Here is a 72089-nt window from a genome sequence, read left to right as displayed (position 1 = left end):
ATATGCAGAGCATTTTCTAATTCAATGTGGAAAACTTGGATTCCCAATAGTTAATCATATATACACCTTGGGGCTGTAATTGCCCTCAGAGAGGCCATCCCAGTCCTTTCAGTATAAAGGGGTCCTCTGCCCCCTTTTGTTTCTTGAGAGCACCTGGACACACCGATTCTTATTTGTTCACTGCTTGTTCACGGTCTCACTCTGCCACTAGAATCTGTTCTAAGTTCTGTGTCTTTCCCACTCACCCCTATGTCCTAGAACCCTGCACCATGCCTGATCATGGCAGAAGCCCAGGACTGAAGACCCAAGGAGAACACGAAACAGTGAAGGTGGTTGTGTGCTCAGGATGAGTCGTTTGAGATGCAGAAGTTCCTTCAACATTGGCTTAGTATTTCAGCATGAAAATATCTTTAAAGTGAACTGCAATTATGGACGCACGTTCCAAAGGAAAGGCCTGCCATTCTGCTTCCTGCTGACGTTGGTCAGCTTGCAAACTCCAGTTCTCACCCGGGTAGCATCCCTCAGAGAAGTGTGAGAAATCCAGTACCTTCCCGCATAGAATTCTGTGCCCTCACAGCCGAACGAGACTCAGCCTCACCCCTTCTGGGAGCAGATGGAGCTTCTCATGTTTCTCAGTTGACGCCCAATCTCTCGCCTTCCTGCCCCCCTTTACCTACTTGTCTGCCACCATCACTTCAGCCCTGATGCATGACAGTAAAGCAAGGCTATTTTCAGAGTCCTATTTTAGCCTCAAAAATTAGTCCGAGGGGGCTTCCCTGGTGGCACAGTGGTTGAGAATCTGCCTGCTAATGCAGGGGACACGGGTTCGAGCCCTGGTCTGGGAGGATCCCACATGCTGCGGAGCAACTAGGCCCGTGAGCCACAACTACTGAGCCTGCGCATCTGGAGCCTGTGCTCTGCAACGGGAGAGGCCACAACAGTGAGAGGCCTGCGCACCGCGATGAAGAGTGGCCCCCACTTGCCACAACTAGAGAAAGCCCTCGCACAGAAATGAAGACCCAACACAGCAAAAAAAAAAAAAAAAAAAAAAAAAAAAATTAATAAACTCCTACCCTCAACATCTTCTTAAAAAAAAAAAATTAGTCCGAGGGCTTCCCTGGTGGCGCAGTGGTTGAGAGTCCACCTGACGATGCAGGGGACGCAGGTTCGTGCCCCGGTCCGGGAAGATCCCACATGCCGCAGAGCAGCTGGGCCCGTGAGCCATGGCCGCTAAGCCTGTACGTCCGGAGCCTGTGCTCCGCAATGGGAGAGGCCACAACAATGAGAGGCCCGCGTACCGCAAAAAAAAAAAAAAAAAATTAGTCTGAGTTCCTACACAGCCCTAGCAGTACTGCAATTTAATAAACGACATCGATTACCACCTATGTTATGTCTCAGTACAACCATGGATTTCATACAGCAATGTTGTGAGTTCATCTCCATGTCTATGATGAAATCTTGAGCCACTATCCCCCATAGTAGAGTGCAGGTGGCATATGGAAGGTTCCACAACTGCTGGGCTAGAGGGCTCAGGTAGCCTTGTGAGTGGGCTGCCCCTGGTAGAAGGACCTCAGCATGTGCTCTCATCCTGGCGTTCACCTTTCTAAACCCCAAAAGCCGGAAAGCCAGAACCAGAATTTTCCAGACTCCCTTGCAGCTAGGGTTCTGGATGTGAACACACTGCAGCGTGAGACCCATCGTGGAAGGTGAAGAGGAGCAGAGGTCCTCTCTGTGCTGCTGAGACAGCTGCCGCGCTGGGTCAGGGAGGCGCGGGGGTTTACGGCTGGACTCAGCATCCCAGTGTGTAGCCCTCAGTCCAGTGAGGATGGGAGGCGTCTGTGCTGGGAGTGGAGGTGACAGCAGGATCAGCCTCTGGTCTCTGAATCTCACCTATGGAGGTAAGTCTGGTAGCAGCTCTCCAGCTACTCCTGCACTCGGCTGTGATTTTGGAGGTGCCCAGTATCCTGTATGAAATCCCATTCTGCTTGAAAACCTGGACTGCGGCTGTTAAAACCTCGCTAAGGACTCAGTCAGGCTACTGAGCTGGACTCTACGTGGCTGCTTTGGGCTCTCCTTGGGGAAATAGGAGGTTTTCCTTGACACATAATAAACGTTTATTAAACGCACTGCTTGTCCAACATGAAAGGGCTTCATTGAAAGATTAACTAATATGTCCTACATTAAGCAACTTACAGTATTTTAAAATCTCTAAATACTCCAGTTTCTCAAAATATAAGACACACATGGAGGATACCAGATGATGAAAACCTACTTCTTTTTTAAAAAATAAATTTATTTATTTTTTATTTATTTTAATTTTATTTTTGGCTGTGTTGGGTCCTTGTTGCTGCATGTGGGCTTTAGTTGTGGTGAGCAGGGGCTACACTTCGTCGTGGTGCACAGGCTTCTCATTGCAGTGGCTTCTCTTTTTTTTTAATTTAATTTTAATCTTTTATACAGCAGGTTCTGATTAGTTATCCCTTTTATAGATATTAGTGTGTATTTGTCAATCCCAATCTCCCAGTTCATCATACCTGTGGTGGCTTCTCTTGTTGTGGAACACGGGCTGTAAGAGCGTGGGCTTCAGTAGTTGTGGCATGTGGGCTCAGTAGTTGTGGCACATGGACTTAGTCACTCTGCAGTATGTGGGATCTTCCCGGACCAGGGATCGAACCCATGCCCCCTGCATTGGCAGGTGGATTCTTAACCACTGCACCACCAGAGAAGCCCGAAAACCTAGTTCTTAATGAGACTGGTGGTCTCCAGAGGCAGGGGTAGGTGAAATGGGTGGAGGGGGTCAAAAGGTACAAACTTCCAGTTATAAAGTAACTAACTCCTGGGATGTAATACACAGCATGGTGTCTACAGTTAATAAACTGTGCTGCATATTTGAAAGTTGCTGAGAGAGTACACCTTAAAGGTTCTCATCACAAGAAACAAATTCTGTAACTGTGAGATGATGGATGTTAGCTACACTTAACTGCGGCCACCATTTCACGCTGTATATGAATAGCGAATCATTAGGCTGTACACCTGAAACTAACACAATGTTCTACCTGAATTATACACCTGAAACTAACACAATGTTCTACCTGAATTATACCACCATTTCACGCTGTATATGAATAGCGAATCATTAGGCTGTACACCTGAAACTAACACAATGTTCTACCTGAATTATACCCGAATGTTCTACCTGTCAATTATACCTGAATTTTAAAAAATGTGGGGACTTCCCTGGTGGTCCAGTGGTTAAGAACCTGAGCTGCCAGTGCAGAGGGCATGGGTTTGATCCCTGGTCAGGTAACTAAGATCCCACATGCTGCATGGCTAAGAAAGAAAGAAAAAAAAAAGCTTATTCAATAATAAAGCTGTTTTAAAAAAAATTGGTTTAAAAGAAAATAAATAAGAAATGTGAAAAAAGCTTAGTTCTTACCCCAAGTGAGAGGGATACAAGGCATATGGCTCCTCACGTCATCTTAAAGGTACCAGCCCAGCACCAAGAGACAACATCTGCAGTTACTTACATCTGTCCCTGGAAGAGGACCAGATATCCCCACCGCCGCAGACTTTGGACTTGGCCACGTAATGTGCTTTGGTCAACGGCATGTGCAAGAACCAGTTGTGTATCACCTCCAAGCAGAAGGTGCAGAGTCACTGTGAGATTTCACCAGTCTGCCCAGGTCCCAGAATGGGAGAACGCACAGTCTGCAATGTGACAAGAGTAAGACGCCTTTACTGTAAGCCAGAGATTTGGGGGTTGTTTGCTACCGCACAGAAAGAGATTAACACCCTGGAAGAGAAGAATTTCGTTTTACTGGCGGATATTGAGTAAGTATTCTCGGAGCGGGTGCGATGTCAGGTTTCCTTGGAGGTGTAAGTAGGATTTCAGGGGACAGAGAAGGAAGCAGGCAGGGTGTATGTTTATATCCAAAGAGACAGATATGGGAACATGCAGGTGGATTGGGGAAGAGGGCGGAGAACAACGAGTAACCGGATAGATCTAGAATCTCTCGTGCGAATGGAGCGGAGTGGAAGATCCTTTCAACCACATTGAAAGGGACCTGAATGTGGTCATGAGGGACTTGAACATCACGGTCAGCGGTCAACACTTCTCAAAGTGGACAGGGAAGGCCACCACTGGAGGAGGGAGCAGTCAGGAGATAGCCCGAGATTTAGGAACATTTACGGGCTGAAGGAAATGGGCCAAATCAGAGGTAATACTGGAAGGTATGAGAGAGGAAAATTGGGATCAAAGATGGAGTCTTGGAAAGTTTTTCTGAAATCAGTAAAGAAAAACAACAAACTGATAATGAGAACTTTGGAGGTGGAGTGAGTTCACACCAGACAGCCCTGATCCCAGTGAAGGGGGTAGATTGTGGAAAGTGAGGGGTGGGAGTGGGTGGAATAGCCTTGCGGGGGGAGGGGACGGGATGGCCACAGAGGAGGGATCAGCTTCAGAGGCATCACGTGACTTGTCACCAGCATGGTGTAAAGTACATGGACCAGCAAGTACAGTACCTGGAAATCTTCCTGGCACACAGTTCACCAGTGCTCAGGAAATGCCTGACCCCTCTTTGGTTTTCCTTTATGTAATTTACCAGGTCCTTGAATACGGACGCTTTTCAGGCCGGAGCCCACAGGCCATTATGTCCTCTCTCCGAGGCCACCACTTTCCATCTGTGCTGTCGCAGGTGCCGCCCACGCCAGAAAACCCCACCGTGCACTCTTCATGGCTCACAGGCTGGCCTGCCCCCATCAGCCCCCTTCTCAGAGTCAGTGCTGTCAGTCTGGGGTAAATTTCACGCACAGTCTAATCTCAGCACTTTACAGGCTTGTTGACTCACCTGGCTTCTTGCAATTCTAGTCACAGGATTAGACACTGGAGAAGTGGCAAACTTGGTTTGCAAGTAGATGCTGCATCAAAGATGTACCTCAAATCCAACAAAATTAATGAAGCCGGCACGAGTCTCCTGCTTGGCACTGAGCGGGGCTGGCAGGGATTCCTCCCGGGCACAGCACGGAGGAGCAAGTGAACAGCGGCTCCCGACGCAGCACCGGGAGTTCTAAGCTGCAGAGTCGAACCAGCTCAGCTGCTAACCCGACAAAAACTTGGTGTGAATATACATGGATGTGCTACGTTTCTATGAGAGCACAGAACACGCGTCTATAAATAGTCAGCTGAAGGTGGCAGTGACAACAGAAGCTCTGTACTTTCTTGGCTTACTAAACTGCACAGAAAGACGGAACGCTGTGTGAGCCCTGCTACGGGAGGGGTGTGTACTCAGCCCACCGTGGAGGAGTCTGCTGAGAACGTGACGTCAGACGCCACGGCCAGCTCTCGGCCGTGTTCTGGGCTAGTTCAGTGTGACGGCTTCAAGGAGGGCTTTGAGCTCAGGCAGGAAGGAGGAAGCGTTTCTCTAAGCTGGTCTAGGTTAGAGAAAAGCCCAGTAAATACCCAGGTGCTGGCAAGGCAGGGGTGGGGGGAGTCCAGGGGAACCAACACTCATGATGTGTGTGACGTTCACATGTGTCACACGGATGCGCAGACACAGCTCTGCATGCGGTGCGTGTGCTTTTGAGAACTCAGAGTTTCAGGCACTAGGTAAAACCTTCCGGTGATTATAAATATAAGTTATATATAATAATTTGATTACAAATTAATGTAACTTTTTTTGACGTCTGTACCCTCTAAGGAACAGTTTATTCAACATGCATCTTGAGTATCTCCCAAGTTCCAGGCACCGTGCTTGGTGCCAGGAACAGAAAGATGAGTAAAGCAGGGTTCCAGTCTTTGGGGAGCCTGCAATCCAGTGACGAGGGTTCTGCAGGGCTGTTGAGTGCTGTAACATTGGAATATACAAAGCCTTTGGGACTCACAGAAAGTTGCTCCAGTCCCTTTTGCTGGATGATAATAAATTAGCCCAGGACTTAGCGGCATAAGGCAACCATCGTATTATTCTCACGGATTCGGTGGGTTAGGGATTTGGAGAGGCACGGAGCATGGAGGAGGGGCCCCACCTGGAAACAGGACGACCAGGTCTGCCCACCGGGTGTGTACACATGGCCTCTGCAAAGAGCTAGGCTTCCTCACAGCTCCAAGGGGATGAGTTCCAGCCAACAGGGTGGAAGCCACATTGTCTTTCAGGGCCCAGCCTCATAAGACACCAGTGTCTCTCCTGCCACAGACTCTGTTGGATGAAGCCTGCCCAGAAGCAAGAGGACGGACGTGGACCCAAACTCTCAGTGCGGGGAATGTCGAAGAATTCTGTGGCCATTTATGAAAACTGCTGTGGGGCTTCCCTGGTGGCGCAGTGGTTGAGAGTCCGCCTGCCGATGCAGGGGACACGGGTTCGTGCCCCGGTCCGGGAAGATCCCACGTGCCGTGGAGCGGCTGGGCCCGTGAGCCATGGCCGCTGAGCCTGCGCGTCCGGAGCCTGTGCCCCGCAACGGGAGAGGCCGCGGCGGTGAGAGGCCCGCGTACCGCAAAAACAAAACAAACAAAAAAAAACTGCTGTGAAGAGAGCACCTTCCTAGCTGGGGAGTCAGGGAAGGCTTCATGGAAGAGGTGACGTTTGGGCTGCATCCTGAGGAGTGGAAGTTTGCCAGGAGAAGTGGTGAGGGTGTCAAGAACAGCATCCCAGGCTCACACACCCATGGGGACACAGAGGTAGGAGAAGGAGGAATCCAAGCGGGGGACCACAAACAGATCAAGCATCAGAGGAAAATCAGTCTCACTGCTCTCCCATTCTCTGGATACATCAAGCGTCGGAACTGCTAACTCAACTCAACCATTGCTCACTGATCCTTAAACCAGGTGCATCGCCTCGGGAAAGTGCCGTGGAGCACGTGGGTTTAAAGTCAGGCTTGAAAGTGAAGGGACAGCTGTTCTTTAGCAAACACCTAGCACGTACTCCCTGTGGGCACCAAGGACAGGGCCGTTTCCACTCACTCGATCCTAACCACCACCCTACAAGGCGACTCCTGTTACTACCTCGCTGACAGATGGGGAAGCTGAGGTCCAGAGAGGTGGGGTTACCTGCTCAGCTGGCCAGGGGCACACCTAGGATTCAAAGCAGGTAGCCTGACCACAGAGTCTGGACACCTGACCCCTGCACGGGGCCACCCCTCAGACAGCGGGGGCAGAACAGAGGCTGAAACTGAAGGCCACCCCGGGAGACTGATCTGTGTGGAGACCAGAAGCCCTTTAGGGCCACCTGAAACGGCAAGGAATGTGATCTAAACTGTGCGCACACAGCTCACACGGCTGGTTCTGGGCTGGTCCAGAGAGACAAGTCTCTTGCTTCCCTATTCAGCGTTCTTCCCTGTTCCCTAAAGCTCGCGTGCCCGAAGAGAGTACTTTCTGGTCCAGCAACTCTTCTGATCTCTCCAATGACGACGTAAGAGTCTAGACTCTGGAAGAAACCAGCAATGGGGCTACCCCACGGGGTCAGGGGCAGGGTCTCCCAGGCGAGGTCTTAACCTACCTGGGATGTTTTAAGGCTAATCTAGAACAAGGCCAAGCATAGTCTGTGGTTTGACTCGCAAAGATAAAATGCCATATATTACGGCAGTTTAATTTCCCCATCAACTCAGCACTGTTTTTACCGCCCTGAGCTGTGGTTGACCTAATGCTTTGCTGTGCCGCGTGGTACCACTTAGATGCACCTGCTGACATCAGGACAGACAGCATCACATGGGCAGAAGGTCTGAATGAAAACTCCACGATGTTATCATCCCTCAGGTACTTAGTATAGAACCTAAGATGCACAATGCTTAAGAAAGTGGTGGAGGTACACTGTGACCTCAGGAAAACGGTGGGAGCAGCTGGCAGATCAATTCCGGGTTCTGGGGAAGCGCTTTTAAATGGATATTGTGCTAATCTCATCATCTTCTATAAATAATTTAGACCGTTTACTTTGTGATGACTTTACACGTTCACTGAGATATATTAGGAAGTGGTAGGAATAATAAAAACAACAAAAACCATAATATCAAGCCCTTGGCTCAAAAACGTCCTCCAAGCAGACTCATGCAAAAAGACCAGGGCAGGTGAAGTGGATCATTTTGAAATTGAAGGTAGTTTAAAGGATCAAATCAACAGTTCTAGAATTTGTGTACAGAGTCTAAAGGCATGACCTGGGAGGGAAGTCAGGCTTGTTTTGACAGGAGGTGTGTGATCACGAGGCTGGGACCAGAGCTGTGTGCCCTCAGTCTCATGAGTCACCTCTGGTGAGCTTCAGTGGACACACAGCATATGTAGTTTTGCTGCACAGCAAAGGAAACCATAAACAAAATGAAAAGACACCTATACACTGGGAGAAAATATTTGCAAATGATGAGACCGACAAGGGATTAATTTGTAAAATACACAAATGGCTTATACACCTCAATATCAAAACAAACAAACAAACAACACAATGAGAAAATGGTCAGAAGGTCTAAATAGCCATTTCTCCAAAGAAGACATACAGATGGCCAAGAGGCACATGAAAAGATGCTCCACATCACTCATCATTAGAGAAATGCAAATCAAAACTATGATGAGGTACCACCTCACACCAGTCAGAATGGCCATCATCAAAAAGTCTACAAGCAATAAATGCTGGAGAGGGTGTGGAGAAAAGGGAACCCTCTTGCACTGTTGGTGGGAATGTAAATTGGTGCAGCCACTATGGAGAACAGTATGGAGGTTCCTTAAAAAACTAAAAATAGAGCTACCATATGATCCAAGAATCCTACTGCTGGACATATATCCAGAGAAAACCCTAATTCAAAAAGACACATGCACCCCAAGGTTCACAGCAGCACTATTTACAATAGCCAAGACATGGAAACGACCTAAATGTCCATTGACAGATGAATGGATAAAGAAGATGTGGTACATACATACACAATGGAATACTACTCAGCCATAAAAAGAATGAAATGATGCCATTTGCAGCAACATGGATGAACCTAGAGATTATCATACTAAGTGAAGTAAGTCAGACAGAGAAAGACAAATATATGGTATTGCTTACATGTGGAATCTATAAAATAATACGAATGAATTATTTATAAAACAGAAACAGACTCACAGACTTGGAAAACAAACTTATGGTTACCAAAGGGGAAGGGGGGGATAAATTGGGAATTTGGGTTTAACAGATACACACTACTATATATAAAATAGATAAACAACAAGGACCTACTGCATAGCACAAGGAACTATGTTCAATATCTTGTAATAACCTATAATGGAAAAGGATCTGTAAAAGAATAAATATATATAACTGAATCACTTTGCTGTACATTTGAAACATTGTAAATCAATTATACTTCAATAAAAAAAAGTCTACACAATTATTCAGCCTTAGAAAGGAAGAAAATTCTGATACATGCTGCAACATGGATGAAACTTGAAGACATAGGCTAAGTGAAATAAACCAATCACAAAAGGAAAAAACAAAACAAAATAAAAAAACCCCAAACACATATTTTTGGTGAGTTTTCTAAAAAGTGGTTAATTAAATAAATGACTCTAAAAACTATGCTTCCTGCATGGATGGAGGGATGGATGGATGGAAGGATGGATGGATGGATTTCACTAAATGCCTTTCTCTCTAGTGAAATGACCTGCGTGGTCCCCTACCTGACTTCCTGTACCAAACTCCAGTGGCAGCAGAAACAGAGACATCAAAGCATCTAGTACTAGTTTGTCAACCAGACCAACAGCCAGAAAAGCAGCCTCCTTTTTCTCTTTCTTGAGCCCATTATACATGTTTTCTGGTGCAGAGTAAAAGTGAGCCAAGAATACCCATTTGTATGCCACAAGCCTTCTGCACAGACTAGACATTCACACACACTGTAGCCGTCTCTTGGGGAAGCTATGAGAAGATTCGTGGATTTCTAAGCTGTCATTTCAAAGACACAGTTGTGGGAAAATGGCTCTACAAGTATTAAAGCATTCTTGCTTTTGTGGCATTAAGATGACATGAAAAGATGTCATATTCTCTTCTAGACTTGAATCTACTAAGTACTTATTTGGGTCTATTATAGACATTGAAAATTTTCTTTAGAAAGTCTTTCTTGCTGACAAAGCGAGGGTGTCATTAGCAACAGAATATCAAAACTTCCACTTAGATGGGCCTAAAGTCCACATAAGAGAGAGTACTGAGTGTCCCTTTTTATTTGTAAGTTATCTTGATAACAAGGGTTGAAGAGGGTGTATCTCATGCCCAGGGCATTTAAATCATTGCTGTTCCCCAGTATTTACTCTCCAAGGTTTTCATGCATATTAAAACTTGGCTACTAACATGGTTATTCCATGCTGAAACCATACATGGGATGTTTAGAAAGAGAAGATTATTCAATAGGCTGAGTTTTGGGAACGAGTTTGTTTTACCTTCCAGACTGAATTGCTTACAAGAAAGTGAGACTATTTTTGGATTCCTTTTTATTCTATGAATGTTAGGTCTATTGAAGCTCTTTGATTCTTCTACCTTGTTGCTTAGAAACATTTTATTAAATACTGTCAGTGCTTCAATCTGATTTAAAATGTTACTCTTCTCTGTCACTGAAGAATGAACTTGTGCTTTGCCATTTTTCCCAGTCACAGCCTTTTAAGTTATTTATAGTTGTTAATATTTTATTGACACAAGAATGCTAGGTCAGAGTGAGCCAATAGTTCTGGCCTTTCTATTTTAAGGGCATTGGTTGGGGGTTGATCTGGAAAAGTTTGTGGCAGGCAGACACAGGAGTGATGGGGTGTCCTCAACATCCTTCATCTCTGACACTTAGAACCTAAGAGGTGGCAGGTGGATTCATAAACCTCATTTCAGATTCTTTCCCAGCACACCGCCTGGGTCCAACTGCCTATCATCTGCCTGAAATCCCACCACTGGTGATATGTCTTTGATGTTGTTTAAACAGTTATCAGATTCAAACTTACTTGGAGATTCACTGAATAGCTGGATGAACATAAGGCCTGGAAGAAGTGTGGGCCGAGACAGGACTCTTGAAAGCAGGGGCATCAGGAAGGGGGGTGGGTAGGGGGGACTCCGGGAAGAAGGGAAACTGACAAAACAAAGATCCCAGTTTAATTGGGTTTAATTTGGCCCAATTTCCTCAAAGAGCTACTTCACAAAAGAGTTAATTAGGCCAGTAACTCATGTTAAACCTGAACTGCTAGTCTGGAAAAACACAAATTCTGCCTTTAAAAGTAAGACCCGATTCATACCTTCTGAATAATGAAACAACTATATTTCAAATTAACGTATCTGTATTCTGTCCACTAATAGAGAGGATTTTATGTGGCTTAGAATTGTTACCTCAAGACTGGAAGCTTATTTAAAACCAAGTGAAAGAAAACTTCCCAAATGATCACTCCAATTAAATATGCACACACACTCCACCTTTATACGGTGGTCCCTGTACGTCATGCTCTAAAGATAAAGGGCACTGCCAACGTACACAAATGACGTGACCATCCTGACTGAGATACCTTGTGTAACAGGTAATTCTCACTGTTTCAGAATCTCTCATCCTCCGGGGTGACTAGCTTCAGTGTTACAACCCTAGACCTAAAATAATAGTAGCTATATCCAATACCAATGTTTTTTAAGTAAAAAGCTTGTTACCATAACATATACAGTAGGTCAGACTTCCTGAAAGTTTCAAGTTTTATGGGTGAACTGACTAAGCTTAAGAAAGGATGCTTCGTTCATTTATGAGAGGCTTTCTAACTGAGAGCTGCTAAGAGGGGCACAAGCTGGGAAGAAAATATTCAAATGGATTGTAATTTGATTATGCCAATATCACTTCTGAAGACAAAGAGAACTTAGCCATGATTCAGACAGAAGAAGCTAATAATAACTTGATGTGGAGTTATTATTTTTTGCCCATAAGCATCTGGGTGGTTGAAGCAATCTGATTGTATGATTAGGCACAAGTCCAATCTGGAGAAATATTTTGGTCTAAAATAGTTATGTGGGAAACCATTGGAAATACGTCTCATCTTCTGAGAGATTTCAACCTGGTGAATCAGTACATTTTTACCCTGATATTTCATTTTTATACGCCATTGGGAAACAAACACACAAAGAAACAAACAAACAAAAAAGCATGTTCCCCAGAATTTAATGTTAATGGCCAAAATCATGGCTGATAATATTATGTACCTCAATACTCTGGGGAGCTTGTATGTTTGACAGTTATATTTGCTCACTGATCCTTAAGACAGCTGAGAAGTACAAGGTAATGGCAAGATGCTATTTCCAGACAAAACTTGGGCCATCTCAGTGGAAAGCTATTCATAAATAATACATCTATAGATAGATGGGATTCAAAAACCAGAGCCTCCCTACAAAATGTTGCCCTTTGTATATGATAACTTCAACTTTCAAATTTTAAGAATAGTCGAACTCTACAGTATGTATTCTTAATTTCCTTTCCCCACCCCCCCCCCCTTTTTTCTGTTGTTTCAACTGATGACCAGTTTCAGTGTCCTAAGACCTACCAGTCTGAAAAAGAATTGTCTGTTGACAGCTCTAGGGAGGTGGCTTGCTCAACTCAGTGTGCTGACACACTGAAGATGGATGGAGCTTTCAAATCTGGCTGGGACATCTGGGAATGTTTTTCTCTTGAGCAGCAAGATGGCAGATCAGAGGAAAGAAAAAAAAAGAATATAATTTGTACAGACCCAAGCTTCTATGTTTACAAAGTCTATGAGCCGATTTTAGGGATGACAACAGTTACAGGAAAGTTTTAGATTTAGAGAATTCAAGTCTTTTCCATGTCTATATGGTCAATTAATTTACAACAAAAGAGCCAAGAATATAAAACGGTGGGAAAACTGGACAGCTACATGCAAAAGAATGAAACTGGACCCCTGTCTTAGGCCACACACAAAAATCAACTCAAAATGGAGCAAACACTTGAATGTAAGACCTGAAACCATAAAACTCCTAGAAAACACAGGCAGTAAGCTCCTAGACGCTGGTCTTGGCAATGATTTTTTGAATCTGACACCAAAAGCAAAGACAACAAAAGGAAAACATAAACAAGTGGAACTGTTTCAAACTAAAAATCTTCTGCACAGCAAAGAAAACCATCAACAAAATGAAAAGGCAACTATGGAATGGGAGAAAATATATGCAAATCATATATCGGATAAGGGGTTAATAATATCAAAAAATATTTTAAGAATTCATAAGACTCAATAGAAAAAAATCTGACTTAAAAATAGGCAAAGGACCTGAATAGACATTCTTCCGAAAAAAGACATACAAATGGCCAACAGGCACATAAAAAGATGCTCCACGTTACTAATCAACAGGGAAATGCAAATCAAAACCACAATGAGATATTGCTTCATACCTGTCAGAATGGCCATTATCAAAATGACTAAAAATAACAAGTGCTGGTGAGGATGTGAAGAAAAGGGATCCCTTGTGCATCGCTGGTGGGAACATAAATTGGTGCAACAACGATGGAAAATGGTACGGAGGTTCCTCAAAACTTTTAAAATAAAACTACCATAGGATCCAGCAATCCTACTTCTGGGTATTTAGTCAAAGGAAATGAAATCACTATCATGAAGAAATATCTGTACCCTCATACTCACTGCAGCGGTATTCACAGTAGCCAAGACATAGAAACAACCTAAGTGTCCACTGACGAATGGATAAAGCAATCTATACATCTCTATCTACCAATATATATGTAATACATATATACATACTGTACCTATATCACTATACATATATACACACACACATATATGTGTGTATGTGTAATAGAATATTGTTCAGCCGTAAGAAAGATGGAAATCTTGCCATTTGTGACAATGTGGATGGAACTTGAGGGGATTATGCTAAATGAAGTAAGTCAGACAGAGAAAGACGAACATGGTATGATCTCATTTATATGTGGAATCTAAAACAAACAAACTCATGGAAACAGAACAGATGGGTGGTTGCCAGAGGCGGGGGTGGAGGGTGAGAGAAATGGGTGAAGGGGGTCAAAGTGTACAAACTCCCAGTTGTAAAATAAATAAGTCCTGGGGATGTCACGCACAGCACAGTGACTATAGTTAACAACACTGTACTGCAAACATGAAAGTTGCTAGGAGAACAAATCTTAAAAGTTCCCTCACACGCTCAAAAAAACTTTGTAACTAGGCGAGGTGATGGATATTCACTTACTGCGGTGGTCATTTTGCAATGTATACATACACAAAATACTTATGTTGCATACCTTAAACTAATACACTGTTATATGTCAAGTATATCTCAATAAAACTGAAGGGGAAATAAAGTACAGTAGAAAGTCAGTGAAATGGTATAAACACTCCATGTACTCCAGCAGAGTGTCAGTGTATAAGGAAGGTACCATCACTTACTAAATACTCCCTCTGCCATTATTTATTAAATTCCCTCTCTCTACACTAAAAAAATTAGACCTGAACGTAAGACTGGAAACCATAAAACTCTTTGACATACCTCGTAGCAATATTTTTTTGGATCTGTCTCCTAAAGCAAAGGAAATGAAAGCAAAAATAAACAAAGGGGACCTCATGAAACTTAAAAGTTTTTACACAGCAAAGGAAATTATCGACAAAATGAAAAGACCTACCGTGTGGGAGAAAATATTTGCAAATGATATGACTGATAAGGGGTTAGTATCCAACATATATAAACAGCTCACACAACTCAACATCAAAAAAAAAAAAACCCAATCCAAAAATGGGCAGAAGACCTGAACAGACATTTTTCCAAAGAAGACATACAGATGGCCAACAGGCACCTGAAAAGATGCTCAACATCGCTAATCATGAGGGAAATGCACATCAAGGTATCATCACATACCTGTCAGAATGGCCATCAACAAAAGGAACACAAATAAACAAATGTTGGTAAGGATGTGGAGAACAGGGAACCCCCCTACACTCTTGGAGGGAATGTAAATTGGTGCAGCCACTGTGGAAAACAGTATGGAGGTTTCTCGAAATATTAAAAATAGAACTACCATATGACCCAGGAATTCCACTCCTCGGTATATATCTGAAAAAAAAAAAAAAAAACTAAGGGTGGGGACCCTGCCTGTTCACTGCCAGTTTGCAACACCCAGAATATGGCAGACATACGAGTAGGCAAGTAACAACATCTGTTAAATGAACAACAGTGGTCATCATGACCATCGTTGTTATGTGCTGCAGTATCGTATTCTGATATCGGTATATTGATATATATTCTTCACGTTGATTTATGAGAACGTGGCTAGAGAGGAATGGAGAACAGTCCAGCCAGCAAGTGGGCCAGGGTGTCCTGGATAACCTGGTAGTGGTAGTTTCTCTATGACCCAGCGAGTGTAGACAGGGTGGTCTATTACCCTGCTCCTAAGAATAGGTGTCCAGGCAGTTGGATTTGGACAGTGGGGCATGCATTTTTCAGGCTTTCATATTGCCCGGTGATGGCCAATGCACACATCTTCAGATTGACATGAAGACGCCAAGAGTTCAGTTCTGCACGCAATCTTCATGCTACCCACACCTCACACATGTATCAGCCACCCCCTCATCAGGTAAGAAAAGTCCCGGAGGCACGACAAACAGAAAGGGAAGCTGGATTCACGTGCAAATACTCTCATGAATTTGAGGACGATGGGTTTAAACAAACCCGAGACAGTCTGATGTGTCGCGATGCTTGTATCAAGGGAGTGTAAACGGAACATCAGAGGCTGCGGCACTTCTATTCTGAACCACAGCATAATGACCATTTAGGCATTCGTGACAGAATCAACGACTCCACTTTTCTGACAAAGCCTGCCTGTCCGCTGTTCCCACGGGCTGCCTTCTCTCTGCTCCCAAGAGAGCATTTAGAACCTGAAGCCCTTTCCCTGCGCTGGGTGACTGTGCTTGTTGCAGAGCTGCCCGTCCCAGCCAGCCTGGCAGCCCGAGTCCCACATCCTCCTAAGAAGAGCGCCAGCTCCCTGAGGGTGTAGAATTCCCTGACAAACCATGGCTGTGGCTGGAGAACTTGATTCCAAGTGGTCCTCGTTTCTATGGCTACGAGACTTCCCTGAGTGGCAGAAAATAAGGGCAGGTTGCTCTCAATTTCTCAATACATTGATGTAAAATGTTAAAAGAAAATCCACCCTCTAGCTGTTCATCCTCTCCCTCTCCACCTCCTACCACTGGCATTACAGGGAATGCCACTGAGGCCTCCCAGCCTCCATCTGCCTCTATTGCCCTCCTTTCTAATATAACCCTGGTTTTGCTCAGGCCTCCTCACCCCTCTTCATAGCTGACGTGGTTAGATTTCAGGCGAGACTGGCCCCGTCCACGGGGGGTTCATCATGGTTGATATAAGCCAGGGACTGATTTAGGGACAGGCATTTCACTCAGTCCAGGGAAAAAAAGAGATGTCTGACCAGCTCAGCTGGCTGTACTTCTGAGAAAGACTTCCCTTCCTTAAAACAAACAAAACGAACAAACAAGAATAAGAAGAAATGGCCCTTTTGTATTTTCTGTTTCCGAATGCCGAGTGTGAAGGGTGATGCTTGTACTTGCTTTTCCACCTGGAGACCATGAGGGAAGCCAGTGAAGGTCCAGGGGAAATGGAACTGTTGGAGGCTGGATAAAACCTCAGTACTTAATTATGCTGATGATTTAATCACCCTGAGAAACCCTCCACCGCCACAGCTCTTATCCTGTGAGAGTACAAAAAAAAAAAAAAAAAAAAAAAAAAATCCTAACGTTGCTTCAGTCACTTTGAATTGTGTTTTCTCCCTTCCTGGCAGCCCAAGGCACCCTAACTAAGCCATGTGACTCTGCTGTTTGCTCAACATGTCTTTATAAACCCCTGGCTTGGGGACTTTGGAACAACAGTAGGATTTTCTAGTAACGAATATGTCAATATGTCAAATAGATGAGTCTCCACCTCCAACAGAAGACAAATCACTGATTCTATTGTTCAGTGTTGTTTGTATCGTATTTTCAGTTTACAAAGCGCCACTGCACACTCTCAAGTCCTGCCCTGTGTGCAGGTCCAAGAACAAGCAGGCACTTCCTAACTGCAAAGGTACCGAGAGAAAGCAGTGGTCCATCTACGTGTTTATAGACACGTATCTGTCAATCTCAAGCAGCCGGAAAGGACTTGCAAACATCACAGCAGTAATGGGTGTAACTGTTCCAAGTGTTCGATTTTTCTTACGTTCTCCTCCCCGCTTCTCTGATGGCAATGTGATTCTCTTAGCCATCCAGGCTTAAAACCTCCAATTTATTTCTGCTTCTCCTACCCTCTTACTCCAGAAACTACTGTGGCCCAAGCCCCCGACGAGGCCCTCAGAAACATCTCTCAGGTCCAGGCCGATCACCCTGCCGTTCCTGCCACTCACCGGGTTCAGACCCTCATCAAGAGCCTCTGAAACCCCCACGAGGGGCTTCACTCTCTCCCGAGCATCTTTCCAAAGCAGAGGTCTGTCCTGTCCACTCTGCACACTGGCCTTTAGGAGACCTCAACCCACTTCTCCCCTGCGCCCCGCGTTCCCCACTCCAGCCCAACAGACGGCCCTCTGGGCCCTTTATTGCCGTCACCCTTCACCTCACATCCAGTCCGTCTCCATCTGCCGAAATCCCAACTACCCGTCACAGATGATCTGAAATTACTATTTTTTTTCTATTTAATTTTTATTTATTTAGTTTGGTTGCATTGGGCCTTTGTTGCTGCGTGCGGGCTTTTTCTCTAGTTGCAGCAAGCGGGGGCTACTCTTCGTTGCGGTGCGCGGGCTTCTCATTGCGGTGGCTTCTCTTGTTGCGGAGCACAGGCTCTAGGCGTGCAGCCTTCAGTAGTTGTGGCACGTGGGCTCAGTAGTTGTGGCTCACGGGCTCTAGAGAGCAGGCTCAGCAGTTGTGGCGTGCGGGCTCAGTAGTTGTGGCATGTGGGCTCAGTAGTTGTGACCCATGGGCTCTAGAGCGCAGGCTCAGTAGTTGCGGAGCACGGGCTTAGTTGCTCCGCGGCATGTGGGGTCTTCCCGGACTTGGGCTTGAACCCGTGTCCCCTGCATTGGCAGGTGGATTCTTAACCACTGCGCCACCAGGGAAATCCCCTGAAATTACTTTTTTATTCAGAGTTCTCCTGATTTCTCCCAGTCAAAAGTATGGCATTCCTCCCTTGACTTTTACTAGGATTTCAGTTCTCTATCCATGAGGGCATTTATTACTTTTTTTTTTTTTTTTTTTTTTTGCGATACGCGGGCCTCTCACTGTCGTGGCCTCTCCCGTTGCGGAGCACAGGCTCCGGACGCACAGGCTCAGCGGTCATGGCTCACGGGCCCAGCCACTCCACGGCATGTGGGATCTTCCCAGACCAGGGCACGAACCCGTGTCCCCTGCATCGGCAGGCGGACTCACAACCACTGTGCCACCAGGGAAGCCCCAAGATTCACTTTTAATGGATTTGATAGAGAGGTGCAAATTGGAGCATTTTATACAAGAGCTGATGCTTCTATAGAGCTATGTCTGTTTGAACAAGAACAGACTTTCAAAATACAACATAAACCTGAACCAACTAGATTTTTTTCCTGCAAGTTATAATATTCTGATCAAATAAAATATAATAAAATTCTTGCTTCCCCACAGGTGTAGTGTGTCCTTATAGGCACAAGGAATGGTATCTCAGATGCCTGACCACAGTTCTAGGCATTTCTTGAGAGCTGGATTAAGTGGATTTATGCTTCACAGTACATAATCAGTTTTATCCACAGAGCAAAAACCCTGTCTTCATTCTGGCCTCTCTTTAACATTAAGTAAGTGTTTTTACCAAGAACGGGGTGCTGGTAGTTCTTCCTCTTGTAATGAGATCCGTGCTGCTCTGGAGTTTCACACTCCATGATCACCAGTAGCAGAAGACAAACATCTGAGGCATGTGTTTCACAATGATGTTGCAATCTAATCTTGAGCTACTCTTTTCAATCCCTAAAATCTCTGAGGGTGTGCCACCTTTTCTCCAACATTTATTACTTTTGGAAAAATCATCTACTGTAGATATTTACTACATACCTTAAGTACTTTCTAAAAAGTTTTAAGGACAGGAACCAGGTCTTGTTCATTTTTATGCTCTTGGAGTCTAGTGTTTCCTTGGCCCTTACAAACATCCAATAAAGATACGTGTCTGTAAACACACAGTTTGACAGAACTGCTTTCTCTCGGTACCTCTGCAGTTAGGAAGTGCCTGCTTGACCTTGGAATTGCTCACAGGGCAGGACTTGAGAGTGTGCAGTGGTGCTCTGTAAACTAAAAGAAAGTTGAATTACTAAAGAGGGACTGGCTTTCTGTTGAATCCTGTTTTGTGTGTCCAAACCTTATCATCATCTGATTAATTAAAATGAAATAAAATTTTGCAAAAAAAATAAAGGGACATTATTTGGTTCAGCTGGTCACTAATCGACTGTATGAGGGAGAATTCGTTAAGGGTTGATGAATGCAGAATCATATTAACTGCAAAACAGGATAGATACCTTCGTTTTCTATTTCAGAGAGATTCATATTAATCTGAAAGAGTTTGAATAACATACATGCTTCAGGATTATTCCCCCAAATTTATAAGCACTTTTTGGCCTTTCATCTGAAGATTATCACTTGAACTTTACAAAAAAGGACTGTTTTGCTTTACTGAAAAACACCACTTTTCAACGAGTCAAAAGATTATGTGTACCAATATCAATATGAAGGATGCTTTTCAACAAGCCAATGCCTATGTCTTCGCTGGGCAGACTTCTCTACTGATCAAGGCGATGTCCTACTGTTCATGTGTAGGCACCACGAGACGACGAGGTGCGTGTTACCTAGTGGGCAGTTAACACCAGGACTTCCTGCTGGACCCCAGGAACCTGTACTCAGCTAATCTGCAGAAAAGAAACGCACCACAGACTCATGCTGGGGGAATTCTGAGACACATCTAGGCTTACCCTCCACGTTTTCTTATGCTTATTTTTTTCCCTTACTATTTAGATTAAATTTAATACACAGTGTAAAACAGAAGTAGACCCAGAGGTTATCAGATCAGGAAAACTGTCGAGTAAATAAACCCTATTCATGTCCGTGAACTTACTGCTTGTTGGGTAAGAAGATGATGTAACTAGATACCATAGTAGGATTTGTTCTGACTCACTTTAAGGACAGGTGACGGAGTAAACACTTGATCACTGGTAAAACTGAATTCCCGCGTATTTAACAGGAGCAATTAAGACTTTATTTGCATAATATTCGTACAAAAGTAAAAACCAACTGGACCCACCTTTAACCCATATCAGGATGGAACAGGTCCTTTATCGGGTGGAGATAAAGAAATCAAGGGCAGCTGAGACACAAAGCAAAGTAGAGAGAAGTGAGTCACAAAGGGTTCAGAAGGATTTCTACCCTATAATTAATATCTAGAGTCTAGCCTCTTGTGACTGCAGATGCCAGGAAAGAGGATTTACAGCGAGGTTGGGCACGGCTGATGTTACATAAGCAAGTAGGCGCCCAGTCACCCTGCCGGATGCCGGGGCAGTGGATGGAGCTCTGGGTCTGGGCCCTTCTCCGGTCTGGGCTGCAGCGATTACGGAACCAGGCTCCACAGGGGGGTGGGACAGAGTGGCCGCCGTGGACCCCAGTGGAAATGTTCCCCCGTTACTGCCTCTGGATGGTTACTCAACGTTCGGATGGGAGGGTGGCGTTAGGACCAAGACAGAGACCTGGATGACCTGGTGGCAGGTGCGTTTCTGTCCGGGTGGATGCCATGGAGGGGGTGACAGGGGTTCTTATAGCTCAGATCTCAGTCGCCCCATGGCAAGACCGTGTGTGTACCACATGTTGATGTGGTTCTGCTATTGGAAGAGCATCCCCTTGATTTTCCATAGTTACTGTTTCTGAGAGGGACCAGGAGGGATCACAGCCCTGGAAGAAGCTCTTCTTCCTCCTTGCCTGCCTCCGGTTGCAGGGGGTGCTGGGGCGCGCGCGCGCATGTGTGTGTGTGTGTGCGTGTGTGTGTGTGTGTGTGCACGTGTGCGGCGTGATGGGAAAGTCGGGCTCATGGCACCTCAGCAGTTTGTTATACAGGGAAGCAGTTCATGGCCCAACAGCTCGAGGCCTCTCAGAAGGGTCTGCACAGTTCCCGAGGTCAAGGGTGAACAGTGACGATGATGCTCTGATGGTGGTGCCGGGGCCGGGGCCAGGGCCGGGGCTGGTCAGTGGAGGGAGGCTGGGGAAGAGGGGAGGCTGGGTTTGTGTGGCCCGGCCTAGGACCGTAAGGAGGAATCAGCCCTAGTGGAGGGCAGCTTGGCCTGCTCCCCTGTGACGTTTGGAAGGAAAGGTGGAATTGAGCAAGTAGGCAGGCTGATCTTTCAAAGAGCCTGGTGAGCACCGGGGCGGGGGGAGGTAACTCACAGCACTGAAAGCAGTCGCTGTTTGGACGTGTCTATGTGCCTTAGTAGTGGCATATGGTGACCAAGAGTGGCTGAAGGGGACCAGAGGTTCCCAAGATGGAAACACGAGCGCCGGTGGAAGCCTCCACCTCCTGGGCTGCATGCTGGGGCCTTCTGTGGGAGCCTGAGCCCAGCCCCTCCCCAGGAAGCACCTGACTTCAAGACGGGAGGAAAACACAGGTGGTCCCTGCCTGCCGGGGGCTGAGGCCCCACGACAAGACCAAGATGGAGGGGAAGCTGGGGAGGAAACGATGGTGACCCCTTGAGCTGAGGCTGCAGCTGCAGAGGGCCTTCATCTCCCCAGGAGGGTGGTGAGCGGTGGCCCTTCACAAACCCCGGGCACCGGCTGCACCAAGAAGCCCTCGTGGGCAACGCCACAGCACGCAGCTCAGCGGCAGCACACGTGTGAGTCGGGGTGGCATGCCTATGATGTCACATCCTGTCTCTCCTCAATCCTGAAATAATTCCCTCACTTAACGAGCCCGGTTTTCCCGCTCCTACAATGAGGCCCGTGGGCAGCGCTGCCCTGCTGTGCCCTGAAAGCAATTCAGGGGGGTACACACCCCTGGTTGTTCAGGAACAGTTAAACCCATCAGCTGTGTGTGGGTTCATTTTCCACTGGGGCTGGTCTGCCCTGGTGAAGATTTAAGGAGAGGGGCAGCTTGGGCTCGAGGAAGGGGATTCTCCACTAGAACTTTGTTGTTTCTTTTGAGGTAAAAGAAACTTAGAAGGGGGCCAGGGCAGCCTGGGTGGTTAAGCACCGACCTGTCCCCGGGATGCATGGACCGTCCCCACCAGCATCTGAGCTGCAGAAAGGATGCGGTTCTTATTCTGCTCGACCCTCCAGGGTCTGAAAAGTGCCCTCAGAGAATACGACATGAAATGACATAGAGGTGATTCCAGTGTCACTATTCCTTTCTGTTGAATTCACTGCAGGTTTCTAATTGTGGAAAGCTGTCTCACCAACACACCACCAGAGTGGACGGAAGACTTTTAAACGGCTCTTTAAAAAAATATATTAGGTTAAAGTTCGACAAAAAGAGAAGAGTTATAATCTACTCCTTGAAAAAGAAACCTACCCCATCCTGTGACGGGGGGAGTCTGTTCAAGTATGGTTTTATGTTCCAAGAGATTCTTCAAAGTGTACTTTTTACCCTTCACTGGGCCCTATGAATGAAGACATTTAATCCAATATCAATAAATCCTAATTAGCTAGAAGACAGATTTGTTTTCATTTAATTAACGTTTACTAAAGGCTAGTAATCTTTACGCTTCTGTAGGAAGCATTGTGGGGATACAGACATGATTGCTGTCTGCACAGAGCTCACGGTCTGGTAGCTGTAGATTCTCTTATGCTCTTGGAAAAATGACTTTTTTGTTTAGAACATGGGATCATCTGTTAGGTTACCCTGCCGGTAAGACAAGGAAGAAGAAGGGTGCGTCTTGTTATGAAGGGGAAACCAAAGAAAAGACTTAAGGGTTTATGCAATCATATATCTGATAGGGGACTTGTATCTAGAATATAATAAAGAACTACTACAATTCAACAACAATGACAAAAAGACTTAAGGGTTTACCCAGCTTTACCTAAATACTCTTTGATATGAAAAATGACAGGAAATGTTACATCCCACTGCTGATGAATGAGCACATACAATTTTGTAAGGCTGTGAAATACTGCCTATGCAGAGGAAACAGAGCAAAACTTAGGTGGTACAGAATAAACCTGAATCTCATAGTCAGAGCATGGTGTGCACATCTCGTGCTTAGTCCTGAGTTTCGAGTGGGAAATGCAGAACAGCAACTTTACTGACGTGGCAATTATGACAAAAACATTCTTGAACTTGATGGAGACACATTTTTGAACTTGATGGAGACAAAGTATCCTAATGTAGCACACTCAAAATAAATATTTGAAAGAGGCTTCAATGTTGCTGCTTAACGGAAAGTCTGCCCTCCACTATCACTGGGAATCATTTTTTAGTAATGGTTTAATAACCTGAGTTTTGTAACAGGACCCTACTGATTAGCTTAGCACAAAATGCTTCAGTCGTTGAGGTTCGTGTCACTGAGGAGACAACCAGGACCAAAACTGGAGGGGTTTCTTGGCTGGACATTAGGTAATGAGTATAATTTTCTGTAATTTTTTTTTTTTTTTTTTTTTGCTGTACGCGGGCCTCTCACTGTCGTGGCCTCTCCCGTTGCGGAGCACAGGCTCCGGACGCGCAGGCTCCGCGGCCATGGCTCACGGGCCCAGCCGCTCCGCGGCATGTGGGATCCTCCCGGACCGGGGCACGAACCCGTGTCCCCTGCATCGGCAGGCGGACTCTCAACCACCGCGCCACCAGGGAAGCCCAATTTTCTGTAATTTTTATGACTGATTCACACAAGCTAATGTATTTACCATTTTCCATATTTTAAAAATTCACTTTTATCTGGGCACAGCTGCCCCTGGCTAACAGCATGAAGGAGAGTTGTTTTTCAGTTTTCTCCTGCTTCCAAGAGGTCAGTGTCCAGCTTCAGGCTGCTCAGGACCTCCGGCCAGGGCTGGCCTCCTGGAAGTCCCGTACCCTCCTCAATACTCCTGGGTCCTGGGCACTCAGATTTCAGCTGGTTGTTAGAGTCACAGGAGCAAACCAACCCACGCTCTGTACCCATAATGCCTGATGGAAGCCAAATGTGATTACGAGTCCAGGGCATCTGCACAGTAAGAGAACAATATTACTTGGAAGGATTCTTTCACGGTGCCTTTCCAGCGGCTCCGAATGAGGACTCTTCGAGACTCCTCAGATGCCCCTGTTCTGGAATCTGCCTCCTGTGCCTTCCTGCGTCGGGCAGAGGATCTTTTCCTCACCACTGTGGCCAGCTGTCTTAAGTTCAACACTTGAGATGCTTTCTTAATGTAACGTCAGAAGTGACAGGTACCTCATGGCGGCCTAGGGGCTGGCACTAACCTGCCCGTCCCGTCTTACCCAAGGGAGCGGAAAACAAGACTATCGAGATCCCCAGCCTCACAGAGCTTGTCTGAGCCTTTACCCCTCTGCGCCTTAGTTTTGGAACTTCTGGACTGTCCCTAGATGTTGTACATTTGGGAGGGAGTACTTTCTCTTTGAGACTTTTCAAGGCATGGAGCAACCACGCCCTTGTTCCGTGCTCTGCATCTTCCGGCTGCTCCAGAGTGCAAGGCGTGAACTGGGCATCCCAGAGTTCCTCCTCCAAGACGCCTGCCTCACGTTCCTCCTTCTGAAGGGTTTTCTAGGATTTCAAACGTCTGGCTGTCTTCCCTTTGTGTTTCAGAAACCACACCTGTCTGTCTTCATTGTACAAGTCCTTTTAAAGCAACAGGAATTCAGACATCAAGAAAGTGACAAATTCCCATATATTTCTATTGGTAAAACATACTTATTACAGTTGGTTCCAGAGAAGCTTCCGTTATCTAGTTAAGTTTACCGATGTAAAAAAACATATATATATGTTCTGGGGTGGCAGGGAGGGAGGTGTGCTTGTGAAAGGGCAACTCAGGGGTCTTTGTACTCATGGAATGTTCTGCACCTTGCTGGTGGGGGTGGATGCACAGACCTACATGTGTGGTAACATTTCATAGAACTAAATGCTCACACACAAATGAGTGCGTGGAAAACTGGGGTGACCTGGTTAAGACTGGAGAACTCTATCAGTATTGATGCCCTGCTGCGATGGTGTGCAATGCTTTTGTGAGAGATAACCACCGGGGGAACTGGTTAAGTGTACGTGGGATCTCTCTGTAGTATTTCTTACAACCATGTGGGAATCTAGAACTCTCAAAATGAAAGGTCTAATTACCATAGACTGGCATCTTAAAAAAAGCATTTATTTCTCACAGTTCTGGAAGCTGGGAAGTCCATAACCAAGGCTCTGGAAGATTCAAGGCCTGGTGAGGCCGGCTTCCTGGTTCAGAGATGGCTATCTTCCCACTGTGTCTTCGGAGTGCTCTGGGCCTCTTTTATAAGGACACTAACCCTGTTCATAAGGGCTCCACCCTCATGACCCCATCACCTTCCAGAGGCCCCACCACCCAATACCATCACATTGGGGTTTAGGATTTCGATGTACAGTTTTTGAGGGGACACATTCAGTCTGTTTGTGAGTACGGCATAATCATCTTATTCTTGTGTCACAGCAGAAAACCTTCCATTTTTAGCTACAGATAAAGAAAAGCATTTCTAGATCATCCAGCTGTTCTTCTTTTAGAGTCATACTGAAAATCTCTCATGGGTTCAAAATGATTGGGAATAAAATGTCCGATTAATAAAGTAGTCTGGTTATTGAGTTAGTGAACTTGTATGAAACACAGCAATTACTATTGTCAGAGGATGCACAGAGAGTAAAATATATTTAACTCAGTCACCTCAAATCCATTATGGGATGAGAGAAGGTAACATAAAATAGTTAGATGATATCTAACTATTTATATGCATATATTTTAAAAAAAACTTGGGTTAATTTTTTTTTTTTTTCAGGATCTGGCAGGGTTTCAGAAATATCACTAATGTATCTCAATAACTACTATAATGACAAAAAGTTAGGAAGTTGTATTCTGAACACACAAAAAAACGGATCCCAGACTTCCCATATGAGCTGTCATCTTTCTTTTTCCTACAAATGTATTTAAATTTTCTATAATTTCTGAGGTCTTAACACTTTCAAAATTTCTTCTTCATGAGATGAAGACATTTCTACAAATATGGTGCCAGGTCTTAATTTCTGTAATGTTTCAGCTTTAGAATCATCTCAAGTGGAGCCAATATTAAAATGTACCTCTTGTCTGTTCAAGTGTCTGCTACCTGGTGGATGAGTTTTCTCAGTCTCTAACTGTAATCAAGCATCTTACTTCATGCATAATAGCTTGGTCCACTGGCCCAACAGGTGAGGTAATGCTAGCAGGAAAGACAGGAGACATCATCTGACAGTGAGGGCTATCTGCACAGCTGGTATGGAAGAAGTTTACCTCTTTTCTTCAGACAGACTTGTCCTTTCTTTCCTACTTCATGTAAAAACCTTGAGGTTTAGAACTAGGAATATTTTTAAAGCTTTGGGACAACTTTATTCACCTCATCAAACGGCTGGGTGGAAGAAGTATGCCACAGTAGAAGAAATAATCCGTCAGACCTAAAAATCAGAGACGCCGATCCCGTCAGGGTCTCCAATGCATGTGAGCTTCCTACGAATCATGAAAACTTTCAGGAAACAGATGCTGTACAGCATGAAAACTGAACAACAGAAAGACCCTCAATCAGGCTAGAGTTCTATGCCCAGGTAATTTTTTTTTGCATGATTCATGTGAATTCCCATTCCATAATAAGCTTTAAAACATGAGTCCGTTATAAGAAAACCTACACCATTGGTAGTGAGAAATTCGCTTCTTGAAAAATTCACATTGCTATGCATCAATCTTCATTCGTAGTTTTTAGTTTATTTAATATGAGTTAATATCTTAGGAAAATTCTTATTTTACTCTTGGCGTCTTTATTTTACCCAACAGTTAAATGCAATTGGTGCTGGCTCTGATTCACCTATTATTGAAAAATACCTCAATAAGCCACTTAACACACACATAAACTTCTTTCAGTGTGTCATGTCTAATGGTCCTTCCAAAACATACTAATCTACTGAGGCACTTAATTTCCTGGTTCTTTCATTTTTCTGGCAGTTGAACCATCCTTTACTTAATGAGCTGTAGCATCAGGGCATCCCCGGGGTTGGGGGAGCACCTGATTTGCCTACTTCTGCCTCCAACACCGTTGGCAGAAACCATTTCAACTCAAAAGGGTCTGTGCCACATGGCGTGTAATTCATGTCGTGGGTGCCAGGAGCACCCACGTTTTTTGGTAATCGTCTCTTTGACGTGAATACACTTATAAGTTTCATCTGGGGTTGACAGTAAAGGAACATTTTATCGTGGCAGGACAAACTCACGCCTTCAGCTCCAGATGCTCAACAAGGACCAGCGTGGAACCACTTTTAAGATTTCTGACTCGGCGCTTAAAACCTACCAACACCGGAGCATGTCCTCAACGTGGTCATGGGCTCTGCTACACCAGAGATGTTCCAGCAGAGCGGAACCCCTGCGTGTTAGGGACTCTGCCGAAAAGACAGGGAAATCAGAAAACCTGACACTTGTTTTCCAGCTCTGTGACTACACGCTTTGAAAATCACTCAGATGAATATTAAGCCTTACCTAGGCTCCTGTGATTAAGGCCCATGAGAATGCACTATTCCAAAACCTGTAAAAAAAAAAAAAAATGGCAGCTGTTTGTTCTGGGTCTGAAGATAGGTACCGGTCAAAATTACGCAGTTAGGACAAAACTTTCCTATCTTCTCTTCCCTGGTGGCACAATTGTTCATTTTTCCATGAATGCCACCATAGTTCTCTTAAACCTTTTTTTTTGCTTGACAGAACCTCTGGATCTCAGTTATATGCACAGTTTATCCGGTAACCCATTCAATAATTTTGTTGCCCTCTCCAGATCTACAGCAAAACACTGATTTTCTTTCCCATTTGGTGTTGTCCTTTCTTGTTTTGTTTACATGACCTCATCCTATCTATCTGAGAGGAATCCAGCTTTCAAAGCTTTCAAAGGGCACCTCCTTAGCATATTCTTGGATTTGGTCTGGACTGGGTTCTGTCTAGGTGTTTCGTGTTGGATCTATGACTAATGCCTTCTCCCGTGGAATGTTCTGGGTAGGGGAGTTTCCTGGTCTTTGTGGATTTTCTACAATAAGCTTGATGTTACATGTTAAAAATTATTTCTTCGTATAGATAGCCATTTATAAAAAATAAATGGCTATCCTGTTTGTCAGGCCAGAGTTAGGATTTTTGAATTTGGATAAAGTTTGTAGATTCACGTAACAATTACTTCGTTTTTCCCTTTTCCCCAAGATGTGCCACAGATGCAACAGGTAGGGGTGAGGATTGACTACAGATTTCTTACCACTGGAAAGAGTAAATCAGGCCACACTCACACAGCCTTGAGCTGGGACACGACACGCTCGGCACACCTGTGCAAATCCTTTATTAAAGCAACAACCAAAATACAGGATGGCTCACATGTTTTTTTGCTTTTTTGCTTCTGTATCAATTTAAATATTAGTCATTTGTTTACACCTTTAAATTATTCTTAAAAGGTGAACATTTATAGCTCACAAATCAACAGTTTGACATTTCCACGCAGATACATTTTTCCATCTTATTTCCTGGCTTTAACAAAGAAATTCCAGAACCAGAGGAATAGCACATCAAACGTTGAGTGCCAGCACCTTCTGTGAGCGGTGCTGGGGTGTCTGAGAGATACAATGAAGGTTTCAATTCCTCGTTAAATAAAAATAATTTATGCCAGAATATTCTTAGAACTATTTGCTTTCTGTTTTTACATTCTCTATGAGCTTCAGTTTCGACTGTGGTATTCTAAGCATTAGTCCCCTTAAAAATGACATTTCTAAAATATCTCAGTGAAAGATCATTATCACCCTCATACAACATTTTCTTGTCTAACAGACACTCAGTCCTTCAGAAAGCATAAGAAGCAATTGTTTTTTTCTATTTTTTCCCCACCACTGATTTGTTTAATTCAAACCTTGTTAATCACTGGTTTAACCCTAAGGGTCATTAGGAAGATGAACTCTGTTATCTACTAAAAGATTTTTAAATCAATAGGTGAATGTAAAAACGACTAACACCGTGAAGGTAACAGGTGCTCAAAACACGTGTGTGAATATACAATGAGATCTGCTGGCTATGTAAAGAGTACCAATGAATTAGCTTAAAAAGCAAGAACAGAAACCAGGATTATGATCTAAAAGGACTGCCAAAAGGGTACGTGAAGACAGGTACAGGGAAGTAGTCGCTGAACTGCGCTGAGTATAAATTAGAGTATCTGAAAGATAAAGGAAATGCTCCGTTTTCTTACCCAGTGAAACACTGGGAGGAAACCCCTGTTCACAGAACCACAGGGGCTGCCCTTGAAGAGTTTTAGCACTGGTACAACACTGAAATTCAACCTGCACACACAGGAGTCTGATCCGCCTTCTGAAACGGCTCGTCCACTGGCTGGGACCGGGGTTTCTAAGGCTCAGCTGGTCTGTGTTGGCTGCACTACATTTAGAGGCTGTCTGTCCAAATCTTGCAAACATTCTGTCTGCCTAACATTTTCTTCACGAGCTAAACAGCTGAACAGCTCTGAGATCACCAATAAAGAACAATCCAACCATTAGATGAGAAATGTTACCAGCCCAGTGAATAAGTTACACAGCCATCCTTCCAGCCAAGTCTTTCAATCAAGTTGCTTTCTTATCTCACATTTGCCCTTCAAAGGAATTCTGAACAACACGGGATGTCTACAATTAAAAATGAAACACACAACGAAAAAGATAAAGAAGGGAAGGATTCCAGACTCCACTGTGTGGGAGGCCAGGCCTTTTGGCTTGGTTTTGAAAAAAGAAACGCTCACCAGCCATCATTCCGGGTGTAATGACACAGCACAATAGTGCTCAGGATGGGTAAGGACATTCAGTTACTTTCCGAGCGATTTCTATACATTATAGATGTCACATTTGGTTCCTAGAGATTTAGTCAAGTATTACTAGTTCTTTTTGTCAAGCATGATATACAAAAAGATGAGAATAGATGTGCCCTAAAAATATGAAAATATAATATATAAAACAAAACCATTATAAATTACATAGATTTGCAGTATAAAATTTTTTCCCATTTAGAATAAATACCATCCAAGTTTACAGATCACCTAAGTGAATTAAATATGCACACATATCTGAATCATTTTCAGAACTTCAAGAAAAAAAAATCGCTAGAGATATGACCAGATGACTCAGAAACCAGAAACTGCTTACTTTTGAGAATAATGACCTAAGACCCAAAGGACATGGCTTGGGATTTAGTGCTAAGCTGTTAAAACTGCCCAAATGAGTCTGACGTATGCATGTGTGCATACACACACACACACACACACACACACACGCTCACAAGCAGCCATACTTTTATGGATTTCTATGAAGCTCAACGGTTTATCTTTGAAAAATCAGCCCAAAGTCACGAGATCACCTCTGTTCCATATTCTAGCAGGAGAGCTTTCCTATTCTGTAAAGAAGCTACAGGACAAACAGGAAGAGTGTAGCCTTTCTGGACAGAGAAATCTTCGTCGTAAGCCAGCCTCCTCTTTGGTTGGCTGTTACTCTATCAAGAGCTTTCTGATGCCTTAAAGAGGGGAAAGGTTTTGAAAAATCTATATAATCTCGCCAGTCTAAAGAAGCTAAAACCAACCTGAAAACATTCTTTGGTCACACGTTTCTGCTCCTGCTCCATAAAAAAATCTGCCCGTTTTTAACTTTCTATCCCTAATCAGTGCCTAGATGGGAGAGATAGATGCCTTTTCCTGTAATTTCCACATGGAAATGTGCACATGGGTTTCGGTGGAGGGAGAACTGGACAGAATGGGAAAAAGTTCACGCAGTGTCACAAAATGAGTGTGGGTCCCTGCTGTTGCTTTGGGCGTACAGATCCATGGTAAGAATCTGCTGACCTCCATGACAAGTGGAAAATTCTAAGAGGTGGAGATAAAACTCTTCTGCAACCCCAATACAGAAAACCCTTGTCCAGAGAGTGCAAGTGGGAGGTCAAGGTTTCTCTGGACCGTTCACGACTCATTTTTTATGTGACCACCCAAGACACTCCTACCTGATGGCAATGGGTCATTTGAGGCCAAGAGGACGCTGATCCAACTGAGTCTTGTCAGACCACCTGTCACACCAGTTATCTATACATAGAGAAACCCCTGAAGCCAAACCCTCTGCCCTCAGCTACAGATTCAGATGCTTTTGCCGTGAAGGTTGGCGGCAAGAGTATCTAACCTCACGTGCCCATGTTTGCTCCCAAGACCGCTTGTCTCCTGCAAGGGGGGCCATCACAAACTTTCCCTAAAACTCTAAAATGTCTGAGCCGGATGGGATCTGGGGACCCATCAAGTCCCACCTCCGTGTTTGTCAGATGAGAAAGATTAAACCCAGGGGGGTGTCGAAGGTCACTTATCCAGATAGCGAGAGTGAGGACTAAACATCAGGTCTGCTCTCACGATCCGTGTGGCCCAGCGAACCTCCATGGAAACCATGATGTGGCTGCGACCCTCAAGACGACTTCAAGGTTATGGCTCCCCTGCTCATAAATGGAAAGGAACTAATACCTCTCATTCTTCCACGATGACATCTAAACTGCAGACGCTGCCCTAATGATTTTGGTTTTTGAAACCGAACCTCTTGATTTGCATCAATACTAACTTTCACCATAAAGAAGATTAGAGGAACCAGAGAGGAAAGTGAAAAATCTTTCGAGTAATTGTGGAGGAGGGCCAGGTGATTCTGTGGGAGAGGGGACCATCTAGATGGAGCTCGAGCCCGTCTGGTCTGTCCCTCTGCCAGGGAAGGAACGGAGGCCCCACCTGCCCAAAGCCTGCGGTGCTTACTGGCACCATCAGACGAGACGCTAGCCTTTGGGTGACTAGTTTTGTCGTTTCTATAACATCATTCTGCCGCACATACAACTGCTTTCTTGTGGGACCAAATGAATTCAAGAATTCTGGCGTGAAATTTGAGGCCATCACCCGAACCTTTCACTCTCCCCTTCAAGGACGGACAAGTTAGCCCTGCAGTTCAGGGAAGTGGGCCTGGCTAGGCGATCCCACGGACCCTCACACTTGCTGCCCCAAACCAAGTGTTTGGGTCACCGGGCGGCCCCTGGCAGCCCACATTCTACACCTACAGGGATTCCTCAGATGCCTCTGTCTCTGGACGCACCATGCGTTCCAGATCAAGCAGCAGCCGTGTTTGGAGGATGACGTCACTTACACGCAAAAACAGCATCTTTCATGGACAGTTTGGGTAAATTCAAGTTTACAGTCTCCCTGCCACCTCAGCTGAGCTCACCTAGAGGCTCTCAGAATCGGACAGGCAACACATTTTTATGTGGCTATTAAAGTGCTATCCTGGGCAAGGTTTTTTTTTTTTTTTTTTCTTTCTCAGTTTCACAACAGTAGCTTCATTGGAAACAAACAAACAAACAAAGCAATGGATGGAGACAGGGCTGGGAAATGACAAAAATCATGAGGCTGGTAACTGCTTTGGAACATCACAGATGACTTGTGGGTATCAGCCCTGACACCAAAGCCTCTGAGGTAAAAGCTTGGCGGGGGGTTCGAGGGGGTGGGGGGAGAGAAATAAGGACAAAGTGGCAAAGGGGACGAAACCAGAAGGAACGATTAGCATCCGTATCACAACGACTCGGTTATAGGGGACCGGTGAAGGGGGGTTAAAACTGAGAAGAAAGTGCAAGAGACCCACGGACGTGCAGTTGCTCTCGTAGCAGACCTATAACTTTTTAAAGGAAAAGCGCTGCAGTGTGCATTGGACAGGGCTCTTGACCTCAGAGTCTCTCACACCAAAAGGGCATCAGTGATTAAGGTATCCGGCAGAGAAGAGCCTCTGAGATTCATGCCGCGCGCACAGACACCTGCCCCAGGTCGCCGGCTCTGCACCCTGCCGCTGCTTGCATCCTCCTTCGCGGGGCGCGGTCCGGGCACACAGCATGCACGCAGGCGCTCCCTTCTGAAGGGGCCTGGCTCCTACCTACGGGACAGGCGTCTCCGGTAAGGCTTAGCGGCGAGGGCGGACTGCGTCTGGCCCTGGGGGTGGGGGGGGCGGCCCTGATTCTCGGGGTGTGCATAGCTTCTCGGGGGGGCGTTGTTAGACATGGCTTTCATAGACGACGCGGGCGTTGCTGTCGCACGCCCCGGCCGGCTCTGTGGCTTCCAGGAGACCTGGGGGCAGGACACGGTCCGGTACCTCGACAGGCGTGGGCTCCTCGGAGGTCAGCGCCGCGGACGTGACCTCGGTGGAAGGCGCCGCGGACTCGGGGGAGTGCTCGGCCGAGGGCTCGGTGTCCTCCTCGTCTCTGGCCTCGAGGGGCCCCCCGTCCCGGTCATCCGTGGGCTCCCTCCGGGCCTGGGGGTGCACGGACACCTCGATGGCAATCTGCTGGGGCTGCTCGTGCAGCGACGAGGCGTCTGAGTCAGCGGTGGGGGACTCGCTCCGCTGCAGGGCGTCGGGGATGGTGTAGACCTCGTCCCCGCTGGTGGCCTCCTGGCCCTCAGGCGCGTGGCGCACGAAGTTCTGGCCCTGCTCCTCCAGCCCTACCACCTCCATGAGCTCCTCCACGATGGTCCTGCAGTTCATGATGAGCGGGGGCAGCGGCACGCTGCGGGCCAGCTCCTCGATGTAGCGGGCGAACTCCATGGTCTTGAACTGTGTGACCTTGGCCAGCTCCAACGTCTTGGCCGACGTGATGATGGGGATGCGCTTGGCGATCTCGAAGGCCTTCTGCAGCTTCTCGGCGCCCTCTGTACGGAAGAACTCGTTGATGGCCTTCTCGGTCTTCTTCAGGTGGCTACTCATCATGCAGAGGCGGGTGATGTTGAGGGCCAGCACCACGGTGAAGGCCACCAGGCACACCACCATGTAGTACACGCCCATGTCCCCCGACGTGAAGACCACCCTCAGCGTCACCGTGTTGTTCACGGTGCCGTGGACGTTGGCTGCCACACATGTGTATCGACCTCGGTCCGTGAAGGACACCTTGGTGATGTTCAGGAGGCCGTCGTGCATCTGCCACTTTCCTGCAGGAGGAAGAGGACAGAGTCAGCCGGGCCCTCCACTCCCTGCAGCCACTGCCCCGCACGTCGCTGAGCACATCTCCCACCACCATGTCTGCCACTGCCGACAGCGCCCACGGCGAACGCCGACCTTGCCAGACGGTGACGGTGTTAGCTCGCCTAATCCTCACAACTCAGGGAGGAGCTACCAGCACTGGCCCATTTTACAGGATGGGGAAACTGAGGCACAGGTCCACTAAGCCACCTCCCCAGGGCACCAGTTTGGAAGCAGTTGAGCTAGACGTGAACTCAAGCCCAAGAGGCTGTACTCTTAATACCAAATCATACTGTGTGATTCCACATCCTAGAGCAAAATTAGAAAAATAAACAGTATGGAAAATGCTTGCTCTTACTAGAGAATTCCTTCATGTAGCATCTGATTTTCTAGCCTGCCTGTGAGCGTGGCTCTACAGAATATATATGTTCACTGGAGAGTTTTAATACTTTTCAGAAGATAAAGTACTTTAGGATCAACATAAAAACTGGAGTAAATCAGTTGAATTGTAATTGTTCACCTGGGTTTCTCATATTTGAGATTGAAGTAGTCCTGGTATGACCTCCGTTGATGGAAACATAAATAATTAATTTTGAGAAGCTACAATGAACTACGTCACTTAAAGTTACAAGCTAATGCTGTGGATATTCAGAGGCTGGGTGTGAATAAGCAACAATTTGGTTTCGCTTTGCAAATAAATCACAGACCCATCAGGTTGAAACCAGGCCTCACACAATGGAGAACGCACACTGAAAAGCGTTGTAATAGATAAGAATTCTACCCCCCTCTGGCCTGGAAAGGATCGTTGCCCTGGGAATGAGGTTCTTAACCTGAATTAATCTTTGCTAGGGATTACTCCTTAGTCTGCCTGTGTACCCGCCGGTCAGAGGACCCCAGGAAACGTGATCCTAGCTTGGCCTTCCAGGTCTTGGGTCTGAGCCTTTCTGAAAACCCTCCACCTCCCTAGACTGTCCTGTAGAGAGAGAAGGGTCCCGGCCCGGCCTCGGGGGAGTTCTGAGTAGCAGGAAGATCTTTCTGCATAAAAGCACTTGCGTCCCCAAGCAAGCCAGAGGCCTCTACTGAGAGATGCGGCAACTTAGCGCGTGGTTTCCTTTTAAGGGTGTATTATCGATTTGTATTTATTTATTTTTTGCGGTACGCGGGCCTCTCACTGCTGTGGCCTCTCCCGTTGTGGAGCACAGGCTCCGGACGCGCAGGCTCAGCAGCCATGGCTCACAGGCCCAGCCGCTCCGCGGCATGTGGGATCCTCCCGGACCGGGGCACGAACCCGCGTCTCCTGCATCGGCAGGCGGACTCTCAACCACTGCGCCACCAGGGAAGCCCATATCACTTTGTATTTTTTAAAAAAAGAAGAAATTTGTGAGCACCAAAGCGACCAGGGTCTCCAGGGACTGTGGGATGAGACAGCAGAGGCCCCCGTTATTCCAGGTCCTCTGCTCCAAGGACCATCCTTCGGGAGGCTGGCCGGAGCCGTGGGGGCCGTCGGGGACCTGCAGCCCCTCCTCCCGCTGGTCTGGGGAGCCTGGCAGGAAGCCTCTTGTAGATGCTGCCACATTCCTCTGCTTCCTGAAGGAACATCTGAGAAGAGTGGGTCCTGGTGTCCCCAAGTACCCTGCTTCTAATAATGCAGCCAGTGTACTTTCCCGAGAGTAGGAAACACTGGTTTGGGAAATCTAGCGCATATCCATCTCTTGTGAACGTATATGAACAGACCACCCTAGCGCCCGGCCTGTGAAACCTTCTCTCGTCCAGATGGGCAGAGGCAAGCCTCCCACCCTGTCCGTTTGTTCCCGAACATGAAACTTGATACTTCAGTGGCAGATTTATCCAAACAGAGAATAATCTGAGCAAGGGAAATGATCCGTTTGTGTTCTTCAAATGGGCATGTTTCATCAAACCACACTACGGCAGGCACAGAAAAAAATAACAACTCCGGTTGCCTGAAAGCTTATGATAGATGTGGAAGGTACTGGGTGCCAGAGAATTACAGACTCTACCTATAGGAGTTTCTCATACTGATTGTTGGAGAACAACAGGAAATAGGAAGGGAGCAGGTGAGAAGGTGAGGTTCTTTGTATGAGGAACAGTTAGGATCAATTTGTCCACCTCCTAACCTCCCACCCTCGCTCCCTCTGAGGAGGAATTATTATCTACAAATTCAAGGACACAGAGGAATTATCTACAAATTCAAGGACAGGGTAGGGGGAACCGGGGTGTGGAGGAAGAGCAGAAAGGAGTGCTGAACTCAGAAGGCAGGCACCTGACGGGAACAGAAACAGCTCTCTCCCCACACCTAAGCAAGGCGCTCAGCGATAACTGCACCTAATTGTGATAGAAAAGTGAAGTGTAAAAATGCAGGCCAGTTACAAGATGCCAACAATTTCCTCTACTCACTATTCAAAGGGTTTCTGAACTTGGATTTTATAGTTATCTTTAGGCATGTTTTTTTTTTTGGTGGTACGTGGGCCTCTCACTGTTGCGGCCTCTCCCGTTGCGGAGCACAGGCTCCGGACGCGCAGGCTCACCGGCCATGGCTCACGGGCCCAGCCGCTCCGCGGCATGTGGGATCTTCCCGGGCCGGGGCACAAACCTGCATCCCCTGCATCGGCAGGCGGACTCTCAACCACTGCGCCACCAGGGAAGCCCTAGGCATGTTTTTAATCGTCTATTGATGTATATTTATCTATCCTGGACCTAAGCGATTCAAAGCAGATACCGACTCAGACACTCCAGAAGTTCCCTGTCGGACGGTCAAAACAGGCACAGTCTGGAATCAAACACAATTAGGTGACACTTGTAGTTCGTTCTGGGGAAACCGGTGAGATGTACAGTGCATAACTTATTAGTTTGGCACGTATTCTGCTTCTCAGCCCAGGGCCGTGGGTCCTTGGACGAACACCTATCATATACCTTATCCAGTAATTAACCTCGTTTGTTCCGGAAGCCCGAAGCCCAGCCATGAATCTGCGAAGTGACTATATTTGCCTAACGATAAACCACAACAATGAATCACATATGATTATCCTGAAACAGGCAGGTATCACCCCTAATAGGAGCTGTGACACTACAGTTAAATAACTGAGACCCATCTCTCTGCCAGCAAGTCCCTGTTTCGAGTCCACGACAAGGACACCAAGACATCCCTCTCTTCAGGGTTCAGTCCTTCACTGTATTTCTCTCGAAACAAACCACATGTCACATTTACTTTATGGATTAAGGTCATAGTAATGCTGCTTAGGCTTCTCAGGTACGACGAGGTAAAGGGAACGTGTGACCTGGACTAAACCTTGTTTTGCCAGATCTCAAAGCGAGTCTTGGGAAGCCAACACACACACACACACACACACACACACACACACACACACGATGAAAGACGATTCTGGCCTCAAAGGTGATGTATGTCTGTATCATGTCCTGTCTAAAGGCTGATACATTCCTTCCTTCCCAGGAACTAAGACTCTAAATACTTCCTCTCAGCCTCAGCATGACCTTCGATTAGTGAGAAATAAAGATTTCTGCATGTTCTCCTGCTGTATGCAGCCCCGAACACTATGAACCCCACCCTGGGGGTCCTACCACATCAGCAGGGGCCCAGGCTCATGGAGAATCACAGGCAGCCGCCCCACTAGGATCGTTTCGAGAACATTCCTGGGCCACATGTTGCCTTTCTCCTTAGTCTGTAAATACCTTGTCCTGAGACCCAGCCTGGAAGGTCTGACTTCAGCCATCAGGAGGTCGAGGGAATAAAAAGGGCCCCAGTGACTGTCACAGGGACCCGAAGACCCAGCCACCTGGGGCGGGGAAGCTTGGTGCTGCAGCTCCAGGGATGATTTTAAACTGGAGTTGAGCAGGGATGTCACAACCATGTGCTGAATTCTCACTAAGCTGCAACATTTCAGCAAAAGTAAACACCTAAAATGTGAGCCGCTGACGCTGAGTCACTTCAACAGGCAATGACTTTGGAGGAAATGACTTTGGAGGAAAGGCACAACTAAAAGATCCTGCATGCCGCAAGTAAGAGATCCTGCATGTCCCAGCGAAGACCTCAATGCCACAACTAAGACCCGGCGCAGCCAAATAAGTTAACCAGATATTTTTTTGTTTTTTTTAAAGGCAGATGTTGAGCCATCACTTTCTGATTCTAATACCAAAAATTCTGTGTCAAACGTTTCCTTGACAGACTGGTTCAAGATGGCCGACTAGAAGGACGTGATCTCACTCCCTCTTGCGAGAGCACCAGAATCACAACTAACTGCTGAACAATCATGGACAGGAAGACACTGGAACTCACCAAGAAACATACCCCACATCCAAAGACAAAGGAGAAGCCACGATGAGACGGTAGGAGGGGTGCAATCACAGTAAAATCAAATCCCATAACTGCTGGGTGGGTGACTCAGAGACTGGAGAACACTTATACCACAGAAGTCCACCCACTGGAGTGAAGGTTCTGAGCCCCACGTCAGGCTTCCCAAGCTGGGGGTCCAGGAACGGGAGGAGGAATTCCTAGAGAATCAGACTTTGAAGGCTAGTGGGATTTGATTGCAGGACTCTGACAGGACTGGGAGAAACAGAGACTCCACTCTTGGAGGGCACACACAAAGCAGTGTACGCACTGGGACCCAGGGGAAGGAGGAGTGGCCCCATAGGAGACTGAACCAGACCTAACTGCTAGTGTTGGAGGGTCACCTGCAGAGGCAGGGGGTGGCTGTGGCTCACCGTGGGGACAAGGACACTGGCAGCAGAAGTTCTGGGAAGTACTCCTTGGCGTGAGCCCTCCCGGAGTCTGCCATTAGCCCCACCAAAGAGCCCGGGAAGGCTCCAGTGTTGGGTTGCCACGGGCCAAACAACCAACAGGGAGGGAACCCAGCCCCATGCAACAGCAGACAAGCAGATTAAAGTTTTACTGAGCTGTGCCCACCAGAGCAACACCCAGCTCTACCCACCACCAGTCCCTCCCATCAGGAAACTTGCACAAGCCTCTTAGATAGCCTCACCCACCAGAGGGCAGACAGCAGAAGCAAGAACTACAACCCTGCAGCCTGTGGAACGAAAACCACATTCACGGAAAGTCAGATAAGATGAAAAGGCAGAGGGCTATGTACCAGATGAAGGAACGAGAAAAACCCTAGAAAAACAACTAAATGAAGTGGAGATAGGCAACCTTCCAGAAAAAGAATTCAGAATAATGATAGTGAAGATGATACAGGACCTCGGAAAAAGAATGGAGGCAAAGATTGAGAAGATGCCAGAAATGTTTAACAAAGACCTAGAAGAATTAGAGAACAAACAAGTAGAGATGAACAATACAATAACTGAAATGAAAAATACACTAGAAGGAATCAATAGCAGAATAACTGAGGCAGAAGAACGGATAAGTGACCTGGAAGACAGAATGGTGGAATTCACTGCCGTGGAACATAATAAAGAAAAAAAATGAAAAGAAATGACGACAGGTTAAGAGACCTCTGGGACAACATTAAGTGCACCAACATTCGCATTATAGGGGTCCCAGAAGGAGAAGAGAGAGAGAGGACCCGAGAAAGTATTTGAAGAGATTATAGTTGAAAACTTCCTTAACATGGGAAAGGAAATAGCCACCCAAGTCCAGGAAGCGCAGAGAGTCCCCATGCAGGATAAACCCAAGGAGAAACACGCCGAGACACACAGTAATCAAATTGGCAAAAATTAAAGACAAAGAAAAATTATTGAAAGCAACAAGGGAAAAACGACAAAAAACATACAAGGGAACTCCCATACAGTGAACAGCTGATTTCTCAGCAGAAACTCTACAAGCCAGAAGGGAGGGGCATGATATATTTAAAGTTATGAAAGGGAAGAACCTACAACCAAGATTATTCTACCCAGCAAGCGTTTCATTCAGATAAAATGGAGAAATCAAAAGCTTTACAGACAAACAAGAGCTAAGAGAATTCAGCACCACCAAACCAGCTCTACAACAAATGCTAAAGGAACTTCTCTAAGTGGGAAACACAAGAAAAGAAAAGGAACTACAAAAACAAACCCAAAACAATTAAGAGAATGGTAATAGGAACATACATATCGATAGTTTTGGTAATACATGTTGATAATTACCTTAAATATGAATGGATTAAATGCTCCAACCAAAAGACGCAGGCTCGCTGAATGGATACAAAAACAAGACCCATATATATGCTGCCTACAAGAGACGCCCTTCAGACCTAGGGACACATACAGACTGAAAGTGAGGGGAAGGAAAAAGATATTCCATGCAAGTGGGAATCAAAAGAAAGCTGGAGTAGCAATACTGATATCAGACAAAATAGACTTTAAAATAAAGAATGTTACAAGTGACAGGAAGGACAGTACATAATGATCAAGGGATCAATCCAAGAAGAAGACATAGCAATTATAAATATATATGCACCCAACACATGAGCACCTTAATACATAAAGCAACTGCTAATAGCTATAAAAGAGGAAATCAACAGTAATACAATAGTAGTGGGAGACTTTAACACCTCACTTACACCAAAGGACAGATTATCCAGACAGAAAATTAATAAGGAAACACAAGCTTTAAATGACACAATAGAGCCGATAGATTTAATTGATATTTATAGGACATTCCATCCAAAAACACCAGATTACACTTTCTTCTCAAGTGTGCATGGAACATTCTCCAGGAGAGATCACATCTTGGGTCACAAATCAACCCTCAGTAAATTTAAGAAAATTGAAATCATATCAAGCATCTTTTCTGACCACAACGCTATGAGACTAGATATCAATTACAGTAAAAAAAAAAATGTAAAAAACACAAACACATGGAGGCTAAACAATACGTTACTAGATAACCAAGATATCACTGAAGAAGTCAAAGAGGAAATAAAAAAATACCTAGAAACAAATGACAATGGAGACACGACAACCCAAAACGTATGGGATGCCGCAAAAGCAGTTCTAAGAGGGAAGTTTATAGCTATACAGGTCTACCTCAACAAACAACAAACATCTCAAATAAACAATCTAACTTACACCTAAAGGAAATGGAGAAAGAAGAACAAACAAAACCCAAAGTTAGCAGAAGGAAAGAAATCATAAAGATCAGAGCAGAAATGAATGAAACAGAAACAAAGAAAACAATAGCAAAGAGCAATAAAACTAAAAGCTGGTTCCTTGAGAAGATAAACAAAATTGATAAACCATTAGCCAGACTCATGAAGAAGAAGAGGGAGAGGACTCAAATCAATAAAATTAGAAATGAAAAAGGAGAAGTTACAACAGACACCATTTTATTGGCAACTCTATGCCAATAAAATGGACAACCTGGAAGAAATGGATAAATTCTTAGAAAGGTATAACCTTCCAAGACTGAACCAGGAAGAAATAGAAAATATGAACAGACCAATCACAAGTAATGAAAGTGATTAAAAATCTTCCAACAAACAGAAGTCCAGGACCAGATGGATTCACAGGTGAATTCTATGAAACATTTAGAGAAGAGTTAACACCCATTCTTCTCAAACTCTTCCAAAAAATTGGGGAGGAAAGAACACTCCCAAACTCATTCTATGAGGCCACCATCACCCTGATACCAAAACTAGGCAAAGATACTACAAAAAAAGAAAATTACAGACGAATATCACTGAGGAATATAGATGCAAAAATCCTCAACAAAATACTAGCAAACAGAGTAAATCAATCAACGTGATACACCATATTAACAAATTGAAGAAGAAAAACGATATGACCATCTCAATAGATGCAGAACAAGCTTGTAACAAAATTCAACACCCAGTTATGATAAAACCTCTCCAGAAAGTGGGCATAGAGGGAACCTACCTCAACATAATAAAGGCCATATAGGACAAATCCACAGCCAACATCATTTCAATGGTGAAAAACTGAAAGCATTTCCTCTAAGATCAAGAAAAGACAAGGATGTCCACTTTCATCACTATTATTCAACATAGTTTAGAAATCCTAGCCATGGCAATCAGAGAAGAAAAAGAAATAGAAGGAATACAAATTGGAAAAGAAGAAGTAAAAGTGTCACTGTTTGTAGATGACATACTATACACAGAGAATCCTAAAGATGCCACCAGAAAACTCCTATAACTAATAAATGAACTTGGTAAAGTTGCAGGATAGAAAATTAATGCACAGAAATCTCTTGCATTCCTATACACTAACAATGAAAGATCAGAAAGGGAAATTAAGGAAACAATCCCCTTCACCACTCCAACAAAAAGAATAAAATACCTAGGAATAAACCTACCTAAGGACGTAAAAGACCTGTACTCAGAAAACTGTAAGACACTGAAGAAACAAATCAAAGATGACAGAAAACATATGGAGAGATATACTATGTTCTTGGATTGGAAGAATCAACATTGTGAAAATGACTATACTACCCAAAGCAATCTACAGATTCGATGGAATCCCTATCAAATTGCCAATGGCATTTTTTACAGAAGTAGAACAAAATATCTTAAAATTTGTATGGAGACACAAAAGTCCCCGAATAGCCAAAGCAATCTTGAGGGAAAAAAATGGAGCTGGAGGAATCAGGCTCCCGAACTTCACACTATACTACAAGCTACAGTCATCAAGACAGTATGGTACTGGCACAAAAACAGAAATACAGATCAATGGAACAGAATAGAAAGCCCAGAGATAACCCCATGCACCTATGGTCAACTTATCTTTGATAAAGGAGGCAAGACTATACAATGGAGAAATGACAGTCCCTTCAATAAGTGGCTGGGAAAATTGGACAGCTACATGTAGAAGAATATATTTAGAACACTCACACAAAAATAAACTCAAAATTGATTAAAGACCTAAATGTAAGACTGGACACTATAAAACTCTTAGAGAAAAACATAGGAAGAACACTCTTTGACATAAATCACAGCAAGATCTTTTTTGACCCACCTCCTAGAGTAATGGAAATAAAAACAAAAGTAAACAAATGGGACCTAATGAAACTTAAAATTAAGCCTTTGCACAGCAAAGGAAACCATAAACAAGATGAAAAAACAACCCTCAGAATGGGAGAAAATATTTGCAAACGAATCAACAAAGGATTAATCTCCAAACTATATAAACAGCTCATGCAGCTCAATATTAAAAAAACAAACAACCCAATCAAAAAATGGGCAGAAGACCTAAATAGAGATTTCTCCAAAGACATACAGATGGCCAAGAAGCACATGAAAAGCTGCTCAACATCACTAATTATTAGAGAAATGCAGATCAAAACTACAATGAGGTATCACCTCACACTGGTTAGAATGGGCATCATCTGAAAATCTACAAACAACAAATGCTGGAAAGGGTGTGGAGAAAAGGGAAACCTCTTGCACTGTTGGTGGGAATGTAAATTGATACAGCCACTATGGAGAACAGTATGGAGGTTCCTTAAAAAACTAAAAATAGAACTACCATACGACCCAGCAATCCCACTACAGGGCATATATCCTGAGAAAACCATAATTCAAAAAGACTCATGTACCACAGTGTTCACTGCAGCACTATTTACAATACAGGACATGGAAGCAACCTAAGTGTCCCTCGACAGACGAATGGATAAAGAAGATGTGGCACATATATATACAACGGAATATTACTCAGCCATAGAGAGGAACGAAATTGGGTCATTTGTAGAGCTGTGGATGGACCTAGAGGCTGTCGTACAAAGTGAAATAAGTAGAAAGAGAAAAACAAATATTGTATATTAACGCATATATGTGGAATCTCGAAAAATGGTACAGATGAACTGGTTTGCAAGGCAGAAATAGACACAGATGTAGAGAACAAATGTATGGACACCAAGGGAGGAAGGCAGGGGGAGGGTGGTGGTGGTGGGATGAATTGGGAGATTGGGATTGACATATATACATTAATATGTTTAAAATAGATAACTAATAAGAACCTGCTGTATAAAAAAGAAAATTAAAAAAAACAACAACAGGGCTTCCCTGGTGGCGCAGTGGTTGAGAATCCTCCTGCTAATGCAGGGGACACGGGTTCGAGCCCTGGTCTGGGAGGATCCCACATGCCGCGGAGCAACTGGGCCTGTGAGCCACAACTACTGAGCCTGCGCGTCTGGAGCCTGTGCTCCGCATCGAGAGGCCACGACAGTAAGAAGCCCGTGCACTGCGATGAAGAGTGGCCCCCGCTCGCCGCAACTAGAGAAAGCCCTCGCACAGAAACGAAGACCCAACAGAGCCAATAAATAAATAAATAAAAATTTAAAACAACAAGAAGAAACCGCCTCCTTGACACTCGAGAGGGCAGTCCCCAGTTCCGGTCCTGTGCTCGGATGGGAGCTCCCCCGCTGCCCCTCGGGATGGCCTTCCCCATCCCATACTCCCGCTCTGTCCTGATCCTGATGCACGGCTGGAGGCTGACACCCCAGGAGATGGGCCGTGCGGCTCTCGGGAATCCTTCACGGTCTCCCCGGATACTCCAGGCATGAGAGGCCCATGTGAACTGGGGCATCGCCTTTGCAAAGACAAATGCTAACAGAGGTTCGCTTGTAGCTGAAGCACACTGAGGGCTGCGCTGTGTGATGAAGTTAGGACAGTGGTATTTTTTATCTTGTTCATGCATTCGGTCAACAAACATTACTGAACACATTGTCTGTCACCAGGCTCCCTGCCAGAAGATGCAGCTACAAAGATGAGTAAGACATGACCCCCGGCTGCAGAAACCAGCGGGCCCCGAGAGGGCTGCAGACTCGCAGCCAACCTGGGGCACGTGGCACGTGCCCTGTGCGCGTAGCGGGGACGGTAAGGATGCTGCTCGGCGGGGGTGTGGTCCCGAGCGGCACGGGGGTGCAGGCAGAGGAGTAGGAGGGAGAGGAAGCACTTCCAAGGCCAGAGGGGGCAGCAGGGCAGGTGAGCAAAAGAGGGGAGCCCGTGTGCACTGCTGCAGCTGACAGACGTTGTACAGACCAAGAGGGGATGCGCCACCTGCACGTCCCCTGCTCTGACCCCTGGTTCACTCAGCAGAGGAAACCTCAAAGTCCAGATGAAGATGCTGGCAAGCGTGGGAATTTTAAATGAAGGAAAAGGTCATTTCAAATCGGGGGGAAGAATACTGGGATCACTGACTACTCATCTGAAAGAAAATGAAGTTAAATTCCTAGTTTATGTGATACCTAAAAATAAATTCCAAGTACTCTAAACATAAAATTAAAACTATAAAGTTAATAAAAGATATGAAAACATTTTTCTAACCTTGGGACCAGAAAGCCTTTTCCAACATTTCAAGAATCCCAGAAACTCTAACAGAGAACCCTGATGGGATCGGATTTCTCCCAAATTCAACGTTTTACACTGTAACATCTGTTACACTAAAGTTGAGAGCAAATGAAAGAGTGGGAGAAAATTCTGGAATATTTGACAGACAAATGCTTAATAACTATGAAACATAAAGAACTCCTATAAATCAAGACAAAGAACCCAAAAGGAAAAAAAAAAAGGAAAAGAGACGGACAGAGAAGTCACAGAAAAAAGGAATGCAGGTAGTGTCAAAGTGCACAAAATCACTTGTGGTTAAATCATAATTAAATTTAAATAGATTGAAGTAATTTTTTAAAACAGATGACTTTCCCACCTTGCAGAGCGCCAGGGGAAGGGGGCCCTGATTATACAGTGTGTTGCTGGGAGGATGGGAAGGCACACTGCAAGGCTGGGTTTTCGCATCGACCAAAGTGCAAGATGAATGGAGCCTGTGACCCACTTCTAGAATTCTTGAAACGCTTCAAATCAGGCAGGCCTAGATTGACTGGGAAAATATCAACGAGTGTAAGAAAATCAAGGTAGTGAAAAAAATCTCCTTGTCAGCATCTTTCTCCCCAGGGACACAGTTCTAGAGCCTTCCTCACGGCCTACATCCTCTGGGTGAAGCCGTCACCGGGGTCGCAGGCCAGGAAGGCGGCTGACCTCGTATCACTGTGTCACTGTGGGGCCCAGGCACGGGGAGGGGGAGGCACTGAGGATGGCACGAGGTCATGTCGACAGAACTGGGTCAGGGGACCATCCAGCAACTAGAGAAGCAGGTCAGCGGTGTCGCGTGGTGACAGTTAAAACCCGTGCCACCGGGCTTCCCTGGTGGCGCAGTGGTTGAGACTCCCCGCCTGCCGATGCAGGGGACATGGGTTCGTGCCCCAGTCTGGGGGGATCCCACGTGCCGCGGAGCGGCTGGGTCCGTGAGCCACGGCCACTGAGCCTGCGCGTCCGGAGCCTGTGCTCCGCAATGGGAGAGGCCACAACAGTGAGAGGCCTGCGTACCGCAAAAAAAACCAAACCAAAACAAAAAAACTCGTGCCACCAGGAAAGGCCACGGCACACGGGTTACTGTGACTCGACATGACAGATCAGGACGAATGCCGGTGCCAACACCTTCCGACCAAATGACCGCTGGACAGAAACAGCAGCACCAACTCTTCCCGGAACCCGAGCATCACGAGAAAGGTGACAGCACAATCACAAAGATGCTGTAACTACAACTTCCCTCCAAACCCACGTCTGCCGAAATCCCCAATCTTTCCAGCCGTCCTGAGGATGGCTCAGCATTAAAAATTAACACCATGCCCCACTGAAAAGCTCTTAGAATTTCCCTCAAATTATTTATGAGAAGAAAAGGATTTCTCTTTTTCCTTGAAGATGTCTTTCTGTGAAAGTGTCAACAAGCTGATGTGTGGTTCGTCTGCATTCCCGATAGGTGGTAGGAGAACATTAAGCCTCTGTTCACAATGCCATTTAGACACGGAAGCTCTTAAACTTTTCAAGGAGGAGTTCAGTCTGCTAAAACAAGGAGGTTATCTTCCTGAAACCAACTTAAAACTCTTTGGGTGGTGACAGTTCCAATAACGTTTATGCAAACAGAAAGCAAGTGCAACACTCACTTGAGCGATGCCGCACTGAATCCACACTCTTCAAATAAGAACCAAACACGCGCATGTGTCTGTAAGCATGGGGTCTATTTTCTAACATGTGAAATAGAAGCTATGAGGGGAAAGGATCCAAGCCTTTTTACAAAACAGAACTGAGAACAAATGGAGCCCCGCATGGCTGCACCTGTTACGGGGCTTCTGCAGGAGATGATAGCTCCCCCAAGCCACTGCAGAGGCCCACGTTATAAACACTGCAAGCTGCAAGGGCTCCTGCGACACCACCCCCAGCTTCCCAAGCGGGCTCTTCGCATGGTCCTGGGGCAGCTCTACCAAGCTGCTTCCTACATCACGTGGGACAGAGGTGGCCTGGGATCATCAGGGATTAGCTCGGCTCTCAGCTCAGGAAGGTTGGGGGGAGGCCCGGGCTGTTCAAAGCCTGCAGTTGTGCTTTGCTTCAAGGCATAAATAATATCTGAAAAGAACCCGTCTTTTCATTTCCTGGCAAAGGAAACATCTGACCCTCAGGCTCATTTGGCCTGATAATCTCCATTTTTAAAAATGTGCCAAGCACGTCAGTCCGTGCAGGCTGGCAGGAGTCTCTTCTGAGAGTGGGCGTAGGTGGTCTTCTGAGAGCACCCTGCACTGGGTGGATGGAAATAGCATCTCAGCCCTCACATCCTCATCCGAGGGGGATGGGGAAGGGTCTTCCCACTGCTAAGACTAAAGCAGTCTGGGCTCACACCCCAAAGGGGGAGCACAACCCATTAAAAAACGACGCTATAAATGGTGGCTCATTACCAGGCTGGCCCTCGACGTGACTCAATCTGGCAAATGAACCGAAGTACCACTTTTATGGAAAAATACATTATGGGTTCACGCAAGTGACTTAACCGACTTTGGAATGATTCTTTAGCGGGCTGAGGTTGCTTCTTTAGTTGAGACCAGGGTTTCTTCTCTTGGGCTGGCATTTTGCTTCAGATAATTCTTGGGAGGGGTCTGTCTGTGCATTGCAGGATACTGAGGGCATCCCTGGCTTCCACCCTCTAGATGCCAGCAGTACATCTCCCTGGTCCTTTCCCTCCTGCCCCAGCTATGACAACCAAAAACACCTCCAGACATGGCCGGCGTCCTCTGGGTGAGAGAACCAGTGGGTTAGGCAAAGGGAAAGTTCATCCTGTGCATACCATACTCCGTAACATCCACACTCGCTGCTCCGAGGCTTGGGCGCGTTGGAGAGCAGCGGGCCCCTTGCATGCGGAGGGTATGTGTCGGGGGGTGGGGGATGTTGCTGGTGGAGGCGGGGGGCGCCACTCTCGCCATCACATCCCTCCCAGCGTTAACTCGAGCTTCTAAACAACACTTAAGGGATATAAATGTTTTTGGTCTTTACTGAATGTTTTTTTAAAAGGTTGAGAACTTGAGAGAGGGAATAAGAAACTGCCCAGAAAACTATTTCCTTTCTTTACAAAACACACCGTACTACGAAGCAGAGACAGACGCACTTGGGATCCTGCCTGTGACAACACAGGACACTGGTGATGTGACCCATGACGGTGGCAGCTGCCGTCTACTGATGGCTTGGTGTGTTCCACGTGCTGGACTGACATTTCATACATGACACAAATTGCACAGCCCTGCCTGGCGGTAAAAGAGGATTATCTCCGCTTTACAGATAGGAAAACTGGCTCCGAAAAGTTGAGGAACTTGCTCAAAGAGATGCCATTGTGCTGTTCTGCTGAATTTGCAGTAATATATTTATAGTTACATAAATTTTGTCTCATGCCTTTTGAGGAGTTGATTTTTTAAATCTCAAATACTGAACATATTTAAGAGAAATTCGGTATAACACTTCCCTAGGTTAATGCACTACTCCACGCTTCATCTGAGAGGCAAAGGATGCTGTACACTTAGTGCTGTGGGCGCTGACCCCCTCCTGGATATGTTGCAGGGGGTGATACACTCAGGTCTCAAGACGTGGCTGGCACAGTTTGTTGAGGCCCCCTGACAGAAGGAGTTGAAAGCATCTCACGGGCTACTAAAAACATTTGCAAAGCAGAGGATAAAAACACTAGAGCCATGTAAACGAAAGCAAAATGTATAACAATAAATTCCACAAAGGTCGAGTAGCTGTGAGACAACTGTGAACTTTGTACAGTTCGGCTCGGCTTCCTTACGCTGTGCATGTTTATTTGCAGAGATAATTCTTAGTTATTTTTGGTGGCAGAATGCTACAGGGGAATGGAAAACAAATCCACAGGAAAAGTCTAAAACCTCTCCTGAAGGAAGAATTTCCAAGTTAATTGCTAATGAACCAGGCATGTTTACAAAGGCCTGTGCCTTTTCCAAAGCTGACTTTTTTATTTTTTAAAAATTTTTATTGGAGTATAGTTGCTTTGCAATGTTGTGTTAGTTTCTGCTGTACAGGAAAGTGAATCAGCTTTATGTATACATACATCCCCTTTTTTAGATTTCCTTCCCATTTAGGTCACCGCAGAGCACTGAGGAGAGTTCCCTGTGCTAAACAGCAGGTTCTCATGAGTTACCTATTTTATACGTAGTAGTGTGTATATGTCCATTCCAATCACCCAGTTCATCCCACCCTCCCCTCCCCCCTTGGTAACCATAAGTTTGTCCTGTATATCTGTGTCTCTATTTCTGTAAAGCTGACTTTCTTGAAATGTTTATTTATCATCTGATAAAGGTGCCAACGTGCGTTTCAATGGTTTAAAGTCAGAGTACGGAGCTACAGCAAAAATACACTGGGTAACTGGTACCTGAAATAACAGGGAACCACTTTCTGGCACCTATATATTCCTACTTACCTCCAGCAAAAGGAAAACTGAAAACAGGACATTCTGTGGCCATTTGTGGTTCCTCATGTTATTGGACTTGTGGGTTATTTCTGTAACATGGTTGGTGGACCACCCCAAACGTGTCCTTCGGTGAACTCCAAAAAAAGTCTTCCTCCGGAAATAGCTCACACATTAGCCTCTCCTCATCTGTGGGAATGAAGTGACAACACGACGGACACAAAGCAAAGCAGCTGCTGCCCCTGCCAGGGACAGGAAAGAGCCCGTCCCTTCTAGGGCCCGCGGGGCTGGCACCGGGAACAGCCGTCTCACTTTCTCAGCACCAACAAGAAACGAAACTCCTCCTGGAATCACAGAGCACCCGTGGTGGGCAACTCGCCAGACGGCTCTGAACACACCTGGGTGTGTGCACGCCTCGTACGCAGATCATGGCAGGGTCCTAACCCTGCTTCTTTGTGACGGTGACGGGGCTGGTGCAGCGACCATCAGCCTCTCATCCACTCCGTCTGGTCAGAGGCTTTCACCACCCCTTGCCTTCCAAGATCGGGAGGACGAGCAGGTGCTGGTGGGCACAGTGGGCACCACGCACCCGCTTCTCATCTGGATGTGTGAGCACCAAGGCCACCAAACTCTCACACTCACTGGAAGGACCAGAAACAAGGTGTGCAACGTGGTACGAGGGCTTAGTCAACGGGAGTGGTTGCTAACGGGAATTACACTCATTTTGTTTGCTTTCAGCAGTGGTCTACTGTGTACACAGGTAACATTCCTACGTAGAAGCACCATTTTCCACGCTGTATCAATCACCTCCTTGTTACTAACACTGCTGCATTCAAACTCCTAGCCAATCAGCCCAGAAACAGAAATCTACATCCTGGTTAGCACGTGGGCATCTTCCTGTCAGAGACGGAGACTTAGAGACCACGGGTCCTCGAGTGGCACCACCATGCATGTATTTTATGATGAGGATAAACGTTCTGCCGTTTCCCCTGTTTTGCCTGGTTGTTCTGAATATTGCTCCGTGTTACTTGTGTCCTGAAATGCCTGTTACGATGTACGGTGACTACCAAAGCTGAGCTGGAACATCAAAGGCCAGAATCACCAGTTCTTTTACAAACTCCACAGTGTGTCTTCCTTACGAGGTTTGAGAACAGCCAACGGATTTCTCAGCACAGCCACTGGCCACAAGCATGCCCAGAGGCTTCTGATGCCCCGCCCTGCACCCAGGCTCTGTCTCCGAGGCACTGGTGTCTGCCCCTTCCTCTCCCGGCGCCCAAGGACGGAAGAGAAGTGAGCCCAGGGGACCCCGGCTCTGCCAACCTCCCAATGAGAGAAACGACATACGGGGGCCGCTTGCCAAGGCTGGACCCCTACCATCAAGACTTCGCGCAATCTCCCTGGCGGGGCCACTACGACTCCAAGGCAGCCCTCACAAAGCCACGGTTGAGGTCCAGGCCCCAGCCCCACTCTGTTCCCACGCTTCCCTCCTCTCCCGGATACAGGGCTCAGAGCCCCACCCTGGCTCTTTATACCCGGGACCACCTCTGCTCCGGGCCCACGGGAGCCGCAGGCTCGGTCTGGAGTCCCTGGTCCCCCGAGAATCCTCCCCGAGGCCAGCCCAGCAGAAAGACCCGGTGGGGTCCAGGGACCTGAGTGTGTACACGTTGCCATGGTCACTGCCCCTGCACAGGTGTGACGTCACTTCCTCCTGTCCTGCAGTAGGAGGAAGGGGCTGCGCCGTCCCATCTGCCCACTGTCAGCACGGACGGTCCAGTCACAGCCACTTAATGACCACAGGACCGGGGAAACGTCACATAAAAGAGGGGTTGGGACTGCACTGTCTCCAGGGTCCCTTCTAATGGGAAAGTTCTGCGGTCCCATCGTTTTACTTGGTGGGGAGGGAGTTCCCCTCTGCCAGGTGAAGCATGCAAACGTACACATGGTATTTTCGTGCCCATGATACTTGCACTAGAGGGGAGAAGCTGCATGACGCTGCCTGGCCTTGAACGGCCGTGTAAGGAGCAGCACAGGCAGTGCATGTCGGGGCATGACTGGGAGCCGAAGCCTGGACGTGTCAGACACCCCATCACCCGGCACCTAAGGAGACGCAGTGTTAGCCTCTGGGCTTTCTTTTTTTTTTGTTAAGTTTTTTTGATGTGGACCATTTTCAAAGTCTTTATTGAATTTGTTACAATATTGCTTCTGCTCTGCGTTTTTACTTTTTGGCCGCACAGGATGTGGGATCTAAGCTCCCCGACCAGGGATCGAACCCGCACCCCCTGCATTGGAAGGCGAAGTCTTAACCGCTGGACCGCCAGGGAAGTCCCAGCCTCTGCTCTTTTTCAGAGCGATTAAGATAAAATGAGGAAAAGAGATTAGCAATGCAGGCCTTCCTGGGGCAGAGACTCTTCTGGGGGTTAGAGGGCTGTGGGCTGGGAGGTACACGAGGGAAAGGGCGGCAGAAACGGAGCAGCTGCTAGGTCAGATCCGGGTCCTTTCACCCTCACCCCCACCTGCCAGGTCATTACTGGAGAGGCTCAGAAAGTACATCCCGGGCCTTCAGGTCAATCAATCAGGCTTGGTTCTCACACCTGAGATAGGAAGCATGTAGACTCCTGAGGGCCCACAGTGCCCCGCTCCGGCCACAGTCCTTCCTGAAGCGATCTGGTACGTGGGAAGGGGATGTGCACCTTTTGGCCAGAAACTCATTCACGAGAAGCCAAGCACTGCCCCTATGCCACGGGTTATTTCTCCCCCCCGGCCAACAGTCTAGAAACTTCAGCCGGGTCCCCGGGAGCACACACGATCTCTGGCTGCTGGTGAGAAGCTGCACAGAGACTGCTCTCAAAAGATGTGACCTTTAAACCCACAGTGCACGCATTAAACTGACCTTTAATGATAGACAACTGCTATGTTCCTTGAGACAAATTAAAACTCCCATATACACAGAACATATACTTAAGGAAAATCCATTTTACATCCACCCCTACAACATCCTGTATGCGTTATACTGCAACATTCCAAGAGGCCTTTTAAAAGACTCAAACAATACATACAATATTTTCGTTACTGTGATACTTTCATTAGAGGGGAGAAGCTGTTTGCGTTTTGTCTTCTGAGTCAAGAGTGGAAGAATGAATTCATTACTGCTTTGAACCCTTAAGGATATCTACTTCTTGGATATCTCTCTCTTGCCTTAGAAGAATAAGACAAAAGGAGATGTTGAAACGATCTGCCTAAGAACAACGGACACTGAGGGTGCCGGCCCCCAAGTCCCTCCCCGTAGTTTCTGACACGGGACACGACTGAACAGCCTACCTGCCCCTCGGTCCTTGCTGTCCTCATGCAGCAGCTTGCCCACGGAGTTATACCACTTGAGCTGGGGCTCAGGGAGGCCATACACGCTACAGTTGATCAAGGCACTGTTCCCTTCCTTGACGATGATATGGTCGGTTCTGGCAATGACCACGGGCACTGAGCCCACGACCGTGTCAGTGCCATTTAAAGTGCTGTTGGCCACACTCTTAGCAGTCGCCAGAGTGGACACTAGGATTAACAAGGACGCAGAAGGCAGCAGGCACACAGGCAGAGGGCGCGTCACTCCGTCCATCCTCTTCGCTTGCTCTGCAAGGCACCAGAGCAGGTGGGCCAGGGGAGTCTTCTAGCAGACAACACCCTGCTCACAGCAGGCCAAGGGCCAAACCCGGCCTGGGTCCATGGAGTTGGCTCTGGATTAAGAACCTCTGTAAAGAAAACAAACAAAAAAAAACCACGGAAATGTTAGCGCCCATACTTTAAAAGGATTATTTATAAAATGTTAGAAACCCAGCTAAAGTACACATCTGTGTAATTTTTAAATAGCACACAAATTCAGAAGATGTTCCAAATATTCATGGAAATCGTGATGATACACGTCTGTTATTTTTGCTACTGAAACATATGACTCTTAGCAGGAACATGTTAACTTTGTACCACACGACTTCCTGGGGCTCAAAACCTGACTCCGGGCTTCCCTGGTGGCACAGTGGTTGAGAGTCCGCCTGCCGATACAGGGGACATGGGTTCGTGCCCCGGTCTGGGAAGATCCCATGTGCCGCGGAGCGGCTGGGCCCGTGAGCCATGGCCGCTGAGCCTGTGTGTCCGGAGCCTGTGCTCCACAACGAGAGAGGCCACAACAGTGAGAGGCCCGCGTACCGCAAAAAAAAAAAAAAAAAAAAAAGCTGACCCCTGCTTCTTTCATCCCGCACCTCGAGGCCTCCTCCCATCCCTCACCTGTCCCCGTCGTGGACACCGGTGGTGCACCTGGGCCCTCCTAACCTCTCTGCTGGCCGAAATGAATTCCAGCTCCTGCAGTGAGCACCTGGGCTCTGCCACATCGGAAGGGCCCCCCAGAACCAGGGCGGTGTCCCCCTCACCCCCAACAGGACACCCCCTTCCCCTTTCAGGCAACTGCCCCGGCTCCTGGAGCTTCCGGGCGACCCGCGCCACCTGCCCTCATCCCTCGCTGAATGCCTTGCTTTCCATCTTCACCTGCCTCCCTGGATGCAGGGGGTGACATGACGGGTGGCTGCACTTCTTCACCCAAGGATCTAACCTTCACCTACACCTCTACTCTCCATTTCATCCACTAATCACACGGCCACACCCAGGACCCTTCTTCTCTCCAAATTCTAAATTCTGAAGTTCCAGTTCATTCTGAAGTTCTCAATACCCGTCTTTCCCTGCACCCCACCTTCTCAGTCCCCTCACTGGGCTTCCTGGCCATCCTACTCTCCTCAGGTTCTCCCTCTCACCCAGCTGGCTCACTTCCTTTCCGCCCCCTGCCCACACCCGGGCACATGGACTGCACCCCCTGCACCCTCAGCTCTCACTCTCCCGCCACAATCCCTCTGCCAGCGCCCAGCCGCGATCCACCCATCGCTTGCCATCCCAGCTCCTACTCCTTGGAGACCGGAGCAGGACTGGGTGGGCATCCTACACCCATGACGTGACCACAAGAATAAGAGGACGGTCGCCAGCCCCAGCCAGGTCCTCCGTGACAGCTGGCAATCCAGGAGAACTTCACTGAGGAGGTGGCCCCAGAGCTGAGGGCTCTTTGGGAATCAACCATGCCTAGACCCCGGAGAAGAGCATTCCAGGAAGAGCCGACAACCAAAGGAAACGGGGCGCTACGAGATGGGCCCAGATCACCTAGGGCTTTGGAGGACAGAGTAAGGAATCTGGATTTTAGCTGACGTTCATTGAAAAATGTTAAGCAGGGAAGGGACAGGATATGATTTGTCTTTCTTAAGATCAACTTTACTGTGGCATAATTTACAAATTAAAAAAGTGCCCATTTTACGTATGCATTTTAATAGGCTTTGACAGATTTATACACTCACATAACCACCACGATAAACAAGATATAGAATGTTTCCATCACGACCAAAAGTTCCCTTGTGTCCCTTCCCAGTTTCAGTTTTGCCACGGACCCATTCCAGTTACTTCTGTGTACGGCGTGAGGGAGGGATCTCCCCACACGGACATCCAGCCATTTCTGCACCACCTGTAGAAAAGACCATCCTCTCTCAGCGGACTGTGTCTCAAACACAGTGACTCCATCACTAAACTCTTCCTGCTGTCCCACTAGTGCCAATGCCTGCCCCGAGTCCGATGTCACCCTGACCGTACTGTCTGCCTCAACTTTCTTGGTATCTACAGAGTCTGAAATTGTCCCTGACACTTTACATGCCCAACGGATTGCTGAACGAATGAATCTGTCTGCAAAAGCAGAAATTATCACTTCAAGCGTGTGGACAGTAACACTGAAGAAGTACCAGGGGTGATAAAGCAGCCTCAGACCACAGACTTCTTCAGTCGGAAAGACACGGGTTTTCTTAGAGCTACAGCCTTCCACACATACACCCCACGGGGCCGGGTGCCTTCCTGCCCAAGGCGGCCCACACACGACTTCCCAGTAGGAATTGTAGGGCTGAGGAGCATGACAGACACCCTGCCGTGGCTCTGTCAATGGTTTTCTGTACTTGGGCTCATCTTGTGGTTTCCTTTTAGCAGGAAAGCTGACCTGCGCCATACAGAACGCTTAAGAGCATGGCCTCAGGTTTGAGAGCGACTGGGATCCCACCCGGATCCAACCACCCCGATGGCCTGGGTGTTTCCGGCCCAGGACTTACCACGTAAGGACTGTTAACAAGGATTCATGATCAAATATACATCAAGCATGCATTGCTCAGCTTGAAAAATAAAAACTACTAACACAGCATATAAAGCGTCCTTTACTGAAACTACGCTTCTCGAGTTTATTCTTATTTCAGGTTGTTATCACACCTTGTTTTTGGTTTTGCTGAATACATTATGACTACCATCCCACCACCAGAACTCATGACAAATGGTTCCTGGCACTGGTTCCTTTGGTGGGACTCAGGTCTGAGAAGCATGAGCTCTGTGGGCAGCGAGCGCCTGGGGACACTCACTCCCTGGCAGGAGGCCGGGGCAGACGCCCGACCAAGGACCTCAGGGAGGATCAGAAACAAGTCGGTGAGCGAGACAGGTTCTCATAAATATGTGCAGTAAATACACTGTGACCTTTTTTCCCACAACTAGGGAGAATGCAGCAAATGGGAGATCACAGTGGGTTTTTTTTTTTTTTTTTTTTTTTTTGCGGTTCGCGGGCCTCTCACTGCTGTGGCCTCTCCCACTGCGGAGCACAGGCTCCGGACGCGCAGGCCCAGCGGCCACGGCTCACGGGCCCAGCCGCTCCGCGGCACGCGGGATCCTCCCAGACTGGGGCACGAACCCGTGCCCCCCGCATCGGCAGGCGGACCCTCAACCACTGCGCCACCAGGGAAGCCCCACAGTGGGTTTTAAGGTGTGTAAATCAGAGCTGCTTTCAAACAAAGGCTGGCCACATGGTTTCTCCTTTCCAACACACGGTGCCAGCCAGGACAAAGGGAAGGGGAGACGGCTGTGCTGTCATCTTTTAATCACGTCAGTGGGTGTTCTGGGCTGGACACACAGCGACTGCTCTGAAATGGCACGAGCTCGCTTAGAGGCCTGACCAGGTGAGGGGAGAGGCTTCCCCTCTGCTGCGGGCACGTTGGAGAGCTGACTCATCCCTCCCCTCCTTTTCCATCTGAAAAGTCACTGGGGTGCTTCGAAAGCAGAACACGTCGCCTATGCGCTGTTTGGAAGCCAAGCGTTTGTACTCTAAAACTCTCTGTGAACACTCATTTTTGAAAAGAAAGCACTCATTTTTGAAAAGGCGCACTAACGAATTAACAGGCTTTGGTAAAGAATTCACCGTGTCTCACGCCGTGTCCTTTCAGTTCAGATTCTCAAAAAAGTATTTATTATCTGTTGGGCACACCGCCAGGCGCTTGGGGGCGGCAGGGGGCGTTGGGGGCGCTAGGAACCCAACAAGCCACAGGCCGTGTCCCCTTACAATCCCTTGTGGAGAGAGACAGGTAAATTCAATGCACTGTGCAGGTGCTGGGAGACCGGGAGTGGCTGTTGGCCGCATCCAGGCCCAGCCCAGCTCCCCTCCCCACCTCCAGGAGTCCCACCGCCCATCCCGGGGCAGATGCAGCTTGTGCCAGCCTCCTGACACCCCTCCCACCCAGGCCCTTGCCTTTTCCCAGTTCCGTGCTGGGGAAACATCCGCTCGGTAACAAGGAGAACGCGTGGAGGGCAGGGACTCGGCGCAGTTCTGCAGAGTTTCCTCCATCTCGGCCGCCCACGGTCCTGCTTCCCTCCCATACCTGCCCTGTGGCCACGCTGGGGTGGGATCCACCGGCACCTGCTCAAGGGGAGGGAGGTGCAAGAAGGACATAAAGACATCGCGTCCCTCTGAACGCTGGGGAAACAAACGTACTTTGTTCAGCCTGTCGGACTCTGCAGACAGCACCGTGACAAGTTCAGTTGATAAGACTGTCAGGCTGGGAAAGACATTTCAGCCACTGTAGAATTAACCACGAGGACTGTAATCCGGCGGCTTAAAATGCAGTCCTTCAAAATACAACAACGAAGGCCACAGATTCCCAAACCGGGGTTTAGGGACAGCCACAATGGACAAATTGTTAAGGTTCACATGTTTGCTCAGGGCCTTTGGGAAAACGTTCACAGAATACTTGACTTTTTTTTTTTTTTTTTTTTAAACGAATGAAACAAAAGAGAAAACGCTTAGCAAGCATCAAATGTCCTTTCTTTAACTTGACCCCTTTCTTACTTTCCAACAATTGCATCTTATCTAAAAGCATTTTAATAAAATGCTTTGTGGAGGCTTATTTGCTGTCTCTGCACCTATAATAAAACATGACTACTGACCATGAATTTCTGGAGTTGGAAGGAAAAGGGCCTCTTGTTTCAGGGTGTTTTGAACTACATGAACGTACAGGATTGTTTTTTCTTGGCAGTATTCGTGCTGGCATTTCCCCATCAACTGTGATGAATAATTTTATACTTCACAGAATGGGGTTTTGTCACAAAATCTACGAAGAGTTATCACCATTTTTCATTTGTGCGTAAATGATGTGACGGGCACAGGCGCCACCTTTTAGATAAGACACAATCTTGATAGGTCCCTACTCATCAGGCGAGGTGGGAAATCTCAACTTCCGGTGGAATGGACAGGGCCTGATGTGCTCATTACATCGTAGATGCTAACGTTCAAAAGGGGTAGCCAGCTGCGGCCACCCTAGTTACAGATATCTTTCTGCAACTTCCTTTCCCATGCATCATAATCAATGAAAACTACCTATGCTAACCTGTTTTACAAACATGGTTTAAAAAAGATTTTCTTTGGCAATGTTAAAGAAAAATGACAAAATTCTACCAGGCCATTCTTTCTCCCCTAACTTGAGTTTTTAGGTAGTTAAGGTGATGTCTGAACATGGGCTACGGGAATCCAAAGTCAAAGATGAAGAGCTTTGTGGAAGAAGCACGTTCCTGCCACGGTGACTGTAGCCCAGCATCACATCATTTAAGCTCTAAATCAGCTAAGTTCTATCTCAATGTCCAAAGTTGCGCTACAGAAAGAGGTTCATCTGGGCCTTCTTTCTTCCCGACATGTGTCCTAGAATCTGTCTGGGCAGGGACTCCTGATGTCTCTAACCACACAAAGGTAACTCTTGACTCAGATGGTGATAGTTACATGAAAGCATGAAGAGCATCCTGTTTAGGTGACGTTCAGAAGCACCGAGCACCAATCCAAACCACTACACTGTAACTGAGAAGATTCCCTGTGCGAGGCACACTGCCGGGGTGTGGAACACCCAGGGAAGACACGGTCCTCACCCCTGTCACCCAAGAGTCAAGGAGGAGGACAAAGTCAATCAATAATTACAGGACAGTGTGGCAACCGCCCCATCAGAGAGGGGTCAAGGATCCACATGGTACAGGACAGGAGACCCAAGCGGCAGAGAGCCCAGGAAGACCTTTCTTCCAAGAAGTGACCCAGCGGTTTAATTACAAAGGAGTCCACCAAGGGGGCCGGGGCCAGAAGCTGACCCTATAAGAGGAAACGGTGATTAGAGAGGACCCAACACACTCGCGGAAAGGTGTGCATTAGGCATCACTGGTGACGTGCATAAGGCGGGGGGCTGGAAAGGCAGAGCGCCCGGATAACAAGGGGGGGCCTATAACACCAAGGATGGGGCGCGCCCACAGGTAACGGGGGGAGTGACCTCCAGACAAGGTCGGCAAGCTCACTGCACAATTCAGAAGGAGCGAGAACAAAAGGTCTCATTCCTACTTTACCAACTACACTGATGTTCAGGCCTCTATTTTTCCGATACACAAAAGGCACCTACTTTTCAAAAACGGATCTGTTTTAAATCACTGTTTTTCAGACCTAACAATGAATGACAGGCCCAGAGATGCCATCTGAGTAATAGGTTATTTTCTATGGGTGCATCGTGTGAAGAAACCCTTCTTAGAGCTTCAACAGTTTTTCCACAGGGTACGTTTTTCTGGTTAAAAGTAAGAATCATGTAAGATAAAGCTCTCATAAATATAATGGTTAGAAAAGGAGAAAGAGAAAAAGAAGAGTATTAAAGGCTTCCCTCTACAGACAATGACTATTGTCAGGTGAGATAAAAATGGTCCCATCACATGGGTTTGTTCACAGAACAAGAGGAGTAGATCTGGAAGAACCTGGGTATCTCTTCTCAAAGGCGTTTTTTTTTTACACAAGATGAGAAAGGGAGACCAAAGAAGGTAAGCAACTGGCCTAAGGTCACACAATTTATTGGCTTCAAACCAGGATACAACGTCACGCCCATGTCAGGCCTGATATCACGTTAAAACCTCTCATTCCGTAAAGGCGATTTTTCGTTGTTCTAGCAGTTGAGACAGGCACAGAGGACTATTCTAATCACAAGCGTATCTTTTAGAAGAGCTTATTGATGTTTTAGGGTGTAGTTAACGTCTTCTAATTGTCATTCTAAATGAATAGGCTAAAACACTTTCGGGCCCAATTAATGTAAATTCTTAATTGATCAGAGAGATACTTCCTCAGGAATCTGACGGTCCAAGGAGTAAGCCAAACCTGGGAACTGAATACAGATGGGACACATGCACTGGTGGACGGTGCCTTTGTGCTACCAAACCTGTTCCTGAAACACATCACGATGCAGATAAAAGGTGAGGATGCTGTGTTGGCATTTTTCTCTTACCTTGAAACTCTGATGATCAGATCCTATACGGGCCCTGAAGCTGGTCCAGAAGCACCTGGGGCTGCTTGTCTTTCTCTGCCCGCCTCTACCACTAGATAGGTTGTCCAGCATCTCCCAACTCCACTTAAAAAAACTGTCCTTTCCAAACATCCTCCCTACTCTTTGGAACGTGTATATAGGGAGATACATATTTTCACCCTAGTGCAGTTAATTTCTCTTACGGGCTAACCTACAGCACAACTTCAGCCAACCTTCAATTCTTGTTGTAATTTCATTGCAAGCCCGTTTCCCGAGACGCTCTTGATGTAGTTCATGCATAAGCTCCTCTGTCCAGAGCGAAGCCAGACAGGAGCTGGTGGGCGTATGGGAGCCTGGACGTATCAACAGGCTGGCCTGGAAAAGTGGCCAGAGGATTCGATGTCTTGGGGCGATGTTGGATGGACACGCTGACCCCCGGCTGCCTGCTCGCAAGGCCAGCGTTCTGCCTGGACAGAGGGGCAATGCGCCCCCCCACCCCGACTGCCAAAATCAGAGACCAATATTCTTAACCTGCTTCCTAAATATGATGTTTAGGCCCAACGCGATTGCGAGTTTAGATTTTCTCGCGGATTCTGGCACACGCCGTAAACACTTAAGGCCGTGGCAGTGAAAGCCCCTTTCTCAACCCCACCTGCCTGTACACAGACCACCTCCCAACTGCCAAGGGTGAGGCACTGTGTGCACTGAGGGGGGCCCTTTTCCACAGAAGCCATCCCTAAGGGATGATTGATTATTTCTCCTCCAAATCCACCATCCTGTACCGCAACGAGCAGGGGTGTGGCTGAGCTGTGGAGGGAACGAACAGGGAGGTGTCTGTGTCCAGACCAAGGTCCCCCTGCAGGGAACAGTCAGGGCAGAGCACCAGGTTGCCAGCTGTCCAGGACTTGGTGGATGGCCAGGAAGTGGCCTGGGTACCACACAGCACGTGGGGACTTGTCCTTTGCCGGGGTTGCACCTTCCTGAGTGTTCCCACCATCCTGTACAACAGGGCGCCAGCTCCTGAAGCCTTTAGACCTCCATCCACACCCTCCAGATGCCTCACCTCAACACAGAGGGGAAGCAGCTCAGGTCCCTAGCGGCGCCTGTATGCGCAGGCGGGATGGGGTGGCTGGGGGCTGCGGGGAGGGACCCTCCTCCCGCGGCAGGGTCAGGGCTCTCCCTCAGCCCCACCCCTGGCGAGCTCAGCGCCACCACAGAGCCTCGCTGCTCGCGTGGACGGCGGTGAGGACCCGGGTGCCGTGGCCACACCACCCAGCGCCCCCTCTTCAGACCAAGGCCCACCACGGAGTTAGCCCCTGCTGTGCCCCTGCCCGGGCCCTGCCAGCTCCATTTCGCTTGCTAATGCTTGACAGAGAGGCCCTGCAACTGCTCTTGCAACCTGGGGGTATCACTGTTATCCTGGCGATGCTGTGACCGGACATATTCTCTGTAAATTCTATGTGAACTACAGAAAGGTGTGGTTGGTGCTCAAATACCTGCCGCCATCCTGGGCACCAGGCGTTCGTTACGTACTTTTGTAAATGTCTGGTAGTGGCCTGTGCGTGGGGAGGCCTCAAGGAAAACACACCAGGAACACTCTTTAGTTAGCGCAATGCACATTTCCCAGGGCTCCTCACTGAAGGGTAAAAGCCAGAGGGCCGGGACTTCCCTGGTGGCGCAGTGGTTAAGAATCCGCCGGCCAATGCAGGGGACACGGGTTCGAGCCCTGGTCGGGGAAGATTCCACACACCGCGGAGCAGCTAAGCCTGTGCGCCACACCTACTGACCCTGCACTCTAGAGCCCGCGGGCCACAACTACTGAGCCCACGTGCCACAACTACTGAAGCCCACGTGCCACAACTACTGAAGCCCGCGCGCCTAGAGCCCGTGCTCTGCAACAAGAGGAGCCACCGCAACGAGAAGCTTGCGCACCACAGCGAAGAGTAGCCCCCGCTCGCCGCAACTAGAGAACGCCCGCGCATAGCAACAAAAACCCAACGCAGCCAAAAATAAGTAAATAAATTTATAAAAAGAAAAAAATAAAGCCAGAGGGTCTTCCCATGGCCACTACAATATCTGCTCACTGGCTGCCTCCCAGCCTCAATTTCTGACCTTTTTGCCCCTCTCGCTCCCTGCTAGCCACCTGGGCTCCGCTAACCCCGGAAGACGCCAGGCTCGCGGGAAGCCGCCCGCGCCATTCCTTCCTCAGGTCCGAGCCCCTGGGATGCCGGCAAGGCTCCTGCACACCCCCATTCTGACTCTCAAATGTCACCTCGTCAGCACCCTCCCCCTTGTGTGATGTGAGTCGGTGTGCTCCCCCCTCCCTCTCCCGGGGGCTGGGCTTCTGTCCCAGACGAGGGTGGTTCGTGGTCACGAGGGTGGTTCGTGGTCACGTGGGTTGCCGCCCCCCTCATGGCAAGCACCTGGCTACCCACTGGGTGAGCTTAAACCCCTCTGGGTCCTTTCCTTTAAACAGCTGACTAACTCACTGGGCATCCACACTGGCCCTGCTTTCCTCCAAATTCCACCCATTTCTTAGGAATTCTAGGTAACTGTGTCCATTCTTTACCACACACCTAACTTTAAAACATAAACCAAGGTTTCCCCAGAGCTCAGTCTTCACAGCACATCCTTCCCTTGCAGGAGAGGCAGGTGCTCCCACGTGGACCTGGGAGCAGAGGCCCAGGACCTGGGGGGGGACCATGGGGGCCACAGGATCCGCCGTTGGAGGACTCGGGCCTGCGAGGTGAGTGAGGTTTACGTGACTCTCTTCTACACCTGAAATGTACATTGCTAGGGCTGCTGAAATGGAATTTATATTTCACAGCGTCAAAACCATCCCTCATTCCTTGTCTTGCTGGTGTCTGATGAAGGCCACTCAGAGTCACCGCAGAGGAACTGGATCACCCAGGGTTTCTTCTTTCATCAGGATAAAATCTCATCTATTTGAGAAAATATGCTCAGTAACTGCCGAGAGTAGTTAAAATCCTTTTCTTTCTCCCTCCTTTACCAGCCCATTTTCACAAAGTGTAATTGTACGACCAACGTGTTTCCGAGTCACACGAGTGTTCTTACCAGACTCTCTGAGAACTGGATGTCAGGAAAAACAGGTCAGAAGAGATTCTGAATTCACACTCTGCTTGATTTCATTCTTATTAACAGCATGAAGGCAACATCCCTTATACTCACCTAGCATTTATGGTTTACAAGACAGACCCGAGGATGTTACTCAGCCTCGCCTTGCCACAAGCCTATGACGTGGGGAAGGACCACGCAGATCTGTCTACAATGACAGCCAAAGAGGCAGAGGCCAAGCCGCCAACCTGTGCATGGAAGCCCCTCCAGGACCACATCACCCCAGGGCCCACCCAAAGGGCTCCTTTCGCCTGCCCACGGGAGGCAGGGAGACCTGGGAGTGGACACCACAGCCCCGGCAAACTGGCTAAATGCCACTAACATCCAAACTGTCATAACTGTTATTTTAAAATGATAATTTAAAAATACTGTGATTATGTATTATTTAAAGAATGATTATTATTTTAAAATTCTGTGCATAGGGCAATACTTTTCAAAATTCAGTTGGACTGGAATAATCTTCTAGCTGAGTTTAATGCGTATATCCTAAGGTCAGTCCTCCCCCCAATTTAAGTGGGTTTCAATGTGGCACTATGGAAAATCATCTTAACAAAAACACCAGAAGGAAGTTGGAAATGTGGCTTCAGTGGTTTCCATGCAGCATCTCTGAAGGAAGCTTTGCTTTTCTCTCAGCTCTGACGGGAGAAGGCCCTGCTAGGCTGGGCACACGCTCTGGGTGTTCTCAACGATCTCTCAGTGGGGCAGTCAGATTCATCTGGGTGATAAAAACAATTAGGACTCAGTCATCTCAATGAAGGGGAACTCCAAGTATTTAAGAGGCCACTAGTATCACTTCAGTTCCAACTGCTGTGGGGCTTAAAAAAACTTTTTAAGACCAGGTCTTTACCCTAAAGGTGCTTACAATCTTGGTGATAACCTGTATACAAAATGATACATCATTAATTAAGCACTACTGGGTAAATACCACAGAAATTCAGATGAGGGCCAGCTGGAAAGGTCAAAGAATGGTCACTGGGACTGGCCAAGTCTTGAAGGGTGAGAGTAAAGGAGACAGGACAGTTTCCCCAGCAGGAGTAACGGCTTAGTTTAGCAAGTAGGGGTGGAAATAAAGCACGGCCTCCCAATTAAAAACAAAACCCTTCACTACAGTATGTTTCAGCAGGACTCAGGCCGTGGATCTGCTGTGGGTGCTCATCTCAAGAACGCTGGCACATCAGGGCACTCCTCCAGAAGTTCTACTTAATAAGAGGGCCTCCAGGGCGTCTTAGGAGCAAGGACAAAGAGGACTTTGCGACAGAGATCCATTACCCCAGTGAAAGAAGGAGGGGAGACAGCCAAAATCTGGAGGAAGGGATGGGTGCCCTACAAAGGCAGGAGGGAATCAAGTCCAATATAGGTCCTGGGGTCCGATGTACAGGGAGAAATGCCCAGCCCCCAGTCAGGTAAAGGACTGGTAATGCTCAGATATTTTCTGGAAATTAATTTCAAGTTCCTCAGAAGTGTTTTAAAATGGAGAAAGCCGTGTTACCTTTGGGGAGTCTAACAAGAGCTAGACTCACTCAGAGACCAAGTCATCTAGGGCTGTCCAAACCCTGAAGGACAAAACCCTTCCCTCCAGCACATCTAGTGACAGGGCAGTGCAGCCCAGCGCGGTCTTTAGCATCGCAGCAGAAATCTACAAGATGAAACTAACAACAGCATCTGAGAAGCAAGCACAGCTCCATGGCTGCTGGAAGTTTAAGCCACCCCACGGGCCATCCCAGGGTGTGAAGACCCAGAAGGAAGGACTGGGTGGGAGGCAAACACGAATGCGGTCAGTCTTCACTCCAATACCTTCTCCTGCAGAGGACCAGAGAAAGTGGGCTCTGCACCTTTAAGAAAGCACAGTGGCTGTACACCTACCTACCCCCCTCCCCTTTGCAGGGGAGAAAGGGGTTAGCTGGCCAACTTGGGATGGTCCCCACTGCCACAAATATCACAGAGCTCTCGCTAGTTTCGAGAGGGTACGGAAAGGTACAGACGTGGGAACAGGCACATCCCGTCTTGTCTAGGAGACCTACTGCTTTAATGAATCCAGCCTGCCACCTCCAGTGCTGTCAATGGGTAACTACTCCAATCCACTGATTCTTTTTTTTTTTTAAGGAGCAATCTCTTCCCTTCCAGTCTTCCTCGAGCCCTCAGCCAACTCAAATCCTCAATGGAAGGAAAGGGTTGGGATGATATCTAAATATCTGCTCAGCAAGCTTCTTCTTTCCTACTGATGACAAAGACAACTTCAGCCCAGCTTCTCAAAGAGTTACCTTCTAAATCCAGAATTAGAAAGTCCACCCACAGCGACTTCCTCTCAGTCTCATTGGCAAGCCCCAGAGGCTTCTGTCCAGAAGCTGGACAACCACCAGGGAATTAATCCCTTCTTTCTTTCTCCCACGTCACTCTGATGGGCCCCGTCCTGGCTGACCTGCCTCGAGTCCTGCCTGCCTGCAATCCACAAAACAAGTGGCTGCTGAAGTGGGCTGACTCTGAGAGATCCGATTCAGACGTATTCCAGGTCTTCATCCCGCCACCAGCGTACAACTCAAGTCCATGGCAGGACACACGTGATCCTTCATGCGCTGACTCCCGCCTGCCTGTGTAACCCCATCCCTGGAGCTCCCTTGGCACCTCTGCACCGTGCCTCCTTCCATATTCTCACACATCTGGCAAACCCCTACTCAGCCTTCAAGTTCAAAGCCAACCAGGACTGCCCAGGTAGCCCCCGACACCCAACCTTCACCCAGAACTTCGTATTTTCACTGTAACCGTCTTTGTGCACATCCATCCCTCCGCTAGGTTATAAGCTCTCAGGTTATCAATATTTGCTGAATGAATCAGTGAATGAATGAGAGAGGCTTATCTGAAGGTACAGATTTGGGGACATCGGCGTGTGGGTGACTGATGCAGTCATGAGGAAAAATAAATCACCCAGAAGGAACACAGTGGGCCACAAAATGAGAGGACTAAGGTTAGAACCCAGGGAGGACAGACCCTCAGAGGACGAGGGGCCCATATCCCAGAGCCCAAGGGAGAGGAGATTCAAGATAGATAGAACGGTTTACACTGACCTTGTCCTGTACAGCGGAAAATAGTTATTGCATCACTATATAAGGAAGTATGGGTAAAAATCTTACAAAGTTCTGCAAACGGAAGCTAAACAGTATAGATCCACAGTTCCATTTTCATTAAGATACGTTTTCATCAAGTCTTACTGTTGCTCCCAGGATCGGATTTTGCCAACGCAGGGCTTCCTGCACCATGTTGTCTGAAATATCTGTTCTCTCTTACTAATTTTTCTACATATAGTTCGGTTTCAACTTGGAGCCACTCCTGTAACACTAAGGTAGAAGATTTCTTCAGATGAGGTTTTCCAGACACACAGAGATGTCAATTCAACCAGACCATATGTTTTTATACACTATTAAGCCCTTGTACATAAGAGAGACTGAATAATATGTTTGGAGAGAATGACTGAATTTCTTATATTTAAACCCACAGGTTAGGGCATCTGGTAGTGTAGCTGTTGCCCATCCCCCAGCAAACACTGCTGACGGGTTGTCAGAATTTCCCAGCTGAGCCTGTACAAGCCCATGACATGGCAAGCAGCTCCTACCAACTGGTCAGAGCTGGCCCAGGTGACGTGGCATCATTCTCAAGGTAACTATGTTAAACCTGACTTTCCCCCAGGTCCCCGCCCACATCTGGTCTGCACGGGTGTGTATGCAGCAGAGCAGCTGCCTGTTAAGAGGGCAACGAACAGAAACAAAGTAGTCCAAACGTGACTCGCCCTTCTGCTCTACTTTCTACGTCCTTCCTGCATTACTTTCTACGTCCTTCCTGCATTACTAGTTGTGAACACAAGTCTTCTTAAGCTCTTAATTCCACACATGCGTACTAATGTCATTTCAGATCAATGGAGAGTACTGAATTATACGACACGCTGGTTCCAGACTCCCATCTGCCACTGACCACCTCTAGTTACACACCCTTTGTCGAACTGCCCTGTGAAACCTGGGGTTTAGCTGTATACTGCTTTTTCAGGAAGAGAAAACTGGCAGCGCTTTGTCCATCACATGCTCCTGTTTAAAAATCTTCAGTTGATTTCCCATCGTTTATCTATAATAGGATGAAATCCAGACTCCTCTGCCCCGGCCCGACTCCATCACACCAAACCGTTCTTTGTCTATGGCTGGATGACCTTTCTATGGCTCCTTTCTAAGGCACCAAGTCGTTTATTGACTTATACACACATTGGTTATCTTTCAGTTCTGTGGGTGAGAAGTTCCACATGGGTCAGGATGGGCTAATCAAGGAGCTGGCAGGCCTGTGCTCCTTCTGGAAGCTGGGGGGGCAGCCATCTGTGTCCTGGCCTTTACCAGCTTCCAGAGGCTGCCCCCATTCCTTGGCCCCTTCATCTTCAAGGCTAGCAATGGCCAGCCAGTCTTCCTCACATGCATCTGACACCGACCTCTGCTTCCCTCTTGCGATTATGCGGGGCCCACTGGATAATCCAGAATAACCTCTCCATCTCCAGATCCTCCATTTAACCACGTCTGCACAGTCCCGAAGTGGACATCTTGGTGGTGGTGGGGCATTACCCTAACTACCATCATGGCGGTCTGCCTGGACTTCCCTGGTAGAAGACTCCTATCCAATTCCTTAGGCATTCCTTAAGATCCTACAGAAACGTCACTATTTTCACGAGGCCCCTCCCCTTCCAACCCAAGACACGTCTCTGGCAGCACTGACTTTGTACTCCAGTTTATTTGTGCTCAAGCCTGCCTCTCTGACTAGACTGTGCATCACTGCGTCTTACTCATTTTTGCAGCCTTAGGGGCCTAACTATAAAAGATTGTGGGGAAGAAAAATGAATATTTTAATGAGTAAAGGCCTCAGGCAGAGGCAAGACCAATAAACACACAGGACTTCTGAGTATAACCTAGAAACCAGTTCTGACAGCTCTTAACTGGTTCTTATCACATAATCAACCAAGCCCCTTAATCCTTTAACGATTCCAGGGAGGTCTTCCTGCAAACTTAAAATCAACCATTTGCATCTAAGGCTGTTTCTGACTTTAAAGTGATTTGCCACAGATCACAAAGTGTTGTCAAGTGTCCTCCTGGGCTTGGCTAGAAAAGGGCAAGCCATATCCCAAATGCTTGGTTAGATGCTGAATTAGGGAAGTGACCTTATTTGCACTATTTCTGAATTCCAAGAAAATGATTCTCATCTAACAAATCTGACTGCACTTTGTTGGGGGTTAAAAGCAACTTTGCCACAATATTTGTTTGACATTTCAGTATCTGGAAGTTCTTGCATAGAACAAAAAGTTCAAATTATGCAAAGTTTAAATGGCCTCAAATCTTTAAATTGCAAGGCAAACAAGGAGTTGAATAAATTTCGGTCTCGTGAATGGGCAAAGCTGTACTTTTAAAGGCAATGGTTTGCCACGAATATCCAATGTGACTAATAGGACTATGCACTATAGAAACCTAAAGACACAGAATTAAAAGTAAAATCTATGTGCCCAGCAGTTGAGCTGCAAGAACGCAACAGTTAGGTACAAAAGAGGAGAGATTATCACCTGTTTCCGAATTTGAATACAAAGTCTACTCTGCTATTTTTTCTTCATTAGCAGTAATAAAACCTCTCTTCAACCTAACTCCTGTTGGTTTTGTTAGTTTCAGGTTAGCAGAATGTGGAGTTCCCAAAGCCAAGAGTGGTGTTTAAATGCGCCTTCTGTTAAATTTTATTGTCTTTCCTAACACTGATAAAATAGGTAGGATTTTCAGATCCACAAGTGGCGGGGGGCTACGGATCTGTATCAAACTTCACATTCACAAAGCGGAAACTCAGGCCTAGCTGCTTCCTCCAGGTCAGCAAAAAGCCAAGGGTGAGGGTAGACGGTCCGAACACCCACTGAGGAATGGAGCCTGAGAACATGGGCCCTGCCGTAACGGATAAGCTGTACATACATGTAGTACACATGGCAGATTTTGAACTGGATGCATTTTTATAGAAAAGAGAAGCACAATTTCTCAGTATTTGTGTCGGGCTTTTTTCAAACTTCTAAATTCTTCTATAAATATATTAAGAAAAACATTTAGGGCAATGACCACCACCAACCAAACTCTGGCTAAAATGGAGGACTGCAGGCCTAATTTGCAGAAAGAGTCATCATGTTGCTGCTCTTACTGTCTGGACACTTCACTCCTGTTATTACATCTCGGTCACCTACAGGCACGACACAGACCCCACGTGGGGAAATGGTCTGGAGCATCTGGAATGAGAGCTGGAGCCATCTCACGAAAGAACAAACATTAAAAGCTATTCACAACCCAGTGAAGAGCAAATGCACCTCAAAAGTCTAGGTCTATGAAGAACGCAAACCAGATGTTTTGTAATAACCTTAATAAATAAAACAACTGAACCCATTAAGTGGTACTTATGGAAACTGGCTTGAGAGTTAGAGCTTTAGTTAGAGGTGGAACTCGTTCCCACTAGGAAAAGGATTGTTTGCGTTGCTCCTAAAATCCAGTAATCCTAAGGGTGATAATGGTACTAAATGTTTTAAGAACCAACAGAAACGTTGGTGGGACCTTCAAATTTCATTTTCCATAAAAGTTAAACGCCCAGTAGAACTACATTGCTCTAACTTAATCCCTTCTGAAAATAAATTTTCTTGCATCTTGCGTTTCATCTTGAACAATTTTACTATGTTCAGCATAGTAGCAACTGAGAAAAAAATGTGTTTCCTTTAGAAAAAAAAGTGAGAAAACTTTACAAAAAAAAATTGCGCTTCTGCGACGCTACGCTTCCAAGTGCTTAACATAAAGCCAAAGTAACGGACAACATAGATGGCTACAGTAACCCAACCTTTCTGCAACGAGTATGCTTAAAAACAATGACCATTCAACCACAGTACATTATTTTCTACAGTATGAGCGGGTAATGGACCCGCATACATTTTTTTTCTTTTTGGCTAGCTTTCTTTAAAAATCTTGCAACTTGCAAGCTCAAGTTTTTTGGAGGGGAAGGCCGGTTAATGGTCGAGCTTAAAATAAATCGGCTCTGCAATTACTCCGTTTTTTAAGCCGATGAAACACGTTTACCTACTCCACGCCATGAAGCAATTCGATGTCAACTTGCTATGGAGTCAAATGCGACAAACTCCGAGAGCTCCAGTGGAGGCGGCGGCTGGCGGCGCGCACAGATCCCGCACCGCTGCGGCACCAGGTCGCGCAGCCCGCGCTCAGGGCCTGCCGGACCCGGGACAGTGCACCACCGCCACCCCCCGTCCCGGGGACACTGAGGCCCGGTGATCCGGGCGACCTGGAGTCGGCGAAGGCCCCGCCGCGGCTTGTCGTCCCCTTTCCCCGGAGGCCGGGAGGCTCCTCGGCAGCGCGCTGTGGACACCACGCTCCTGTAGCCGTGGGAAGGCTATGGCACAAGCCTGGGACGCCGTGTTCCCGACCCGCCGCTCCCGGATCCCGCAGCATCCTGCGACCCAGGAGCCCGCCGCGGGGATCCGGGCGCCTCCCGGCGCGCAGCCCCGGCCGCGGGCCCCTCCAGCCCGAGAGCCCCAAAGTTGCGCGGCCGCGTTGCCGGCGGTGGCGACTCGGCCAACACGCGGTGCTGGGCTCCCCGCCGCCCGCGCCCCCGCCCACCGGCGCCCGGCTAACCTGACGCCGCCTCGCCACCCCGGCGGCCGCCGCGCGACCCTAGCCATGGCCATCCCGGGAGCCGCGCCGATGCCCGCAGCCTCCCGGCGGCCGCCTCTGCCCCAGCGCTGGCGGCGGCGCGGGCTGCGGTGTGCGGGAGCGCGGAGCCACCCGCAGCGCAGCGGGGCCGAGCGGCAGGGCGGAGCATGCCCAGTGCGCGCGTCGTCGCCGGGTCTTCTCGGCAGCGCGGCGGGGCGGGGCAGCGGGCCGGCCCGCGGGGGAGGGGCCAGGGCCGGGAGGCGGCTCCTCAGTCCCCGCGGCCCCGCGACTGGACCCCGCGCCTAGCTGTACCCGGCCGGCGCCCGCCCCGCGCGGCCGTGCTGCAGCCTCGGCCAACTCGGCGTGGGTCCCGGGTTCCCGCACGTGGGGCTCGGGGCCCGCCCTGGGACCGTGACCCCGGACCTACCCCGAGCAGGGCCCCCGTGCGGCCGCTGTGCCCGCGCCGGCAGCGTCCCCGCCGCGCGCGGAGCCTCAGGAGCGGGACGTCCACCGGAGGCTTCTGAGCGGCGGGCTTGGGATTCTATTCTCCTCCTTTGTGACTATCTGGAGGTTCTAAGTTTTCTCTAGTGACCACTGTAGTGTTTTGTCAGTGAGGAAAGACAGGTTTTCTAAGGCGCCTGCAGAAGTTGAGCGG

At 47.4% G+C, this 72089-nt stretch overlaps 1 protein-coding gene across 2 annotated transcripts; it reads right to left on the bottom strand.

Annotated features, from left to right (window-relative positions):
• Window positions 1–28469: 28469 nt before the first annotated feature.
• MFAP3L (microfibril associated protein 3 like) lies at window positions 28470–71586 on the bottom strand. 2 transcript variants are annotated; one of them, XM_060015298.1, is made up of 3 exons: window positions 71417–71586; window positions 53236–53660; window positions 28470–34163 (listed from the first exon to the last, which is right to left on the bottom strand). In XM_060015298.1, the coding sequence occupies exons 2-3, from the start codon at window positions 53525–53527 to the stop codon at window positions 33235–33237; spliced, it is 1221 nt and encodes a 406-aa protein (XP_059871281.1). In that variant the 5' UTR covers window positions 53528–53660; window positions 71417–71586; the 3' UTR covers window positions 28470–33234. The 2 variants fall into 2 exon arrangements, with proteins under 2 accessions (XP_059871281.1, XP_059871282.1); XM_060015299.1 differs by lacking the exon at window positions 71417–71586 and having other exon boundaries at window positions 53236–53688.
• Between the last annotated feature and the right edge of the window lie 503 nt (window positions 71587–72089).

This window comes from Delphinus delphis, chromosome 6 (assembly GCF_949987515.2).
Source record: "Delphinus delphis chromosome 6, mDelDel1.2, whole genome shotgun sequence".
NCBI lineage: Eukaryota > Metazoa > Chordata > Mammalia > Artiodactyla > Delphinidae > Delphinus > Delphinus delphis.
This window is presented reverse-complemented; position numbering and strand designations above follow the sequence as displayed.

Excerpts from the sequence above, each read along its gene's own strand:
- MFAP3L (XM_060015298.1), bottom strand. The coding sequence starts at position 53,527 with ATGGACGGAGTGACGCGCCCTCTGCCTGTGTGCCTGCTGCCTTCTGCG. Across the intron at positions 34,164-53,235 it reads CAGCAAGGACCGAGGGGCAG|GAAAGTGGCAGATGCACGAC; the intron begins GTAGGCTGTTCA and ends TTCCTCCTGCAG.